General features: G+C 48.8%; 2 protein-coding genes across 3 annotated transcripts in view; both read right to left on the reverse strand.

Annotated features, from left to right (window-relative positions):
* Positions 1–3,989: 3,989 nt before the first annotated feature.
* On the reverse strand, positions 3,990–39,483 carry si:ch73-61d6.3 (occludin). Of its 2 annotated transcripts, none has more exons than XM_038777898.1 (8): positions 39,064–39,483; positions 34,323–35,135; positions 25,827–25,988; positions 15,470–15,609; positions 7,659–7,853; positions 6,593–6,764; positions 5,771–5,812; positions 3,990–4,427 (listed from the first exon to the last, which is right to left on the reverse strand). In XM_038777898.1, the coding sequence occupies exons 2-8, from the start codon at positions 35,085–35,087 to the stop codon at positions 4,320–4,322; spliced, it is 1,584 nt and encodes a 527-aa protein (XP_038633826.1). In that variant the 5' UTR covers positions 35,088–35,135; positions 39,064–39,483; the 3' UTR covers positions 3,990–4,319. The 2 variants fall into 2 exon arrangements, with proteins under 2 accessions (XP_038633826.1, XP_038633827.1); XM_038777899.1 differs by lacking the exon at positions 39,064–39,483 and adding an exon at positions 36,566–36,646.
* A 16,989-nt stretch (positions 39,484–56,472) lies between these two features.
* LOC119953725 (MARVEL domain-containing protein 2-like) overlaps positions 56,473–72,089 on the reverse strand; it is a 29,323-nt gene continuing 13,706 nt past the window's right edge. Inside the window, exons 4-6 of the mRNA XM_038778273.1 lie at positions 66,464–66,635; positions 59,821–59,871; positions 56,473–56,635 (exon numbers count right to left, since the gene is read on the reverse strand). Of these exons, the coding sequence (XP_038634201.1) occupies positions 56,519–56,635; positions 59,821–59,871; positions 66,464–66,635 (340 nt within the window). The 3' untranslated portion in view covers positions 56,473–56,518. The remainder of the gene's footprint in view (positions 56,636–59,820; positions 59,872–66,463; positions 66,636–72,089) is intronic.

Here is a 72,089-nt window from a genome sequence, read left to right on the forward strand (position 1 = left end):
TGGCATTGGGCGAGTGCGGATCCAGCTGCAGGCGATCTGGTTTGATTCTGATATCCATCTCTTAGTAAATCTGACTGTAATAAATTGATGTACGATCAATTGCACGAAAGACTCAGATTGGTACAACTGTGGCTTTATTAAAGTCAGATACGTGGCCTCCTGCTGCAGCTGGCGAAATGGCTGATCAGAAGGAGGACACGCATATTTATACGGCTCCTTGTGGGCGGAGCTAGCCGGCAGGGGCTACCGGCGGGCCTGTAGTGCAGGTCCTACCTTACATCCCCTAATACAGGTGTACACAGTGGTTCACCACAGTGTGCTGCCTGAAATAGTAGCTTTCCAAAATGGAATTGGATGACTATCTGAAAAGGAAAACTTGCAGAGCAGGGAGAGGGCGGCTAATTTGATATCTCTTTCAAAGAATTGCCACAGGCATAGTGGGCTTTTGTGTTGTAGCACTCTGTGATTCTATTATTTGACTCAGTTTATGACTGGATAAACACACTGGGGCGATTAAAAATAATGACTGAGCTTTAAGTCAATGCCACTGCTGCTGAGCAAACGTAATGTTAAATATATTTAAGATACAATTTATTCAAAAATACAAAAGGCTTCCTTAAAAAAAAATCATAATAAGCAGAACAGGATTAAAGTATAACTTTACAATGATTGGGAGTAGTTGCTGCACAAATAACGCGTAATAGGATTGCCAAAGCATTGCAATGAACCATAGGGCATCTCCTTAGAAAGCTCTTGAGCCTTGGAATCACATCATAGTAATATCAGGGACCGAGTGTCAAAATGGATTTACATCTCAAAATTGGGCCAAATTCTGTGGTCAAAGTATGATTCAGGGTATCTGTGTTCACCATTATTAAAGAGCAACCTGCCCAGCACTGGAAATTAATTTGTACACACAAATTCTCATTCCTTCAGATATTAATCATTGTTGGAGATTTTTAAAACATCTCTCTTAATCCCGCTTTTCTCTCCCTTTATTTTGCTTTCTGTACCTTGATTTTGACATTGAATTTAAAATAATTTAACAATACTTCAGATTAGTCTCTAAGTTGTTGATTAACAATTTTTAAAGTCTGGTTTAAGAGACAAACGTTTGCTTGCCATGTTCACTCGGGTCCCAGATCATTGTACAGGGCACTGCACCAAAATGGCTCTCTGTTCTTTTTTATTATTCGTTGGGATGCGGGCGATGTATGTGGGCGTTGCAGGCTGGGCCAGCATTTATTGCCCTTCCCCGAGGACTTATAAGAGTTAACCATTACTGTGGATCTGGAGTCGCATGTAGGCCAGGCCATGTAAGGACGACAGATTTCCTTCCTTAAAGGACATAATAATAATCTTTATTAGTGTCACAAGTAGTCTTGTTTAAGTAGGCTGGTTTAGCACACTTGGCTAAATCGCTGGCTTTTAAAGCTGACCAAGGCAGGCCAGCAGCACGGTTTAATTCCCGTACCAGCCTCCCCGAACAGGCGCCGGAATGTGGCGACTAGGGACTTTTCACAGTAACTTCATTTGAAGCCTACTCGTGACAATAAGCGATTTTCATTTCATTTTCATGTCTTACATTAATGCTGCAGTGAAGTTACTCTGAAAAGCCCCTAGTCGCCACATTCCGGTGCCTGTTTGGGTACAAAGAGGAAATTTAGAATGTCCAGTTTATCTAACAAGCACTTTCAGGACTAGTGGGAGGAAATCGCTGGCAGCACGGTAGCATTGTGGATAGCACAATCGCTTCACAGCTCCAGGGTCCCAGGTTCGATTCGGGCTTGGATCACTGTCTGTGCGGAGTCTGCACATCCTCCCCGTGTGTGCGTGGGTTTCCTCCGGGTGCTCCGGTTTCCTCCCACAGTCCAAAGATGTGCAGGTTAGGTGGATTGGCCATGATAAATTGCCCTTAGTGTCCAAAATTGCCCTTAGTGTTGGGTGGGGTTACTGGGTTATGGGGATAGGGTGGAGGTGTTGACCTTGGGTAGGGTGCTCTTTCCAAGAGCCGGTGCAGACTCGATGGGCCGAATGGCCTCCTTCTGCACTGTAAATTCTATGATTAAACCGGAGCACCCGGAGGAAACTCACGCAGACACGCTGAGAACTCTGCATGGACAGTGACCCAAGCTGGGAATCGAACCCGGGTACTTGCCACTGTGAAGCAACAGTGCTAACCACTGTGTTACTGTGCTGTCCTAGTGCACATTAGTGACCAGATGGTTTTTAGCCACAAACGACAATGGTTTCATGGTCATCATTAGACTTTTAATCAATTTTTTATTGAATTCAAATTTCACTGTCTGCCATGATGGGAATCGAACCTGGGTGCCCAGAGCATGACTCTGGGTCTCTGGATTACCAGTCAGCGGCAATACCACTTTGCCACTTCTGTAGCACATCCTAGTGCAAAACCCGCAGGAGAGTCTGCCAGTTAGTCTAAGTGTAAATGAATGGTTTGCACCAATCAATTATCGCCTCTTGACCATAAAATGTAGGCCAATATCTCAGACCTTTAGGGACCACGTGAATAGTTTAAATTCCTGTCAATTCCTGCACAGTTCAGTTTGCTAATACTAAATGACCTGTGTTCCTATTTAGAATTTCTTTCACCTAAAAACTGCCCTTTCCATATGCCCAGGCCCAAAATTGATCAGAGAATATCTATAAATGGAAACAGGATCAACCAGCGTGCGCTCCAAAGTGGGCCTATTCTAGGCTTCGCACTATTTCTTTAATCGATTAAATATGTCATTATTTCTAAAATTCTAAATTTCTTTGATTAGTCGCATTGAGATCAGTTAAGAGCAAAACATAACTTGGAAAAATCAATAAGAAAATTTCAAAATACACATCATTGGCAATACAGAAAGCTTCGGAGAAGCTATTTTGATTGCAAAGATTTGAGGAGCAGCCCCTGACACAGAAAATGGTCATACTGTGGTATTGATTAGGAGCTGTCCTCTCCACAGTCCATTATATTTCACCTGTATGATGATCACCCGAGTTCCAACGTCCACAGGAATGGAGTGTGGCGCGGATCAACACCGCTCATGGATTGAAGGCCGGAAAATGAACACTCACGCATCTAATAATTAAATCTCGGGGAAACCAAAGCCCTGGATCTTTGCCCCCCCCCCCCCCCCCCCCATCACATTTTCAGTTCCCTCCCCTCCAATTCTCTCTCTCCCTGGCCTCTACGCTATTCACAGCTTCCACGTCCTACTTAACCTCAAGTCGAACTAAGGACCCCGTTTAATCTCGGAACTTCAAGGCCACCCACCTCCACCTCCATGGTATTGTTCGTCTCTACCCTGTCTTGGTTCATCTGCTGCTGAAACCCTCATTACTGCCCCCTGTTACCTTCAGATGAAACTATTCAAATTCTCTCCTGAACCGCCTCCCAACTTCCCCCCCCCCCCCTCCTCCCCGCACAGATAAATTGAGCTCATCCAAAACTCTGCTGCCTGTGCTCTAACTCACATCACCCACCACCCCTGTGCTTCTGAACTTTATTGACGCCCAGTCCAGCAACCACCCACTGATGTCTCTGTACTCCTTTAATCTTGACCTCACCAGCATCCCCGATTTCCATCACTGCACTCTTGGCCGCCATGCCTTCCGCTGCCTGCGCCCTAAGCTTTGGAATCCCTTCCGAAACCTCTATGTTTCTCTCCCCTTTTAACAAAATACCTCTTTAAAAGCCTCTCTCTGTGCCCCAGCATTTGGTCATATATCTGCCTAGGTGATCCGGTGTCAATCTATGCCTCGCAAAGCCACTGTGAAGTCACTTGGGATGTTTTACTCAAGGTGCCATCATAACGAGGCAGAGGGAAGAGCTCAAGTAATTTGATTTAATGATGATTGATTTTCCCCCACGTATTGGATGACCTGGGTTGAATGGCCTGTGGATTGATTCGTCCAGTGGGTTCTAAGCTGTGATTGAAGTTGTGCATTGACATTTCCCATGTTTAATCCGCCAAGTCTCATCTGTCTGTTTATTCGTCGGCCACGCATGGAATACCACTTAAACATTTCTCAGTCTCATGCATTCAGGAGTGAAATTGTCACAAAAACTGTTGTAGGAACGGAGTCAGCATGCGTCATCCTTCCCCTGTTCAAAGTCTGGCCTCAATTCAGGCTCTCTGTGAACCTGGACATCGCCCCACAGGTAGAGTTTATGACTGGAGTTTGGAATCTTCGCTAAAATCTGCAGGATATTTCCCAGTTTTCATGATGTGGGCTGTGGATAGGGTTGGGGATGGGGACAGAAGGGGGAAAAGGGCAGAAGAAGCTCAAGGACGATGAGACCCCTCTCAAACGTACTCTCGCTGACGGTCATACTCGCTGACCATCCGCTTAATGTGGGAGAGTTTGCTCTTCAACCGCTTGCTCTGCAGACGCTTGCTTTGATAATCAGAGGTCTGGAAGAGCAGGAAAGATAAGAACATATCAAGAAAAATCTAACTCAGTGCACAAATCTATTCTGCTTTGTCAATATTTGTTTCTCCTCTTTAAAATCAGCTTCATACGCAAGAAGACAAGGTCCATCAGTGATTGGGAATCAAGTATTTTCTATTTCTGGCATCTAATGCCCCATCAAACACTCCCAGGACAGGTACAGCACAGGGTGAGATACAGAGTAAAGCTCCCTCTACACTGTCCCCATCAAACACTCCCAGGACAGGTACAGCACAGGGTGAGATACAGAGTAAAGCTCCCTCTACACTGTCTCCATCAAACACTCCCAGGACAGGTACAGCACAGGGTGAGATACAGAGTAAAGCTCCCTCTACACTGTCCCCATCAAACACTCCCAGGATAGGTACAGCACGGGGTTAGATACAGAGTAAAGCTCCGTCTACACTGTCCCCAACAAACACTCCCAGGACAGGTACAGCACAGGGTGAGATACAGAGTAAAGCTCCCGCTACACTGTCCCCATCAAACACTCCCAGGACAGGTACAGCACGGAGTTAGTTACACAGCCCAAGTGACTCAGCACACACCCACCATCAGACCAGAAGGTGTCTGATTGGCAGCGTTCATCATCACATTGAGCCACGTGCTGGGGAGTTTATTTATTAGGAATATTATTGGATGTACACTGCAGGCTGTATAATCAACAGACAGTGATTTGAATGGGATTAAGATCAGAAAATGCTGGAAATGCTGAGCAGATCTTGCAGCATCTGAGTGACAGAGAAACGAGTTATTGTGTCAGTCCTGTGACTTTTTATCAGAACTCCATTCTCAGTTGTGGTGAAATGTGCTTCTTCTGAAACGTTGACCGCTGTTTCATTAAATGAGAACAAAGTCCCATAGCCAGCGCATTTAGCCGCGTTTGCCCCGGCACTAACTCAACTCGGGTTTGATAGGGGGCCTCCGTGGGGAATACGTGGCCGAGTTCCATAGCGGAGATCGTCATCGCAGTAAACGAGGCTATGTATGGTGTAGCGAGAGATCAGGGCATCATTTTTAAAAGATATCCCGATCTCCGGAGCCTCCGACGCGTTAGAGCTCGAAGGCATTGCGAGCCGGGTAGATCCTGGGAGCGGGGTCTCCCAGCTTCTATTGGCCACATTGCCCCACGCCGCGCTGCTTTTCGGCCACAGCGTGGTTGTTCGATCGCGCCCTTGAACTCTGTTTCTCTCTCTACAGGTACTGCCGGACCAGCTTTAGCTGCTTTGATTCCAGATTTCCAGCATCTGCAGCATTTCAGGTATCGCTTTGCAATGAATGGAATATCTACGAGAGACGCACTGACCTTCTTGAAGTTCTTTAATCTGTTGTATTCCTCAGCAACTCCCTGAAACAAAGCAAAGCAAGCACTAAAACAGAGTGGACAATGGACTGTTCTAAAACTCTACGTGGCAATGCAGGGATTTTGTGAATGGATGAATGATGCCGGTATGGTGGGGAGGGGAGGTGGAGTGGGGGGGGGGGGGGGGGGGGGCTTGGTGATCTGCATTTTACCTTGAAGTGCTGAAATAAGCAGTGTGGTGAATGTAACTCCGTAATTCACACTGTATTGTATGTACATGAGACCATGCATTTGTAAGCGCAGTTGCGTTGCCCGACCACTAGGGGGAGTAGCGCTGGGAATGCTTAGGAGTTTGTACAGGGCTCCACCCTTGGCTCCTCCCATGACTCCTCCCCCTGGACTGCTGTATAAATACCAATGCTCAGAGCCAGTTGTTCAGTTCATCAAGAGTTCAACGCGGAACAGGCTGGCTGTGTTGTAAGTAGATTAAAACCACTGTTCATATCTTAAAGCACGTGTCTAGTGAATTGATGGTTTCATCAAGCAGATCTCTGTGACCTGAATTCAGAATTATCCCCAACAAAGCAGCAGCACCCACATTGTCTCCTTTCCAAAGTCACAGGTTTCAAACCGGAGCAAAGCAGCTAAAGGAAATATGAGAATACGCGAGCCGAACGGTTTGGGGTTGGGATTGGATCGTTGAGGTTCCCGGAGGATCCAAAGTTACAGTGTTTAAACTGGAGTCCTCCGGGCTACTTCCATTACCGTGCATTGTGATGAGGGAGGTGGGGAGGTGGGGGGGGGGGGGGGGGGGAGTCTCCGCACCTGATAGTTCGGGTCATCCTCAGTCAAAACGTCGAGTCGCTTGCTCAGGAAATTAATCTGATTGTTGGTTTCATCCATTTCCGCACAAAGCTGTTTGTATTCCCGATGATCAGTGTCAAATTCCTGCTTGTATTCCTGCCGTATGGGGTCAGAGGTTATGGGAGGGTACAAGCTGATAGGACAAGACAAAACGTGGTTAGAACATGACCCTTTGTAATGCTACTCTCCCCCGCCCCCTCCCCCAGCATCTTTAGCACAGACAAGATGATGTACCATCAATTGAACGCGAGACAAGTTGCTGAACAACAGTATGGCTTCAATCTGCTAGATGTTAGCCCTGCGGTCGATTACAGTAGAAGGACGACTGCCAGGAGAGCTGGGTATTTATACCCCGCCCTGGAGGCGGGGTTAACTCAGCCTCTCGACCAATCGGGGAGCCGTCACATGACTGGTTCTCAACCAACCGGTCGAGAGGCACATGACCGACCAGGGCCAATGGTAAGCCGGTGTTCTGCACCAATGGCAGGCAGCTATGCTAATCATACCACCACACAAGACAAAGGCAAAACAAAGGAGGGGGCAAGGCTCAACATTATGAATCATTTGCATTCATGTCGTGCCTTTCACAACCCCCAGGGCGTCCCAGTGGAGTGCTGCACTGTCAGAGGTGCCACCCTTCAGAAGAGACGCTAAACCGAGGCCCCACCTGACTTCTCAGGTGAGTATTACAGATTCCACAGGCACTATTCAAACCTGGAGGCAAGAGTTCCTCCAGGAACATGTCCAGAGTTGGCAGCTCCACCCTGGATATTGCAATGATGCTATTTATATGGGTAAGACTCTGTCTGGAAAGTGCTCAAGCTTCTTATATCGGGAAGAGCTTCTGCATAGAAGGAGTGATGCTTTCTGAAGCAAGAACTTGCATTTCCATTGCGCCTCCCATGAGCTCACAATATCAGCGAATGAAGTGCTTTTTGAAGTACGGTCACACAGAATCCCGCCCTATGTTTAAGAGGCTGCTTTATGGCTGCAACACTGGAAATATCGGAGGAATCCTGCTGCCTACCTGTCCCATTCCTCATCATCCATGTCATCGCCGGATTCCGCTCCTGTTGTGTAATCGGTCTCGTATTGAGATTCTTCCACCTCGGACCTGCCCCGTCTCCTCCTTCTCTTCCTTCGATTGGCTGGAGGCTTCTTTGCTGTTTCTTCAGATGGAGTGGAGCTGAAGTTCCTCGAGGGGTAGGAGGCAGGATTATACCTGGCAACCAATCACAAACAATAAAACACTCACTGGTTTTCGGAAACACAAGTAATGTTTCCCAGGGTAAAGATTCCGACTATTGCCCCCCCCCCCCCCCCAACCCATCAACAAGTTTGATCACCTGGAATGTGCGAGGCTTGGGAGGAGCCTGTGAGGATGGTAAAGGTTTTTTTCCCCCATTTAAAGGGTTTGGGGGCCCATGTGGTGTTCCTGCAAGAAATGTACCTGCGGGTGCGGGACCAGGTCAGGTTGCGGAAGGCCTGGGTGAGCCAAGTCTTTCACTCCGGGTTTGACAGTAGGGTAGGGGGCCTGGTGTTTCTGGTCAGCAGGAGGGTTCGCTTTCAGGCGGGGGCAGTGGAGGCTGATCTGGGGGGGGTGTTCTGTGATTGTTACGGGTACTCTAGAGGGAAGGGCTATGCTGCTGGTTAATGTGTCTGCTTCAAGTTGGGACAATGTGATGCTTATGAGATGATTGTTGGCTGCTATTCCAAAGTTAAATACACACCAACTGAAGGGAGTTCCTGTTTTTTTGTAGCCGATGCACAGGGTGTATTCTATTTTTTTTTGTTATGAGTAGGACCCTGCTCCCCAGGGCAAAAGGGCGCAGCGTATTTGGCTATGGTCATCTCCAATCATGCGGACATTTGGCAGGCCTGAAGTTGGAGACGGGGTGGGCGGATCATACGGGTTGAAGGTTAGACGTGGGACTTTTATCTAATCTTGGGTTTTGCACGAAGATCTCTCGGACTATGTGTGATGGAACGAGAATGGGATGGTCTTGTCATCCACTGTGAAGAGTTGAGCAGGTCTTGGGGGGGTGGTGGTCAGGTGCATTCAGGTATTTTCAGCTACGGGATTTTGTTCGCCAGGCATTTCCGACATTCCCGCCTCTACCTTGCTGGAAAGGATACTCTCCTGTGAGGGGTCGGAGGAGGGCAGCATGTCCGGGATATACGTGTGGATCATGGGGGAAGAACAGGTTTCGGTAGAGGAAGTGAAGGCCAGGTGGGAGGAGGAGTTGGAGCCCATTGTGGAGGAGGAGGCGTGGGGTGAAAGCGACACCACCCTGAACGAGGGTGAGGCGGAGTTCGATTCAGCTACAGGTGGTGTTTAGCACGCACCTCATGAGGTCCAGGATGAGTCGATTTTTTTGTAGGGTCGAGGATAAATGTGAGCGGTGCTCGCGAGGGTCTGTTTACCACACTCCTCACAGGTCCTGGTCCTGCCCTAAGCTGGTGGGTTTTGGGGGTCTTTTTGTCGCAGCATATCGATTATCCTGAATGTGGCTCTGGAGCCATGCCTGTTATGGGCAGCACGGTAGCATAGTGGTTAGCACTACAACTTCACAGTGCCAGAGGACCAGGTTCGATTCCCAGCTTGGGTCACTGTCTGTGTAGATTCTGCACGTTCTCCCCGTGTCTGTGTGGGTTTCCTCCGGGCGCTCCAGTTTCCTCCCACAAGTCCCAAAAGACGTGCTGTTAGGTAACTTGGACTCTCTGAATTCTCCCTCTGTGCACCCAAACAGGTGCCGGAATGTGGCAACTAGGGGCTTTTCACAGTAACTACATTGCAGCGTTAATGTAAGCCTACTTGTGACAATAAAGGTTGTTATTATTAGTAGCTGTATTTGGGGTGTCAGACCTGCCGGAGCTGAGGACGGGGGAGGAGGCGCGTGGGTGGATGAACCAGCATTTGCCACGTTGCTGGCACAACGGTGGAATTTGCGGAGTTGGAGACAGACGTACACCACCTCGCGCCAGGACAAGGCTGCGTGATTGGATGGAGTTCTTCTACCTTGAGAAGGTCAAGTACACGATGAAGGGGTCGATCGATGGGTTCTATCGTAGATGTCGACCGTTCACTTTGCACTTTAAGGATTTGGACACTTGGCTGTTGGGGGGTGGGGGGGTGGGGGGGGGAGGTGGGCAGGGAGAGAGGAGAAGGATCTCTCCGTAAATGCTGAGTTTATCCAGCATTTCCTGTTTCTCTTTCAGATTACCAGCATTCACAGTATTTTGCTTTCATTGATATAAATTATAACTGGTTGGCATTAGGATATTGTCATACATTCTCTAACTCGAATACTAATTTGAAGAATCATTGAGGCATCTGTCAAATCTTCTTTATTAATCAAGTCAATTAGTTAACAAACCGCAAACCCTCATATTAAGCGTACGTGATATAAAGGCACCAACAGACTCACATACCAAAGACACCTTCAGGAGATGGCAAGTGCGTCATCTTGACTGCTTACTCCAACCTCAGCAATCTGAGCTCGAAAGTCCCCAGGAGCTCTTGAATCTTTTTATATCTTAATCATCTTCTAATGTAATGTCATCGTATCACCAAATTGTAACTGCATCTGGTTAATCACCCACACCTCCCCCAAGGGGCAGTGTTGGGACTACTGTTCTTTTTGATTTTTAAAAAAAAGTATTTTTATTCCAAGTTTTCAACATTTTTACATTTTACAATAACAAACCCACCCAACACATTAACCCCCCCCCCAGCCACCCATACGTCCCTCTCCCGCCCCCTCCCTCAGCAGTCAACGGTAACCAACTCTCCAAAATGCAGAATGAACAAACTCCAGCTCTTGCAGAACCCATCACTCAATCACTCAACCCCACTTAGAGCAAATTTCACTTTCTGCAGGTCTAAGAACTCCAACAGGCCCCCCCCCCCCCCCCCCCCCACCCACCCCCCCACGCCGGGACACGGGTGGAGAAGCAGACCCTCATCCCCAAACAACACCCGCCTGTGAGCAATTAGCGAGGCAAAGTTAAAATATCGACCCCCCCCCCAGCTCCGGCCGGTCTGACACCCTGAATATGGCTTCTAGAGGACCGGGCTCCACGTCCACATGCAAAACCCCCAAAATGGTGCTGAACACCGTCCTCCAAAGCATTTCCAGCTTCGGGCAGGACTAAAACGTATGTCCATGATTCACAGGGCCCCTCCCACATCGCTCACAGACATCCTCCACACCTCCGACCATCCTGGACTTTGTCAGGTGCGTCCTGTACACTACCTTCAGCTGTATCAGCCCCAGCCTCGCACACCAAACTGAGGCATTCACCCTCTGCAGCACCTCACAGTGCCCCTCCTCCAGTGCCGCCCCCAGCTCTTCCTCCCACTTAGCCTTAAACCCCTCCAACCTCCTCCAAAATCCTCCCGTAAATCACTGAGACGAGACGACGCCCTTCTGCAATCCGTCCGCTTCCAGCGAGGAGGAGGCAGGCGCTATCGGAATGGTTGGGAAGACCTTCCTCGCAAAGTCCCACACCCGCACGTACCGGAACCTCTCTCCCCCCCCCCCCCCCCCCCCCCACCCCCCTCTGCGCCAACCCAAACTTCTCATTCAGCTCCTCCAAGCTCACAAACCACCCTCCCAGAAACAAATATCTTCATCTCCCCCTAATCCCATTCTCCTCCCATCCTCGGAATTGCGCATCCATCCTCCCCGGCTCAAATCCATGATGTTCCCCCACTGTCAACACCCGCCCCCCCCCTCCCTCCCCCTCCCCCCGGATCTGCTCACAACCTAAATTTCGGCCGAAAGTGCCTCCGAATCTTCAGCGTCGCTACCACCACAGGACTCACTTCCCTGGAGCCATAGGGAGCGGTGCCGTTGCCAACGCCCGCACCCCTAAACTTTTAGAAAATGATAGTCAGGCCCCAACTGGAGGATTGTGTTTGATTCTGGACAGGGCTCATTAGGATGGTCGGCCATTGGACAGGGTGCGGAGGATATTTACTAGAATGGGACTAGGGATGAGAGACCTCTTATAGAACAGTACAGCACAGAACAGGCCCTTCGGCCCTCGATGTTGTGCCGAGCAATGATCACCCTACTTAAACCCACGTAACCCGTATACCCGTAACCCAACAATCCCCCCATTAACCTTACACTACGGGCAATTTAGCATGGCCAATCCACCTAACCCGCACATCTTTGGACTGTGGGAGGAAACCGGAGCACCCGGAGGAAACCCACGCACACACGGGGAGGATGTGCAGACTCCACACAGACAGTGACCCAGCCGGGAATCGAACCTGGGACCCTGGAGCTGTGAAGCATTGATGCTAACCACCATGCTACCATGAGGCCCTACTCAGTTAATGAGTAGAGACTGGAGAAGCTGTGATTGTTTTCTGTTATGTTTTCAGAGGTTTTACTTTTATTCACAATATAGACAAAGGATGACCAGGTTGCTACACCGTAGGTTACTGTGGTAGTATGACTAGGGGTATTACGGTACCTGGTAGTGTGAGCTGCCATTGGTGCAGAGGACTCGCTGCCCATTGGCCCAGGTATGTCATGTGCCTCTCAGCCGATTGGCTGAGAGGTAGGTAGCTCCGCCTATGCGGTGGGGTATAAGAACCCATGTTCCCCGACAGTCGGCCATTCTTCTGTACGTCTGCTGCCGGGTACACTTCTTGTGTATTAAAGCCTATCGTTCGGACTTTATCTACGTTCCGTGTCCATTGATTGTGCATCAGTTACTTAACCAGTTGTCAGTGTTTATTGCAGAGGTGTTGCTTGCTCACAGTTGTTTGGATATAGTTGTAAAACCTTTTGGCTGTCCTGTGTCCCCTTTTTTTATCCCCATCCTGCTGCCTCCTGCCTTGATCTACAGTCTTCTGGTTAGCTGCTGCAACCTTACTGCGCCATTTATAATAATAATCATTACTATTATCACAAGTAGGCTTACAATAACACTGCAGTGAAGTTACTGTGAAAATCCCCTGGTCGCCACATTCCGGCGCCTGTTGGGGTACGCTGAGGGAGAATTCCCAGAATGTCCAACTCATCTAACAAGCACATCTTTCGGGAACTGTGGGAGGAAACCGGAGCATCCGGAGGAAACCCACGCAGTCTCGGGGAGAACATGCAGACTCCACACAGACAGAGACCCAAGGCGGGAATCGAACCCGGGTCCCTGGCGCTGTGAAGCAACAGTACTTCACGGTGCTGTTAAACTATAGATTGTGGGCAAAGCTGGAACACCCCTGTCCAGTTGGGCCAGGCTACGATGTCCCCTCTAAGTTCTGTGGCAGAACCTGTGATGTTGTTTTATAGACTTGGCAAGCTGCTAATCGGCGTACGTAGGATTCTCAGCCAGCTCCTATCGTTGCCTGTGGTTAGTGAAGCCAGTCAGAAACCTTCAGGAAAGAAGGCGGGTCTTCTGGAGAGTTCTATCTTTTGTTCAGCTAGTAGGGAACCTCAAGAATCTCTCGCTCCTTCTCTCTCTCTGCCAGATGATTTGAAAAGGCATTCTAACCAAATTGGTGAAGACTTTCTTGTTTAAAGGGCCACAGACAGCCATCAGGACTGGGGAAAAAGTTGGGGCGGCACGGTGGCTAGCTGTGGACCCAGATTCGATCCAAGCTCCGGATCACTGTCCATGTGGAGTTTGCACATTCTCCCCGTGTCTGTGTGAGTCTCACCCCTCAACCCAAAGATGTGCAGGGTAGGTGGATTGGCCACAAAAAATTGCCCCTTAACTGGAAAAAAATAATAATTGGGTACTCTAAATTTTTTTTTAAAAAAAGAACTGGGAAAGAAATCTTGAATGTGAAAGTGAAAGCATTTTTCTCAAACGTCAGTAAACTTCGAACTGTGTGTAAGGGGTTGGGAAGAACGCAAAATTGAGAATATTTCTTAAAGTTCCGATGTGGAGCTCAGACAAAGAAGAATAAACCTATGTTTAACCAGTAATCTCACAAGGAGATGAAACTCCATCTGGTGGCAGATGAACAGAAAAGCACTGATCTGAACATCCTGTGTCCAGCACCATCTGATGGCCAATGATGAGGATTACATCTTGCACCTAACTCCATCTGGTGGCCGAAGGGCAGAATTACACCAACCTGGACTTTAAATTTTTTTTAAATTCTTTCCAATAACGGGGCAATTTAGCGTGGTCAATCCACCTAGGCTGCACATCTTTGGATTGTGGGGGCGAAACCCACGCAAACACGGGGAGAATGTGAGGCAGCAATGCTAACCCACTGCACCACCGTCCTGGTCCTACCAAATTGAAACTCTTGGGTAAAATGCAATCTGGTGATCGAAGGATGGAAATGCGCCAACCTGAAGCTCTTGAGTAAATTTATTTCCAAGAGGCCACAACCACAGCAGTGAAGCCTCATCTCAAACCTACTCTTTAGTGGCGCAGCGCAGTCTCACGGCGCCGAGGTCCCAGGTTCGATCCCGGCTCTGGGTCACTGTCCGTGTGGAGTTTGCACATTCTCCCCATGTCTCTGTGGGTCTCACCCCCCCACAACCCAAAGATGTGCAGAGTAGGTGGACTGGCCGTGCTAAATTGCCCCTTAATTGGTAAAAATAATTGGGTACTCTAAATTTATTTTTAAAAACCTACCCTTTAATCCCCATTTTTTATTTCTCACCAACCCTTACCTTGTGCCAATCTTCTGTGTGTCTGGGTGGAGGGTGGGATAAGGTCTTGGGATTACATGGTCTGGTAGACCATTATCCTGTTATTTCTTTATATATTCATCTTTTCCTCTCTTCACTAATAAACAGTTTGTTAATGTTTTACTTGTAAATCTGATGTCTGTAACTCATCGGAGCAGTCAAGGAGTAAAAAGCTTTGGAAAACACGATTATTGGTTAAAACCCCTGGGTCTGTGGGGTTGGGATTGACCGCTCACTCGCGCAGGGTATCATAACACAGTCTAAGAGTGAAGAGAGGGAAAATCTACTCCGATTATGTCACCATGTAACCATCTGACACACTACCCAGAGAGGGATTGGTTACAATACAAAGCATTCTCTTCAGAGCAGAGAAGGTTAAGGGGAGATTTAATAGCAGTGTTGAAAATCATGAGAAATTGTTTCCATTGGAGAGGAAAATCAGGGAAGGTATAAAACTAGTGGCCAAACCAAAACTCATCAGTTTCCTACAAGGTAAGCTTAGGTTAAAATTCCCATCCTTACAAATAATTATCCAAAACCTTTCCCAAACCATCTACCCCACTTGATTTTAACACCTAGTGTAAAAGGACCAGGAGCGTCACGGTGCCACGGTAGTTAGCACTGCTGCTTCACAGCGCCAGGGACCTGGGTTCAAAGTTGGGTAACAGTCGGTGTCCAGTTTGCCTCTTCTCCCCGTGTCTGCTTGGGCTTCCTCCCACAGTCCAAAGATGTGCAAGTTAGGTGGATTGGTCATTCTAAATTGTCCCTTAGCGTCCAAAGGTTAGATGAGATTGCAGGGATAGGACGGGGGTAGTGGGCCTATGTAGGGTGCTCTGTCAGAGAGTCTATGTAGGCTCGATGGGCCCAATGGCCTCCTTTTGCCCTGTCGGGATTCTATGACCAGAGGGGGAAGGAGGAGAATTTTTCTTTATGCAATGAGTTGTTCTGATTACGAAAAGGCGATGGAAGGAGAAACTAATAATACCTTTCAAAAGGGAATTGGATATATACTTGAAGGGGAAATAATGTCCAGGGCTATGGGGAAAGAGCATTGAGGTAGGATTAACTGGATCGCTCTACCAAAGAGCTAGTATTGCCATGATGGGCTGAATGGCCTCCTTCTATGCTACATGATTATTCATTGTATCATTTGGTCACACTTGCCACTTACTGATTGTGATTCTCCAAATTATATGTGGATGGCTGTGAATTATACTCATTGATGCTCGTCATATTGACACCATTGGCTGGTTTGTCGAAGAATTGAACGGTTTCCGTTTCATCGTGACCTCCTTCTGGAACAGTCTTCACCTGAAAGACCAGAAAGATGCAAGCAGTGAGTGACTTGATAGATCAATTACCTCCTATTGCTTTCACATAATGGCCACTTCAGAACTGACCTGCTGTATTTTGATTGAGATGAATTATTAGGAGAATGGTGAAAGGCAGCAGGGTCAACAGATAGGTTATAATGATAATCTTTATTGTCACAAGTATGCTTACATTAACACCGCAATAAAGTTACTGTGAAAAGCCCCTAGTCGCCACATTCCGGCGCCTGTTCAGTTACACAGAGGGAGAATTCAGAATGTCCAATTCACCTAACAGCATGTCTTTTGGGACTTGTGGGAGGAAACTAGAGCACCCGGAGGAAACCCACGCAGACACAGGGAGAACGTGCAGACTCCACATGCAGAGTGACCCAAGCCGGGAATCGAACCTGGGACCCTGGAGCTGTGAAGCAACAGTGCTACCCACTGTGCTACCATGCTGCCCATGAAGGAATGAGCAGTAGAGTGGGATTAGACTGGGTAGGCCATTAAAGGATGGGGCCGTGAACATGAGAGTGAGATTTGACTGGTAAGGTATTAAAGGGTAGAGAGTGAGCAGGAGAGAGGGATTTGACTGGGTCGGGTAGTAAAGTGTGTGTGTGGAACAAGGGGGGGGGCGGGAAAGAGTGGGATTAGACTGGGTGGCTTGTGAAGAAAATCAGTAGCCGGATTTGATGGGCTGAATGGCATGTTTCTATTCTGGAATATTCTGTAATTCAGACCAAAATTCAAACTGGAGAAAGACAGTTGTATTTATACAGCATTTCACCACCTTTTTATAATCGAACAACAGCATTTCATTCCATCTCGATGCGTGTCACACCCTCAAATTACTCAGAGTAAATGTTTGGGATTGGGTTGCATCACTAAGGAACATTGCCAAGACGCCAGTAGACCTCACTTTGCTCTCCTTCTCCAGAGCCCCTTAACATTTTAAGAACTCTTTGAAATAATGGAACAAGTATAGGGAGCTCTAATTTCAGATGTCATCTGAAAAATGGCATTTAAGAATGGAGTTTCGGCGAACAGGGCTTCTCAATGCAAGAAATGAGACTAAGTGCGGCCGCGACTCTGCGTTCCCCACTGAGGCCCCGTATCTAACTGGAGTTGCGTTACGTAGCGTTGCTGTGTTTCTCTAAACTGTGCGAAACACCCAGGTAAGCGCACTCACTATGGGACATTGTTTCTCATATCCCACCACCCACCTTCTCCCATATCCCAGAATCCCACCCACCCACATTCTTCCCATAGAACATAGAACATAGAACAGTACAGCACAGAACAGGCCCTTCGGCCCTCGATGTTGTGCCGAGCAATGATCACCCTACTTAAACCCACGTAACCCGTATACCCGTAACCCAACAATCCCCCCATTAACCTTACACTACGGGCAATTTAGCATGGCCAATCCACCTAACCCGCACATCTTTGGACTGTGGGAGGAAACCGGAGCACCCGGAGGAAACCCACGCACACACAGGGAGGACGTGCAGACTCCACACAGACAGTGACCCAGCCGGGAATCGAACCTGGGACCCTGGAGCTGTGAAGCATTGATGCTAACCACCATGCTACCGTGAGGCCCCTATCCCTCAATCCCACCCACCCACCTTCTCCTCAATCCCACCTGCCCACCTCCTCCCCAAATTCCTCAATCCCACCTCTCTTCTAAATTAATTCACACTTTCAATTTCAAAGGCCCCTCCCTGGTAATATAGTCTTCTCGACCAATGTTTGGATGAAATGTTTCAACAAACATAATAGGAACGGGAGGAGGCTATTCAACTACTGGAGCCTGCTCTGCCGATCAATTAGATCAGAGCTGATCCGCGCCTCAATCCCATATCCTTTGCCAAACAGAAACATCATCCATCATAGTCACAGCATCTTAGTATCAGTAGGTTGGGTTGAAAGCAAATTCCATTTGTCTGAAAAGGGTATCACAAGATCCTCCTTCATACCTTCAGCTTACTGCTGAGACTTAAACCCTTCACTATAGGCGAGCCAGTACAAGAGAATTGACAAACTTCACTTAATAAGAATATTAATAATCTTTTATTGTCACAAGTATGAAGTTACTGTGAAAAGCCCCTAGTCGCCAAATTCCGGCGCCAGTTCGGGTAAGCTGATACGGGAATTGAACCCACGCTGCTGGCCTTGTTCTGCATCACAAATCAGCTGTTTAGCCCTTGAAAGAAAACAGGGATATTAATCTGGAACCGATTCAAAACGTCAACCCAGGGGGAGTGACTAGAAAGATAGACCAAATAGCATTCTGCATCTCACCCATGCTGTGTCACGCGTGATGGAAGCTCAGTGTTGGGTGAATGCGATTGTGTTGGTGACATTATGGGCAGTACCAATGCACATTGGTTAGCACAGTTGCTCCACAGCTCCAGGGGTCCCAGATTCGATTCCCGGCTTGGGTCACTGTCTGTGCAGCGTCTGCACGTTGTCCCCGTGTGTGCGTGGGTTTCCTCCGGATGCTCCGGTTTCCTCCCACAGTCCAATGATGTGCAGGTTAGGTGGATTGGCCATGATAAATTGCCCTTAATGTCCAAAAAACGGTTAGGTGGGGTTACGGGGATAGGGTGGAGGCGTGGGCATCCGTGGGGTGCTCTTTCCAAGGGCCGGTGCAGACTCGATGGGCCCAATGGCCTCCTTCTGCACTGTAAATTCTAACCAATGTGCAGAGGTAGGGCCCATCCAATAGGATAGCAGCTGCCTGGAAATAGTCTTGCAGAGTAACCTGGATCAGGGTCAAAGGGGTTAAGTGACGCTAAATTCGAATTTTAGAAGCCTCTTGATTGTCGGGTGACTTGCATTTCTGTAGAGCCTTTCACAATCTTGGTACCAAAGTGGCAATGAAATACTTTCTGAAATGTACAGTAAGAAGTCTTACAACACCAGGTTAAAGTCCAACAGGTTTGTTTCAAACACTAGCTTTCGGAGCACTGCTCCTTCCTCAGGTGACTGGAGAGGTGTGTTCCAGAAACATATATATAGACAAAGTCAAAGATGCCAGACAATGCTTAGAATGCGAGCATTTGCAGGTAATCAAGTCTTTACAGATCTAGAGATAGGGGTAACCCCAGGTTAAAGAGGTGTGAATTGTCTCAAGCCAGGACAGTTGGTAGGATTTCTCAAGCCCAGTGGTGGGGGATGAATGTACCACGGTACATACCCGTGCGACTCGGCCAACGTTGTCTGCCTCGTACGCTGCAGGAAAGGATGTCCCGAAGCATGGTACATTGGCGAGACCATGCAGACGCTGCGATAACAGATGAACGGACATCGCGCGACAATCACCAGTCGGGGAACTCTTCAGCAGTCAAGGGCTTTCAGCCTCTGATCTCCGGGTAAGCGTGCTCCAAGGCAGCCTTCAGGACACGCAACAACGCAGAATCGTGGAGCAGAAACTTATAGCCAAGTTCCTAACACATGAGTTTGGCCTCAATCAGGGCCTTGGATTCATGTTGCATTACATTCATCCCCCACCATCTGGCGCTGGGCTTGCAAAATCCTACCAACTGTCCTGGCTTGAGACAATTCACACCTCTTTAACCTGGGGTTACCCCTCTCTCTGGATCTGTAAAGACTTGATTTTTTGACTTTGTCTATATATATGTTTCTGGAACACACCTCTCCAGTCACAGTGCTCCGAAAGCTCGTGTTTGAAACAAACCTGTTGGACTTTAACCTGGTGTTATGACTTCTTACTGTGCTCACCCCAGTCCAACGCCGGCATCTCCACATTCTGAAATGTAGTCACTGCTGCAACGCAGCCAATTTACACAGAGCAAGATCCCAGAAATAGGAGCACGATAATGACCAGACCACCTGGTTCATGGTTGAGGAATAAATCCTGTTCAGGGCACTGGAGCTCCTAGACTGAGAGTTCTGCAGGGGTTCTCAGTCGTGATGTCTGAGGTGTTGGGTGTGGAGGTGGCTCCGAGTCCCGAGGTGGCGGTATTTGGGGTGTCGGAAGACCCAGAGTCCAGGGGGTGAGAGAGGTCAATGTCTTGGCCTTTGCCTCCCTGACAGCCAGAAGAAGGATTTTACTCGGGGGGGCGGGATTCGGAGATGCCGAAAGCGGGAGTGTGGGTGAGCGACCTGTCGGAATTCCTGAGGCTGGGAAAGGTCCAGTTCGCTCTGGGAGGGGGGGGGGGGGGCTGTTGGCAGAGGGGTTCACCCGCAGGTGGAAACCGTATATCGATTTATTTAAACAGGATTAAGGGATCAGCATGGGGGGGTAATAAGGGGAAGGCGGGATGTGGTGGCGTGTTCGTGTCGGGGGATGGGGGGGGGGGGGGCGCAGGAGGGTTGTGGTTGTTTATCAAGTTGATGTGTTTTTTTCGAATAAATTTAAGAGTACCCAATTATTTTTTTCCAATTAAGGGGCAATTTAGTGTGGCCAATGCACCTAACCTGCACATCTTTGGGTTGTGGGGACGAAACCCACGCAGAGAACGTGCAAACTCTAGACAGACAGTGACCCTGGGCCAGGGTCTAACCCGGGTCCTCAGCATGGTAGGCAGCAATGCTAACCACTGCGGCACCGTGCCACTCCTGTTTATCGAGTTGATGTGCTGTTCTTCTGATATTTTGTGAAAATGCCTTGAATAAAAATATATCTTTTAAAATATTTATGAAATGTTTATGGGCTACAAAATCAAAGTCTCAATAGTTTGAGAACAGAGTGATGATTTGGAATTGGGATTGAATGGAAAGGTATTGAGGAGGAGTTTCATTAGGGGCCCTGGTACGGGATGGGTTAAGAGTTGGCTGTGATCCATTCAGTCTCTGAATGTTAATGTACAACAAGTCAGTGTTTACCCGTCTTGCACAGGCTTGAAGGAGCCGTATGGGGCCTCCATGGGGCTGAACTGTCCTCCTTCGGAACTTAATGGAGCAGAAAAGAGACTGAAATACGACATCCAAACCCTAACCAGGCTCACAGCCTCAGACATTGAACTGTGGAAAGGAGTAAGAAACTCTCAGTGCTATTGAATGACCTCTCCTACCTCCAAGTACTGACCCATGGCTCCAATTACTCTCTGGCAACTCACCCAATTAGATGCCGCAATAATTTTATATCGTGTTTTTAACGTAATAATGGCAATTCACTTTTTCTGCCTCTTCCTCCTGCCATTTTCTCTGGTGTTCCCAAAGGGTCTGAACATTCTGCCCAGCAATATCATCCAATGCTTTGGGGTCAGCCTCCAGATGTAGGCCGCAAACACTCAGTGCTCCCTCTGCATCATCTCTACTGAGCTCACTGCGTTTTGCTCCCAGTCTTTCCCGTTTATTGGCAATTTCCTGCAGTTCAGTATTGGGAATTTGGAAGTCATTGACCAAATCCTTGCGGCCATTCACGTGCGGTTATGCTGCAACTGTACAGGACCCTGGTGGGACCACATGGTTCAGGGAGCATTGGAATAGTTGAGTTTGGAGATGACAATCAGAATTTCAGCAGAAACTGAGCTGAGGCACAGGTGGGGACGGAGAATATTCTGGATGTAGTTCTGGTCACCTCATTATAGGAAGGACGTGGAAGCATTGGAAAGGGTGCAAAGGAGATTTACCAGTGTGCTGCCTGGATTGGAGAGTAGGTCTTATGAGGAATGGTTGAGGGAACTTGGACTTTTCTCATTGGAGCGGAGGAGGACTTAATAGAGGTTTATAAGATGATGGGGGATAGATAGAGTGGACGTTCAGAGACAATTTCCTCGGGTGGATGTAGCTGTTACAAGGGGCCATAACTATAACTTCGGAGTGGGAGATATAGGAGGGATATCTGAGGTAGGTTCCTTACTCAGAGAGTGGTTAGGGTGTGGAATGGACTGCCTGCTGTGATAGTGGAGTCGGACACTTTAGGAACTTTCAAGCGATTATTGGCTAGGCACATGGAGCACACCAGAATGACAGGGAGTGGGATAGCTTGAACTTGGTTTCGGACAAAGCTCGGCACAGCATCGAGGGCCGAAGGGCCTGTTCTGTGCTGTACTGTTCTATGTTCTATGTTAAAATCCGTCTTTGTGCAGACTTGTAGCCACCTGTCCCAATATGTAAGCTCAGTGTCAAGATTTTGTTTGACAATCGTTCCTGTGAAGCATCTTGAGACCTTTTAGGAAGTTAAAAGTGCTACATAAATGCAAGTTGGTGTTGTTTTGAGTTTTCCAATGGGGCATGGCGGGGGGAGGGGCTAGGCGGGGTAGGGGGTGAGGGGGTCGGGGAGCAGGGGATGAACTGCCCTTGCAGGGAGATGGCACAGGCACAACAGACCATCCCCCAATAATCACAGCTATCTGATTTAATTTGTCCTCTTCTACTATCTCACCACATAACTTTACAAAATAAAGGCAACTCGGGAACTGTCAGCTGGGTAAAGGAGGCCTGGACAGAAACTCCGAGACAGCAGCTGCTAAAAAGCGATTTTGTCGCTGATCTTCCACTTTGACACCATTTTAAAACTGCACAATATGGGTCAACGGTGGGGAATTTATTTAATCAGTCACAATGAGGCAAGCCAGCGAGTGAAACCAAAGCAGCAAATCAGGTTAATGAGTAATTGAGCCGAAACTAAACTTATCAAAAAGTAAACAGAGATCAGTGTCAGAATGGGGCAATCAGCAGGCATTGCACCTCGGCCTGATAAGATTGGGTGGTGAGTACAAGCTCCATCAGTATGGGTCTTGTTCAATATCTCCCAGAACTAAAGAGTAAACAGAAAGAGCTGGTGGTGGGGAAAGTCAGGCCTCGCTCGAGTCGCAGATCCGCTCGGGTACCTCTCAGTTGTGCTGTTTCAGTCTGACTGGTGGAGGAGTGTTGCCGAAGGGGAAATGCAGGGGGGTGGGTGTAGTGATCTCTATATACAAGGGGTTAATGTGTAATCAGTAGCACCACATGACCACTAGAGGGCCGGGCCAACAGGGGTATAAAAGGCAACCAAATTGGGCCTCTAGCTCTCTCTTGGGTGCACTGTGACCAGGGCAATAGCAGACTAGTTCAGATGGCTAGTGGAGTTATGTATAGTTACCGTAGTTAGATCTTGTTAACCTTTACACTCGTATCAAAGTTAAAGTAAAAGAACTCATGCAATTATTATTATAGTTACTCAATAAACTGGACGAGTTTGAGTCTTCTTCATCGAGATTCCGAAGACCTCATCATTGGCCAAGGTTTGAGTAGCACATGTTACCTACCGCACAGGTAACAAAACAGTGGGGATAGGTTTGGCAGATTGCTCAGTTGGTATTGTCACTGCCTGAATATTTTCTTACCGATGAAGACGACCCCCAGGTTCTAAGCACAGTTTGAATGAGTTCATCACAGGCAGTGCAGTGGCTAGGCTTTTATAACTGACCTTTGCACCCCAGTTCCTGAAAGGTTTACTTACCTGTACAGCAGGATCTAGCTCACTATGACATCTCTGGAATTCCCTCTCTAAATCTCTCCGGCTTTCTCTTCCCTCAGACAATCCTTCTCTTTCACCAAACATTTGTTCACCTGTCCCAATATCTCCGTATGCGGCTCAATAGCCCAATCTTTCTGTTAAAGGGTCATCACTGATCTGAAATGTTGAGCCGGGATTTTCTGTTCTGGAGCTTAAATGCTCCCGCCAGCGGAGAATCACTACTGGCCCGCTGCCAAACCCGTTTTCAGGGGACATTCCATTCTCTGCCCGATCGGGATTCCCGAACGCAGCGGCGGGTAATCATGGCTGTTAACTCTGTTTCCCTCAGGCAGCACGGTGGCGCAGTGGTAGCACTGCGGCCTCACGGCGCCGAGGTCCCAGGTTCGATCCCGGCTCTGGGTCATTGTCCGTGTGGAGTTTGCACATTCTCCCCGTGTCTGCGTGGGTTTCGCCCCCACAACACAAAAGGTGGGCAGGCTCGGTGGATGGGCCACAGTAAATTGCTCCTTAATTGGAAAAAAAATGAATTGGGTACTCTAAATTTAATTTTTAAAAACTCTGTTTCTCTCTATCCAATGGGTGATGTCAGATCGGCTGAATATTTCCTGCATCCTATTCATGTCTGAATAGTTGTCCGAATAGGCTCCTGCGAAAAACCTCAGGACACTTTGACCACGTTAACGATACAATAGAAATGTGTAGGGGGCGATTCTCCGATTGCAGGACTAAGTGTTCGCGCCATCGTGAACACCGTCGCATTTCACGACGGCGCGAAACGAGCACGGGGACGACAGATTCTGTCCCCCACAGGGGGTCAGCACGGCGCTGGAGCGGTTCACGCCGCTCCAGCCTCCCTTCCCGGCGCCAAATGGGCGCAGTGCCAACCTGCGCATGTGCAGTTGGGCCACACCAATCCGCGCATGCGCGGGGGACTTCTTCAGCGTGCCGGCCCCTACGCAACATGGTGTGGGGGTTCAGGGGGTGGCCGCGTAACAAAGTAGGCCCGGGGCGGTGGGGGGGTGGGGGTGGGGGGGGGGGGGGGGGGGGAGGCCGGCCCACCGATTAGTGGGTCCCGATCACTGGCCAGACACCATCGGAGGCCCCACCTGGTGATGGAGTGCTTTTCCCCGCCCCACAGGCCGCCCCCCCCCCCCCCCCCCCCCCCCCGACCCTATGCGCAGAGTTCCTGCCGGCAGTGACCAGGGGGTGAACGGCGCCGGCGGGACTCTGCTTTTTCCACGTGGCCGCTCAGCCTCGCCGATTCCAGCGGCCGTGACCGCCGCCGTGCCAAACGCGACGGCGCAAATGGCGGCGATTCTCCGCATATCGGAGAATCGCGCGCTGACGTCGGGGCATCGTGGTGCGGTTGTGGCGATTCTCCGGTCCGGGGCGTGGGGCTTGGAGAATCGCGTCCATGGTGTTTCAATCCACACACCATTGTAGGGGAGTTTCCGAAGCATCAGCTGGAGACTGTGGAATAATATCTCCCACTTCAGAAATGGTAGGTAATCAAAATTTGAGACACCAGTCCATTACTGATGAGTTATTGTTTTACAAAGAGACGGTAATAAAATGTACAGTTTTAGGGGGCGTGACACCTTTAGTTTCATCCTCATGAGTGGAAAAGTATTTTGCAACTTGTTGATAATAGGGATTTACGAGGTGAACCTTTCCCTAAGTGATAGCGTGTCCTTGCGTGTGATTTAACTTCACCTGTACATGTGTACAGTCAGCTGATAAATCCCTTTACCGTACACTGACCTCTGCGACAGCTCTCAAGTAACAAAGGACTTCAAAATATTTCTGCTGGGTCCTCAAGTCGGACAAGGTGAGAGGGCCAATAAATATCTCTGTTCAGAAGTCACTACATTGGTGGGCGGCACGGTAACACAGTGGTTAGCATTGCTGCCTACAGTGCTGAGGACCTGGGTTTGAATCCCGGCTCTGGGTCACTGTCTGTGTGGAGTTTGCACATTCTCCCCGTGTCTGCGTGGGTTTCACCCCCCACAACCCAAAGATGTGCAGGGTAGGTGGATTGGCCACACTAAATTGCCCCTTAATTGGAAAAAGAAATAATTGGGTACTCTAAATTTATTTTTAAAAGTCTCTACATTGGGTATTGGGTGATTCAATGGAATAATATTCTCTCCAGTTGGACCTGACTCAGAATTCATCACACAATCAAAATGTAACTTTTCTAGTAAAGAAACTCATTCCTAGTGAGAAAAATTTGGCATAAATTGGCAGTCTCGTACACAAATCTTCAGAACGCATGGATTGAATAATGTCCAAGTGGCCCATCAATCGCTCCCCTCTAAATCTCATATCCACTCTGCGTTATCACAGACCCTCTCCACCCATTCAATCTCCTCCCCTGCTTCACGTATCCTTCGTGCTATCATGAAACCTACCCAGCCATTTATCTTGTGTCACAAAGTTTGGGTAAACAATCTGTGATTCCCAACAGGATTAAAGCTGAACTCCAGTAGCCAAACATTGGATCCTGACCCGCAGAGAACATTTACTGTCCCTTGCTCCCAATAGCAAGACGCGGCACATCCTCCATGGTATCTGATCTATCTCTCCATCTAATCTCAATATTTATCCATTTTGCCTGGGCTGAACACAACACACCCAGTTCGATCTAACCAAGTCACTTTGTGAACTTCTCTTTCTAGGAGTCAGCGCTGCCCTTCAGCCAATAGAAACAGTTCCACTGAGATACACCAACTCAGGATTGACCGACAATTGAACCAGGATCTCTTCACAGGCTTGCTTACCCACTCCTCCACATTCGGTCCCACCTCTCCGTCAGCAAGGCCTTTTTCCCAGAGGATATTTGGCTTTCCGTATCTCCAGATTTTATGTCGCACTCGTTGAGCGAAGAAAGCAATGATACAAAACGTCAGCGCCACCAGGAATCCGCAAACAATCGCCACAGCCTATCAACAGGAAACAGACAGGAATGGGATTAGCATTGTCTCCGTACTGTGCAGAGTTAATCTCTAAAATGTTGATGCTTTGCATTTCCTTTCATTCTCTCAGTCTCTGAACCTCTCTGTTTAGAAATATCCTCAGTCTGAATGTGTGGGGGTCAGTCCTTATTACTACACATCTGTCTCTATTTCGCCACATCTGTCTCTGCTTTTCTGTTAATGTCTCACTCCAATGGGGCGGCACAATGGCATAGTGGTTAGCACTGCTGCCTCACAGCTCCAGAGTCCCGGGTTCAAAACTGGCCTCAGGTGACTGTATGTGTGGAGTTTGCACTTACTCCCTGTGTCTGCACGGGTTTCCTCCGGGTGCTCCGGTTTCCTCCCACAGTCCAACGATGTGCAGGTTAGGTGGATTGGCCGTGCTAAATTGCCCTTTAATGTCCAAAAGGTTAGGTGGGGTTACTGGGTTACGGGATGTGGTGGCGGCGTGGGCTTAATTGGGGTGCTCTTTCCAAGGACCGGTGCAGACTTGATGGGCTGAATGGCCTCCTACTGCACTGTAAATTCTCTGACCTATCATTTTATCTCTCTTTGTCCTGAATATCTCTCCATATATTCGTCTCTTTCTAATCCATCTCTCCGTTCGTGGATCTTTCTCTCTCTCAGTCTGCTTGCCCCACTCTTTCGCTCTCTCTCTCCCCTTGTCCCATTTAACTTTTCCTTGGGTCTCTCACTCTGCCCCTTCCCCCATGTGTATCTTTGTTTCTTATCACGATGTCTCTGTGCCAATGTATTTGGTCAGTGCCTCACTTTTTCTATTTGTCGTCCTTCCTCGCCATCTATCCTCGTGGCTCTTTCTCCTGACTTCTGTCTCCTGATCTCTCTCCGTCTTACTCTGCTTGTGTCTACATTCCACTCGACTACTCTCTGTCTGCATCTCTCTGCTTTTCAGTCTCTATCTTTTTCCACAGCTCTTTGTTTCTTTCGTTCTGACTCTCTCTCTCTGTCACTCTCAGATTTTCCCTTCCACTCATGACCCAAAACAGAAAGTGAAGAGGAGGCATCTGGTGTGTTGAAAAAAATGTCAGGGTGCTTCACAAGGGCCTTATTATTCAAAATTTGACATCATTCGAAATTTGACAAGGAGATATTCGCAAAGGTGATCAAGAGGTCGGTCAAAGACATTTGTTTAAAAACAGAGGGGAATGAAGTAAAGAGGCCACGATGTTTAGGGGTAGAATTCTAGAGTGCGGGCAGCTGAAGGCCACCGATATGGGGGGATTAAAATTGGGGATTTTTAAGAGACCAAATCTGAAGGTTCCCAGAGACCTGATAGGGCTGGAGGTTGCAGAGAAAGAGAGGCATGAAACCTGGAGGGATTTGAAAACAAGGTTGAGAATTTTAAACATTGAGGTTTTTCTGGACTGGGAGCTAATGTCGGTCAGCCTGGTACGGACTTTATGTCTGAAAACATATTTGCTTCTTTCCTCAATCTTCTAACAATTTGTTTTATGAAATCAAGTGCCGAAATTCAACATGACCAATAGGTGCCTCAGAGGAATAAAGTAACCAATTATATTTCACGAATAGCAATGAGTGCTAATTGGTTGATGAGTGCAACCATTTTATATTGAGAGGGTGGAGATCATCTACTTCCGAGGCTGGATTACAAGACAGGAGTTCAAAGGTCAGACCCTCTTGGCATTGTCTGTATCAGGTTAAAATTGACCAATTACATTTCACACACCATGCACACCGTTCTCCTTTCAACATGGATTGCTTTGCACCAATGCCCAGCAGTTTATTCTGGATTAGCTCAGTGCAGGGCTACCAACTCTGGTTGGTCACCTCCTGGAGGATTCATCACATGGGGCGGGATTGTATAGTTCCCAAACACGTGTTTCTTGGCCATTCGCTGGCAATGGAATTCTATTTCCCCGCTTCTTGTCAATGGGATATCCACTTAAAACTGTCCCTCCCACCGGGAAACCCATGGGCGAGGGTGCGCACTCCCACCATTGGTTGCTTGACATGCCGACCCTCAAGATCCTCCACCTTACCATAATCAATTAAAGAATCATAGAACATAGAACTTACCAGTGCAGAAGGAGGCCATTCAGCCTATCAAGTCTGCACCGGCCCTCAGGAAAGAGCACCCCACCCAAACCCACGGCTCCATCGCATCCCCGCAACTCAGCAACCCCACCTAACCTCCCCGGACACCAAGAGCAATTTATCATGGCCAATCCACCTAACCTGCAGATCTTTGGACTGTGGGAGGAAACCGGAGCACCCGGGCGAAACCCACGCAGACACGGGGAGAATGTGCAGACTCCGCATAGTCAGTGACCCAAGCCGGGAATCGAACCTGGGACCTGTAGCAGTGAAGCAACTGTGCTACCACAGTGCTACCGTGCCGCCCACTGGAAAATTGGAAAGTGTACAGGCTTTTTGCTATCCATTGGCCAAGAAGTCACGAATTGTTCAACCTGAAATTTTGCCCCAACGTCTTTAGAACTAAATAGCTACAAATAAAAATGTTAAAAAATCATCTGAAACAGCACCTCAGACAGTGTGGCATTCCCTTAGTATTGCACTGGGAATGTCAGCCTGTTTACTCAATGGGGCTAGTAATCACAGACCTTCTGACTTTGGCGTAAGAGAGAGAGAGAGAGAGAGAAAGAAAGAAAGGAGAGAGAGAAAGAGGCACTGCCCCATTAAGGGCATGGTTACTCACAAGAGACTATTGTCATCTTTAAAATCGTCTTTGAAATGCATTCTACTTCTTTTCAAAATGAGTTCACTGACATGAGAATAATTGCTTTCGCCGAGACCCCATTCTATTTAAAAACTGCTCAGCCCTCTAATAAAGGTTTCATTCATTAAACAGGACTCGCAACTCTCTGACGGAGTGGTGGGGGGGGGGGGCTGCCAAATAAGCGGACCCAACAGGTGGAAAAACAGAATTGGAAACTGTCAATGCTGGAAACATTTGAGAGAGAGCAGGTTGGTATGGTGACCTGGGGAGATTGTGTTTTTTTTTCAACCCTTTCTCTCTGCCGCGCTATTAATTATTTTGCGTTGTTAACAACAGATGGAGGAGTAATGGAGTCGTACATCTCTGAGCCCTACAGCCACTCAATCAGACCATGGCTGATCTTCTACACTTTCCCACCCAATCCCCAAATCCCTCGATTTCCTGACGAATAACATGCGGTTCTGTGCCTTACTTGTGGTTTTTGCCACCTATCCTTTTTGGAGAACACAGTGTTTCGCAAAATAATCTCTCCGAATCTGAACAGGTAAATTCCACAGGGCCCCTCGGTCACTTCAGTGAACTCGTGTCCACAAAGTGTTCCACCAGACATGTGAAGCATGACCAAGTTCCTCAAACGTTACTTTTCCCCATCAAATTAATGCTTTTCACATTTCCCATAAACTTGTCTCAAACATTCACCCCCCCCTCCCCCCCCACACCCCCCCCCCCCCCCCCCCCCCCCCCCCCCCCCCCCCCCCCCCCCCCCCCCTTCCCCCACAGCCTTGGACAAGCTAAGGATTTGACTTACTCCTACATTTCTGTAAGATTATACAAGCAACCCATCAGGAGTGATCTCTGGTGATGCTAATGATTAGATTTTTTAAACATATAAATTTAGAATACCCAATTCTTTTTTTCCCAATTAAGGGGCAATTTAGCGTGGCCAATTCACCTAACCTGCACATCTTTGGGTTGTGAGGGTTACCCCACGCAAACACGGGGAGAATGTGCAATCTCCACACGGACAATGACCAGGGGCCGGGATCGAACGTGGGTACTCAACACCGCGAGGCAGCAGTGCTAACCACGGCACCACTGAAGCTAATGATTAGAAGTTGATTTCCACCAGGTTTGACTCACTCTGCAGTCTATGGCTCTGGCAAATCAGCAGCTCATTCAATGCACTGATCCATGTGGACTAGAATGGACCAAGATTGTCCCGGCTTCAATTTGACAGCGTCACACACATTTCCCAACAAAGGTCGACAGTATAATTACTAACTCTGGTTGGGTGGATTCCTGGAGATCACATCACAGGGCCTCCTGCATCCATCCAACCATCCCACCCCAATACTTCTGCCACTGGTCACTTGGCACATTCATCCTTTTTTCCATCCACTCTTGGGATGTGAGCATCCACTGGGAATGCCTGACTTGTTGCCCTTCCCGCATTATCTTTAAAAAGGTGGTGGGGAGATGCCTATAAGTCAAAAGGTGAGCAGGTTAGGTGGATTGACCATGCTAAATTGCTCCTTCAGTGTCCACGTCCAGTGTCCCGAACAGGCGCCGGAATGTGGCGACTAGGGGCTTTTCACAGTAACTTTATTTGAAGCCTACTTGTGACAATAAGCGACTTTCATTTCATTTCATTCTTCAAAAGGTTAGGTGTGTTTGCTGGGTTCCGGGAATGGGGGGGGGGGGGGGGCATGGGCCTAGGCGGTGCGCTCTATTTCAGAGGGTCAGTGCAGTCTCGATGGGCCGCATGGCCACCTTCTGCACTACAGGAATTCCATAATGGAGTGCTGAACGAGTCTCGCACTTTATTCCAGATTTACTAATGAACTGAATTGAAATTCCTCTTGTGGGATTTGGGCTCATGTCTCGAGGGCATCAGTCCAGGCCTCTGGATTACTCTCCCAGCTACATATAAACACTATGTTGTCAATTCCCTGGAGGCACCTCTCCTCCTCACAGCCAATTGGAATGAGGACAGACTGTTCACTGGATGATTCCTGTCTGTCTACTGTCATTACTCCCTGCATTTGATACTTTCAGAATTAAAGAAACAAAGAATGTTCAAAGAGAATTATTGATTTTTCTTTTTCTCTCTTCGTTTCCTCGTAACAATACCCTGAAGAGGTCAGCTGCCAATTCCAGGAGCATTCTGGCCAAACCCAGGGAGTTGGGCAACCCTAATTCACAGGCACCCGTCTGAAATCCTGTGACATTTAACCTCTCCCGAGAGGTCACGGAGGTCATTGAAACCCTGGCAAGAGCTAATGGCGATGTTACCAGAATCTGTCAATAGAGACAGGGCGACTGAATACTTGGACAAGTTGGAGCTGATCAGAGAGAGCCAGTGTGGATTTGTGATGGATAAATCAAATCTGGTTCATCTGAATTATTTTGAAGCCATTATCGGGTGGCACAGTAGCCCTGTTGCTTCACTGCACCAGGGTCACTGCCTGTGCAGAGTCTGCACGTTCTCCCCGTGGGTTTCCTCCGGGTGCTCTGGTTTCCTCCCACACGTCCCGAAAGATGTGCTTGTTAGGTGAATTGGACATTCTGAATTCTCCCTCAGTGTACTCGAACAGGCGCCGGAATGTGGCCACTAGGGGATTTTCATAGCAACTTCATAACAGTGTTAATGTAAGCCTACTTGTGACAATAATAAAGGTTATTATTAACAACATGTTTTCTAAGGGTGCGTCGATGGTTGGTATCTGAAAGCGCGTGACAGGTTTCCACGTACGAGATTAGCAAAAGAAAAGCACAAGTCAGGTGTGTGACGGAATACTCCCCACCTGCCTAGATGGGCGCAGCTCCAACAACACACATGAAGCTTCAAGACAAAGCAGCCCGCTTTATTGGCATTCCATCCATCAGCTTAAATATTCATTCCCTCCACCACTGGCACACGATGACAGCAGTGTGTGCCATCTGCAACATGCACTGCAGCAACCCACCAAGTCTCCTTCGGCAGCACCTTCAGAATCCCTGACCTCTACCATCTAGAAGGACAAGGGCAGCATTTGCATGGGGACACCTAGTTCCCCTCCAAGCCACATAACATTCTGACTTCAAAATATATTCCTTCATTGTGTCAAAATCCAGCAACGCCCTCCCTATGGGCACTGTGGGTACACCTTCATCATACAAACTGCAGCTAGTGCACAAGGAGAAAAAAAGCTCCAAAAGGCAAGTAAAAGGTTGGCCGTGTTTTCACGGGGATGGGCCTGATGTAATTTTTAAAAATCAGAGTCTGCTCTGGGCGGGATTAGGGACTGGGAATGACCCCGCTATCTAACTGCACTTGGTTGCTACTTCAGCCCCCGACAGGTACCCCAGGCCCCCCCCCCCCCCCCGGACAGGGACCCCACAGCCCCCTCCTCCCCAACCAAGGGTGCACTTAGCGTCATTTCCTGCATTGAGAAGCTCTGTAGGAAGAGATCCAGCTCTTGACCCTGGACCCCCCAACTCACCTATTAGGAGGCCCTTGATCCCCCTGTACCCCATCACCTACTGATGGGGCACCCGCAAGCCCCATCCCCTGCGCGGGCAAAATGCCAGCCTGACACTCTGGCAGTGCCCCTTGGGCAGTGCCAGGCTGGTACCCAGGTAGAACTGCCAGGGTGACAGGATGGCAGTGCCAAGATGCCCTTGTGGAAGTGTCAGATTCCAGCTTGGCCAGAACGATCACCCGGGGCCTCCAATCGTCTGAGAGACCCTCCCCCAAACGCTGTTCCGCTGGATCCCTGTTGTTGGGCACCAGTGTTAAACGGCCACCTGGCCGGGGTCTCCTCGGCAAGGCCGGTAGATGCCGGGTGGCCATTCAATACGACGTAAAAATAGTAAAGTCCGCTTTTAAATTCACTTAACAATGTGAGTCTGGGTCCCACCCATTGTGGCGGCATCCAGATTGCAAGGCGTATCGACCATCGGGAATCCCGGGAGAGCCTCTCGCGGGATCTACTGGCCACGCCCTGTCCCGATTCCGGCAGGATGCAGCCGTTAAATCACGCCACATATTTATGTTGTATAGAGTCTTCTTCAGACCCCATTTGGAGTAACTGTGTTCTGTTTTGGAATATCACAGCCCGGGAAGCAGATATCGGCTGAGGAAGGAATACAGAATGATATCAGGGCCCAAAGTATTAAGTGATCAGGACCCATTGTAGAGACTGGACTGGAGTTGAAAAGATTAAGGAGTGATTTAGAACATAGAACATAGAACAGTACAGCACAGAACAGGCCCTTCGGCCCTCAATGTTGTGCCGAGCCATGATCACCCTATTCAAACCCACGTATCCACCCCATACCTGTAACCCAACAACCCCCTCCCTTAACCTTACTTTTATTAGGACACTACGGGCAATTTAGCATGGCCAATCCACCTAACCCGCACATCTTTGGACTGTGGGAGGAAACCGGAGCACCCGGAGGAAACCCACGTACACACGGGGAGGACGTGCAGACTCCACACAGACAGTGACCCAGCCGGGAATCGAACCTGGGACCCTGGAGCTGTGAAGCATTTATGCTAACCACCATGCTACCCTGCTGCCCCAGATCGACATGTTTAAGATGATGAAATGATTTGATAGGTGGCACGGTGGTTAGCACTACTGCCACACAGCGGCAGGGACCCGGGTTCGATTCCGAGTGGATTTTGCACGTTCTCCCTGTTTCTGCCTGTGTTTTCTCCGGGTGCTCCGGCTTCCTCCCACAGTCCAAAGATGTGCAGGTTAGGTGTACTGGCCATGATCAATTGACCCTTAGTGTCCAAAGGATGGGTGGGTGAACGGGGTTACAGGAATGGGGCTCGGTACGGTGCTCTTTCGGAGGATCGGTGCAGCCTTGATGGGCCGAATGGCCTCCTTCTGCACCGTGGGGACTCTATGAATAGAAACTATTTCCACTGGTGGGGGAAGTTCGAAATAAATGGAGCATATCCTTAAACTTGGAAGCAGGGTCATTCAGGAATGGTATCAGGAATCACTTCTTCACAGAGAGGGAGTAGAACTCTGAAACCCTCTTCCCATCAAAGGCTGTAGATTTTTTTTTAAATGCATTCTTTCACAGGACATCGGTGTCGATGGCTAGGCCAGCATTTATTGTCTAATCCCAATTACCCTTGAGAAGGGTGATTATTATTATTAAATGCTGGCCTAGCCAGCAACATCCACACCCCCTGAAAGAAAGAATTAAAAAATGCTGACATGGTTGACCATTTAGAGACTGACTGATAGATTCCTGCTAGGTTTGGGCATGAATAAAATGGAGGAAAGGCGAGTAAACAGAGTTGAGATACAGATCAGCCATGAGCTATGTTACAAGTGGAAAACAATTGCGAGAATGGCCTCCTCTGATATTCCACTCCTATGATGGAGTTGGTTAACATAGGGCGGGGCAAAACCAAGACCCTCTCCAGAATTTACAACTTGGGGTGGGGCAGTTTATAATTGAGCCATTATGAAATCAGAAACTTTACCATGTTTTAGCAATAAACTTGCACAAAAATTGAAGAATGAATTACCATTTTATCAAAGGCTATTACACCACAACAATAAAATGTGACTCACCTCTTGAGCATCCACAACACAATAGTGATATAGGTATTGATCGGACATCATCATGCCACCTCCAGTTGTATAGATTTGGTTGCATAGGATCCTTATCCGGCTGTAGTACATGGATCCTCCACTCCCAGCCATAGGATTGACCCCCATGATGTAGACAATACTGGCAATCAGCTCCAACCCACCCAGGATAGCGCTGAATATCAGCAACAGCAGGTAAAACTTCCGGCTCCTGGAGTTTTGGGACTTGGTGATACTGGCAATGAAGAAGGCCAAGATGACGATAAAGGAAATGGCAGCCATTGCAATCATGAAGCCAGTGGCAGCCCTGGGGTCAGTGTGGCCGCTAGAACCGAACCCACCCATCCCATACCCTCCTCCTCCTCCCATCCCAGAGTAATACCCTCCTCCTCCTCCCATCCCAGAGTAATACCCTCCTCCTCCTCCCATCCCAGGGTAATACCCGCCCCCTCCCATCATTCCGCCCATACCATAACCGTAACCATACTGCCATTGCAATGTTGATGCCACACATGCAAAAATAGCGAGGCACAGGATCACAACAATTCCCTCTAAAATACGGATGATCCCTGGTGGGGAGTTCCATTTGTAGAAGTGTTGTGGCTTATCCTCAATGTAGTATGAACCAGGTGGAGGGGATCGCATATCATATTCATAACTGACCACAGAGGGTCTATGTAGGATGGGCTGGGTAAAATGATTTGGGCTGTAGGCTGGCGGGCTCCCTAATGGTCGGTTCTCATACATTGTGACAGTACGTCTCCCTGGGAATAATTTTAAGGTGGTTGATGCGATCTGTAAATGAACACAGAAAGGAGGCAAATTGGTCAATATGTCAAGTCAACAACACTGTATCAAAAGACAGTGACTGTAGCTGAGACTAGTCCGTGTGTTCAGTGATCGTCTCCAGTGTCTCACGAACAAAAATATCCAATAACCAAGCTGAAGTTAGCTCGATTTGAAGTTACTCAGCTATCCACTCTGTACGAATTCAGATTCACTCCCTTTGAATTGATCCAGATTTTAGGTGCTGAGCAATCCAAGATGTTGGGTGTGAATGGTCTCGGTGTCCACCAGCAGAAATCTTAGCACCGTAGACCTGTGCACGAGCTGACTTCAATATCCAAAAGGTGAGATATTGGATCTGTACAAATTAACCGATCAGCATTGAGGAACTTTCAAACTTAGTTGGAGTAAATTGGAATTCAATGCAAGTCGTAGAAATATTCAGCACAGAGGCAAACCATGTAGCCCAAAGGGTCTCTGCTGCCTCTTTGAAAAAGCTACCCAATTTTTTCTGCCCTTTTACTCTTTCTCCATCGCCTTTCCAACTAGTCATTGAGTAAAATTATTGACTACTAGTTTTGTCTTGGTGCTATTTACCAAATTTAACTTACTAGCTTAGCTGCTTATCAGATTCACTGAGCATAATAGAACATAGAACAGTACAGCACAGAACATGCCCCTTCGGCCCTTGATGTTGTGCCGAGCAATGATCACCCTACTCAAGCCCAACGTATCCACCCTATACCAGTAACCCCCCCCCCACCATCAATCTTACTTTGACACTAAGGGCAATTTAGCATGGCCAATCCACCTAACCCGCACATCTTTGGACTGTGGGAGGAAACCGGAGCACCCGGAGGAAACCCACGCACACACGGGGAGGACGTGCAGACTCCGCACAGACAGTGACCCAGCTGGGAATTGAACCTGGGACCCTGGAGTTGTGAAGCATTTATGCTAACCACCATGCTACCGTGCTGCCCACTGCTACCGTGCTGCCCATAAGTTTAATCATGTTTTGCATCTATCAAATCAAATTTATTGTTCAGTTAATCTGGACTATTTCTTGGGCGGCACGTTAGCATAGTGGTTTGCACTGTTGCTTGACAGCACCAGGGACCCGGGTTCGATTCCCAGCTTGGGTCAGTGCGGAGTTTGCACGTTCTCCACGTAGCTACGTGGGTTCCTGCTGCGCTCCTGTTTCCTCCCACAAGTCCCGAAAAGATGTGCCTGTTAGGTGAAATGGACATTCTGAATTCTCCCTCTGTGTACCCGAACAGGCGCCGGAGTGTGGCGACTAGGGGATTTTCACAGTAACTTCATTGCAGTGTTAATATAAGCCTACTTGTGACACTAATAAAAATTATTATATTATTATCTGACCAAACTTAACCTGCCAGTTGAATTGAGTTAGTTCATCAGATTTAAATCAGTTGTACCTTTGTTTGTTCTTCAAATGCTGCTAGTTATTTACAAAACCTAACTACTGAAACAGAATCTGCTGGGACTATTGACCAGGACAGTCTGAATCTGTGGAGACAATAGTTTAGGCTTGTTAGTTATTCACCAAACCTAAACTTTAAAAAAAAATGTATTTTATTACAAACATGTATCAAAACAGGTTACAGCAAATACACACCCCAGGAGGCATAGTTCCCAAAAATCAACTATACCAAACTTAACTTAATTTCTTATCAAACTAGTTTAGTTTTAATGATCCAGGATCTCTTTCAAAGAAAACCTACTGTCTTCATGGGTTTCTCAAATTAAATAATCCTGGAAATGGTTGAGTTGGGATCCATTGGGTTCATTTTACCTTCTGTGAAGTCACTGAAATAGTGATCACTTTTTCACTTTCCTTTGCACTAGTGTTCTTATGGAAAGGAACTGGTCGTCCTTACCCCGTCTGGGCCTATATGTGACTCCAGCCCCACACTGGCATGGCTGACTCTCCTAAGGGCAGCACGGTAGCACAAGTGAATAGCACTGTGGCTTCACTGCACCAGGGTACCAGGTTCGATTCCCCACTGGGTCACTGTCTGTGTGGAGTCTGCACGTTCTCCCCGAGTGTGCGTGGGTTTCCTCTGGGTGCTCTAGCTTCCTCCCACAGTCCAAAGATGTGCAGGTTAGGTGGATTGGCCATGATAAATTGCCCTTAGTGACCAAAAGGTTAGGCGGGCCTATTGAGTTACCGGGATAGGGTGGAAGTGAGGGTTTAAATGGGTCGGTGCAGACTTGATTGGCCGAATGGCCTCCTTCTGCACTGTATGTTCTATGTATCTAGTGGCCAGCAATTCCCTCAGTAGTATCAAAACTGTAAACACCCTGGGATTACCATTGAGCAGAAACTGAACTGAGCTAGTCATATAAATATTGTGGTTACAAGAGCAGGTCAAAAGGAATCCGGTGGCGAATAACTCACCTGACTCCCCAAAGCCTGTACACCATCTACAAGGCGCAAGTCAGGTGTGTCATGGACTACTCTCCACTTGCTTGGATGAGTGCAACAACACTCAAGAAGCTTGACACTATCCAGGACAAAATAATCCGCTTGATTGGCACCCCTTCCACAATATTTCAGTCTCCCCACCACCGAAGAACAGTGACAGCCGTGTGTCCCATCTACAAGGTGCACTGTAGGAACTCACCAAGTTCCTTAGACAGCATCTTCCAAACCCACGACCACTACCACCTAGAAGGACAGGGCAGCAGATACCTGGGAACCCCACCACCTGGAGGTTCCCCTCCAAGTCACTCACCACCCTGACTTGGAAATATATCGCCATTCCTTCACTGTCATTGGGTTAAGATCCTGGAACACTCTCCCTAACAGGAATGTGGGTGTACCTACACAACAGGGACTGCAGCGGGTCAAGAAGGCCCCCACCACCTTCTCAAGGGCAACTAGAGACGGAAAATAAATGCTGGCAGCAGCGGAGATTTCTTTTAAGGGATTTCAGCCTTGATGATGGGCTCAGATTTCGGGAGTCAGACTTTGAAATCAGAACCTTCGGAATCAAAAGGATCAGACTACTACCCACTGCGTCAAAGCTGAACACCTTCACCTAACCTGAATCTAGGATTGGCAATTCAATCCAGATTCCATTAGAAAACACAGGAATTCCTGAGATTTGGAGATGTGATGGGTTGAAGAATGTGTTTGTTTAATTCCCCAGTCAGCATTACAGATGGGATGCTAGTCCTGTTCAATTACAGACCCCAAAAGACACTAGGAACCAATTCCAATCCTCTTTCCCACCAGGTCATCGAATAGGGTTCAGACTCCCAATCCAATTTACTCCAGAACAGCTCCGGATTATGGATAGTGAAACATTGAAGTGCCCTCAGCCGCTTACAGTAGTAAATCCTTTCCTGTGTTAGTTCGTCGGCAGAACTATTAATTTTAACCTTCCCAGAATGATTAACCATCTTAAATTCTTAAAGACATGCTGCTGACTGTGGGGGGAAATGTTTCGAAAACAAATCACTCAAAATATATGAGAATTCCCCAAAAATCATATAACTAAATTGAAACATTCCATTAAGATTGTTATCAACTGCTTGAAATTAAATGAGGTTTCTAAGCATCCCCACCCCCACCCGGGGAATTGTGGAATCTTCCCAACACACACAAGTTTCATTTTTAAGGCGATGTCACTTCTACGTTCAATGATCTCCCAATTAATTTGTCTCTCTGCCAGTTATCCCCAAATTGCAACACCCTCTCCCTCCGAGTCACTCACCTCCAAAAACCACCTGTTCAAATTTTTTTTTTAAACTCTTCAAGTCTCGTTTGTGCACTTAAAATTAGCATTTCATTACAACGCAACTCTCAAAAGAAGGCACTTAAAATAGACGAAAGTAAGTGCCTTAAACAATCCGTGGGTGAAACTCACAAGCGTGTGCATTTCACATTGAGCCTGGACTTGTTTCTTACCGTGCCAACTCTCAGACGCTGTCAGCCTGGGCGCGTTGCAGGCATTTGCTTTCTTTTCAATCCCACTCGTTCTCAGGGCGGAGGGGGAAACAACGATTGATCTCCCTGACTCGGGTGAGTTCCCCGAAATCCACCCAGGTGTAGCCCAGATCCAATACTGTACTCGCAGCCCGCAAAGTTTACACCCACCCACTTGCTCTCTCTCTCTCTCTCTCAACCTCTCTGGTTTATTTCGAGTCTGGGTCTGTCTCAGTGGCCCGTTACTGAAGGAAAATGGCAGCGAGGGAAGGATTAATCATTCACCCGAGCAAAACAAACGGCAGCCTGAGAGAAGGCGAAAGTTCAGGATCACTCACTCTGACTTCCCCCATCTGCCAATTGCAAACAGAGCCTTTCTCCGAGAAATCGGTGGAAGGGATTAAATTATCCCCCCCCTCACACAACCCCGCCAACATTAATTCACAACAGTGCAGGATGAAATATTACAAAGTCCAGCAGAAACGGATTTGAAACCCTTTTCACCCTCTCCACCTGTACAAATTGCAGGAAACAGCCTCACACGTAAACATTAGAGATTTATTGATCTGCGCTGTATCAAAGTCCCCCCCCCCCCCCCCCGTGAATGATCAATTCATGATTCCAAAAATAACTAAACCGAACTGTCCAGATAAGGGCTTGCTCGTCCTGACTATCTCCAAACTATAACAGACATAAACAAGAAACACACACAGGCACACACAAATTCTTTACACACACATAATCACACTGAAATTCCACACACAGAAACTTCACATAAACACATAGGAACTCCACACAGACAAACAAGAACTCTGCACACACATAAACACACAGAAACGCCACACACTTACAGGGCGCGATTTAACGGAAACGCTTCTAAGTGTGGTAGCGAACAAGAATTGCCGCAGTGCTTCCCGACGGCAAACCCGGCAAGACCTGGCCCGACTGTTGGACGCGGAGGAGTCCAGATGGGATACCCTGTTCCCCCCGAGAGGGTCGGCCACAGGTCAGCCAGGGCCGTCTGGGAGGCGCGGGGAGTGTCACCAGGAGGGCCGCTACCCAGTGCCGCAAGAAGCTCAATGACCTCCGCCGGGCCGCATATGGGTGAGTTGGCATCAGCCCACTGGCACCAGTCCTGCATGCCACCCCCGGCCCATCCCCCCCAAAGGCCCTGGGGCTGGCACCGCACCATCCCCCCCCCCCCCCCCCAGCACAATACTGTACCTGTGCCCCAGCACACCCACCCATTCCCAGCAACGGTGCCCATGCTGTCCAGCTGTCCCCTGCCATAGGCCATAAACCTTAGCCACCCCCCTCCCCCCTCCGCGTGCATTAAGCATGCGGCTCACAATGCCTTCTCTCTCTCCTCGCAGGAGAAGTTGGCTCATTAGAGGCGGGAAAGGCCCCAGACAGGCATCAGAGTCCTCATCCCCTGTGAGGAATGGGCCCTGGAGGTCGTGGTGGATGGCCGAGGACAGAACATTCACCGGCATCGAGCTTGGCCTGTGCCGCGGAGGTGAGGATCCACCCGCCCTCACCCAGATGACCTGTCATTCGTGCGTTGTTCATGCCAGACCTAATGATCCTTCCCTCTCACTGACCACATGGTCATTATCCTACAGATCTCCATCTGATGGTGTCGTCCCATCTGGGATATCCCCTTCCCCTGTCTTCCAAGAGACCACCTCAGGAGAGAGCTCCGAGGATGCCACCATCGAGGCCTTACAGCTGTCATCCCCACCTTCCACCAGTGCAGAGACAAACACCTTGGTGGGTGATGGTAGTGGAAAGCTTCTGGGGCACAATGTGGCGAGCACCACACAGTTACTGATGCACATCAGGTGGAGGCAGGAACATCCAAGGGGGACAACAGTCAGAGGTCTGCTGCTTCCCTGGACCATCTGAGTCCCAATCAGATGTCGAGCCTCTCGACCAGGTTAACCAATGCAGACACTTTTGTTTTTAAATTTAGATTACTCAATTATTTTTTCCAATTCAGGGACAATTTAGCATGGCCAATCCACCTACTCTGCACATTTTTGGGTTGTGGGAGGGCGAAACCCACGCAGACACGGGGAGAGTGTGCAAACTCCACACGGACAGTGACCCAGAGCTGGGATCGAACCTGGGACCTCGGCACCGTGAGGCAGCTGTGCTAACCACTAGGCCACCGTGCTGCCTGTTGCTCTGTTTACTTGCTATAAATATGGCGGTTAATAAGGGCCCTTTTCTTAATCCTAAGTATGTTTGCTTTAGAGTGGCCAGGTATCTCTCAATACCGCCACAAGGTTCAACTGAATATCGATCAAAGAGCCAATACACCAGTTAGTTAGTTCAAAGTCAATACGACTTTATTTACACACAGTCAGATCTACTCATGCACAATAACACTACAGGCTAAACTATATCTATCACTAACACCTATACATAACTTCGGGTGCCCACTCAGTCAGAGGAACAATGGCCGTTGTTCGGATCTGAGGCTGTTGGGTTTGAAGAGGTAACAGGAGTACAGCTAAGGTCGTCAATCTGGTAGCGAGCGTTGAACTTGAACTCACTGCTTCTGATGATGCTGGTGGATGGGTCTCTCCGCTTGAGAGCCGAATCCAAGAGACTGAATCTCTGGTGGGGGGTTCCTTCTTATACTTGGAGGGGCTTTGTGCGCTTTTAGACGGGCCTTAAACTTGGTCCCAATTAATTGGGCAGCTTCTTGATCATTGTCATCGATCTAAACCAATAAAGGGACGGGTGCCTTGATGGCTGGGCATGTCCTAGGTGGCCGTTGGCCGTGCTTTGTTTGTGCCTTTTGGTTGGGGTAGTGGCGCTGGATTGTCTGGGACAGTATCGGCTACCTGAGCACTCTTCTTTGTTTCCCGGAGATGGGCCATCAATATGTAAATTGACCCAGAGTTTCGATTCCGTCTGCTGACTGCCTTCCAAATATACATTCAGGCCCTGTGCCTGCTTGTTGCTTAGTATTGTCCATATTTCCCTATAGGCTCTGCGAGTGTCCATTTTGTATACTGAAAGTGGCCATCCCAGATGGCTACATGACCTAACCAATGCAGACACTAGGGTGCGGCCATGATATTCAGAGGAGGATGTCAGTGACACTCCAGCGGGCCCATAGCCGATTGGAAGAGTGCCAAAGGCTACGGGCACAGGAGATGGCACTGGCAATGCGTGGCATCAAGGCCAACACTGCCAGGGAGACGACCGCAGTAAAAAGCCTGGAGCATGAGATCAGCAGCATGAGTGGTGGTGACCAAGACGTTGCTCAGTCAGTCACAGCCATGGCTGAGGGGCTGGACAGCACGTCCCTGTCACTGGAGGACGTGTCCCTGATGCAGGTGGACTATGTCGAGGCGCTGCAGAGCACGTCCCAGTCTCAGATAGGGTATGTCGAGGAAGCAGGGAAGCTGAAGGACGTGGTCAGGCTAGGAGAGTGGGCAAAGAAGTGGCAAATGAAATATAATGTGAAAAAGTGTGAGGTTATGCACTTTGGTAGGAAGCACAGAGGCATAGACTATTTTCTAAATGGGAAAAGGCTTCAGAAATCAGAAGCCCAAAGGTATTAGGAGTTCAGGGTTCTCTTAAGGTGAACATGCATATTCAGCTGGAAGTTAGAAAGGCAAATGCAATTTGAGCATTCATGTTGAGAGGGCTAGATTACAAGAGCAGGGATGTACTGTTGAGGTTGTATAAGTCTCTGGTCAGACCCCATTTGGAGTATTGTGAGCAGTTTTGGGCCCCGTATCTAGGGAAGGATGTGCTGACCTTTGAGAGGGTCCAGAGGATGTTGACAAGAATGAACCCCAGAGTGGAGGACGTCACATGAGGATCAGTTGAGGACACTGGGCCTGTATTCGATGGAGTTTGGAAAGATATGGGGGGATCTCATTGAAATGTACAGAATACAGAGAGACCTGGATAGAGTGAACATGGAGAGGATGTTTCCACTTGTAGGAGAAACTAGAATCTGCGGGCACAGCCTGACTGAAGGGACGATTCTTTAAAACTGAGATGAGGAAACTAAGGAAATTCGGCATGTCCACATTAACTCTTACCAACCTTTACAGATGCACCATAGAAAGCATCCTATCTGGCTGCATCACAGCCTGGTATGGCAACTGCTCGGCCCAGGACCGCAAGAAACTTCAGAGAGTCATGAACACAGCCCAGTCCATCACACGAACCCGCCTCCCATCCATTGACTCCGTCTACACCTCCTGCTGCCTGGGAAAAGCGGGCAGCATAATCAAAGACCTTTCCCACCCGGCTTACTCACTCTTCCAATTTCTTCCATCAGGGAGGAGATACAAAAGTTTGAGAACACGCACAAACAGACTCAAAAACAGCTTCTTGCCCGCTGTTACAAGACGCCTAAACGACCCTCTTATGGACTGACCTCATTAACACTACACCCCTGTATGTTTCACCTGATGCCAGTGCTTATGTAGTTACATTGTGTACCTTGTGTGGCCCCATTATGTATTTTCTTTTATTTCCTTTTCTTTTCATGTACTTAATGATCTGTTGAGCTGCTCGCGAAAAATACTTGTCACGTACCTCAGTATAGGTGTCAATAAACAAACCCAATCCAAGGAGGAATTTCTTCAGCCAGAGGGTGGTGAATCTGTGGAACTCTTTGCCACAGAAGGCTGTGGAGGCCAAATCACGGAGTGTCTTTCCGACAGAGACAGATAGGTTCTTTATTAATGAGGGGATCAGGGGTTATGAGGAGAAGGCAGGTGAATGCGGCTGAGAAACATATCAGCCATAATTGAATGGCAGAGCAGACTCGATGGGCTGAATTACCTAATTCTGCTCCCATGTCTAATTGTCTTATGGCATTGCCGAGGCTCTCCAGAGTATGTCCCAGTCAGTGAGGAATGTCTCTCATACACAGGTGGACATTGGTGAGGCACTGTAGAGGGTGGCCCGGTCACAGAGGGGCCTCGCTGTGGGTGTCGACATCATGGTACAGACAATGGGGAGCCACCAGGGCTGGCAGAGTTCGCTCCAGCCGTCCCTCCATCCCATGGTGACCCTCAGGCCCCTCTGGGTACCGACCGGGAGGAAGGAGAGCTGGAGGCCAACCCCGAGCCTCCCTATAGGGACATGGCGGCAGCCACTAATTCCCCCGAGCCCCCCTCCCCGACAACGGCGTGTCTTGGGGTCAGGAGGCGGAACAGAGTGACACATTACAGCAACAGGCCCTCTAGAGGACACCTACAAGGGGCTTCAAAGGGCACAGCTTGGAAAGCAGCAAGCTGCCTCTGCCTCCGATGTGTATCCTGGGGACACACCTACACATAGTGGCAGAGCACGGAGGGCTAAGCAGTTTGAGAACCTCAGTCAACTCTTTGAGGTGAGGCTGTGATTCAGTGGGTGATATCTTACCACTGAATCATTTGAGCATCACCCCAGGGAGCAGAGTACCAAAACCCAGCCTGGCATTCCAGTGCAGTACTGAAGGAGTGCTGCACGGTCAGAAATGTTATCTTTTGAATAAGGCGCTAAACCGAGGTCCTCTCAGTTGGATTCATAAGGTCCCATGACACTATTTTAAAAAGAGCAGGAGAGTTCTGCCTAAAGTCCTGACCAATAATTACCCCTCAACCATGATTTCATGGCTGTTTGTGGAATCTTGCTGTGTACAAATTGGCTGCTGTGGTTCTGACACAATAACCGGGACTGAGCATCAAAACTACTTCATTGTCTCTGTTCCTTGGCTCTGTTTCTCTCAGCCTCCTCCTTTCATTTCATTTTCAAAAAGCTTTTTTTCTCAGCCCGACAACTGAGGACTTTTACATCTAAATATTAAAGCGATGGACTTTCCCCGAACCTTTTCCAAGGCCACTCCGTCACCCATTATGTGAGGGGATCCAAAACACTCCCAACATTCTCGACCTGTCTTAGACTTTGGACAAATAGCAGCATATTTTGATTCTATATTTAATTATTCCTTTAACTTAGTTATTGCTTTCATAATAATCTCATGGATCTGGTCATAAACCTTCATGGGTGGGGATAGTACAAACCCAGGCCCTCCGCCTGCTCAGTGGCCTTGAATGTGCTCGCTGGGCGTTGACGCTAACATAAGCATCAAATTATATTAACATTGGAAACATCTGGAGATACAGACTCGAAGGCGCAAGAATGTTTCTGGGCTTTTTTTCTTTATTCTGAGATGTGAGCGTCCTTGACAAGGCCAGTAATTGTTGTCTCTAATTGTCCTTGAACCAAGTGACTTGCTCGGCGATTTTAAAGGGCAGCAAAGGGTCAACCACATTACTGTGGGCCTGGAGTCACATGTAGGCCAGACCAGGTATGAACGGCAGATTTCCTTCCAGATGGGGCTTTTTTTTTTACAATAACCAATGACAATTGCTTTATAGTCCAGATTTATTCATTGAGTTCAAATTCTACGGATTTGAACCCATGTCTCCCAGAATATTAACCTTGGCCCTGGATTGCTAATCCAGCGACATTACCTCTGCCACCATCATCTCCCCCCAAGAAATATGAGCTCACAATTCCGCCAGGGCAGTTTTTCAATCTGAACTCAGTTAAAAAAGTGTCCCTGAAGATATCAGATTGGTTTAAAGCCTCATTGGGTTGACTAGAGCCCTTCCTGGGAGGAATTCTGACGCCCTTATCTGACCTGGCTTTCAAGATCCATGTATCGTCGGATAACTAGATTTAATCAATAACTACACAAAATATTGTTTAGGAATGACTCTACGGTTAAAATGGCAAGCAGCAAAGCATGATGGTAAAATTTTAAAAATAAATTTAGAGTACCCAATTAATTTTTTTCCAATTAAGGGGCAATTTAGCGTGGCCAATCCACCTACCCTGCACATCTTTGGGTTGTGGGGGCGAAACCCATGCAGACAGGGGGAAAATGTACAAACTCCACACAGACAGTGATCCAGAGCCAGGGTCGAACCTGGGTCCTCGGCGCCGTGAGGCAGCAGGGCTAACCCTCTGCCCCACCATGCTGCCCTGATGGTTCAGATTGTTGATGAAATGCAAAGATATTCTCGTGACATTGCTCATACTGTAGTTCTGGCACTGAGCTCAATAGCTGGAGTAGGGGAAGTGAGATTAGACGGTTGAGATCGACTTTACTAACCCGAATTGAAAGTAAAACAAAGGTCAAGTGGTTACCTTTTTGATATTTTGATTCATTTGTACAAATGTATATTTGTATAAATTGATATATTGATGCACCTGTAAGGCCGAGTGGTAGAATCTGCAAACGTGACCAAGATGTATCTCCCTATCTGTTAATGCATGGATTAAGAAAGGACTTTGGCCTTTGCCCAGGTAAATGCTGGTAAATTTGATTTTCCCTTCTATGTTGGGAACGATGGCATTAACACAAACGGCGAAAGTATGAAATTGGTTGTTGTCATCAGACACGTGAGTTTTGGATTGTCTGCAAAAAGGGGAACAACAAGAAACATCTTTGGGGGCTTATGTGTTGACCCAGGACTTGACTGTAGACAACTAATGAGGTAATCTTGGCCTAACCGTGCTAGCCCGAAGTAACTATAGCCTAAAAGGACACGGGAAGGGGCTCTTGACACGATAAAAGGAGGACATTTCGAGGCAACATTAGCCTACTTCAAGGCCAGAATTTTATGAACTCCACTGAACACACGCCCAACCCAAACACGCACAAAATTGAGCGAGATGACTTTGGGTTTGTGTCCCAATGTCATTGCAATATCGAGATTGTTTGGTACGCTCAGGAGTCGGAGCTGTGCCCGCTGACAATTAAAGGGCCAATTAAGGCTATTAAAAAGCCTACTGCCCGAGATTTTCCATTGCCCGTACGATTTTGCACTCGAGGCGTGGACAAAAAGGGCAGGCGGTCATTTCATATTTTTCAAAGTGCCAATTAAAAGACTCCCAGACCACAAGCACAGTCGTGTTATTGCTGATTTTGCTGCTGTTATATTTCTGAGTTTTGTCCAAATTCACACCCACCTGGAGGGGGTCACAAGTCTACTAGTGCCCCCAATGAGGGCAGTGCATTTGGGGAGTGGGAGAACTTGGGGAGGTGGGGTTCCAAGAAAACATCAAGTAGGAAACAATTCAAAAGAGTGGAAAGTCTGATGAGCATTGATTCACACCCTTTGCTCCCCACCCCTCTACAAGCTCACACTAAGCTCTCGATTTCAAGTGAACAACTCAGGCAATGCCTGCTCTTCACCACCTTCTAGTGGCTGGTCACAGATCAGCATTGACAGATCACTCAATGACCCGCAATCTGAGAATGATGAAGGTAAATATTATTATGAGAATGGTGAAATTTATTTATTTACCATCTTAACAATGTGTTCTTAACCATGGCTCATTTGAAAGCCCTCTCACCTCTGATTCTAGTCATAGGTTCAGTCCCACAAACAACATTTAATGCGTATCCATGTGAGGTAATACATGTTTGGAAAGGAAGGTGAGGCTGTGTAGAGGAAAAGTGAAAGGATGCACAGGAGCAAGGGGCTCAGAAGAGAATTCCCTGAGAGCGCGTTCAGGGAGATAAATCCATAGAAAGTCCATTAACAATTTGAATTTTACAAAAAAGAGGGATATGTAGGACAAAAGTGAAGTACTAATACAAAATATTAATAGTTACAGTACAAACTGCTGTGATGAGAGTTCCATTGTAGAAAATACATCAAAGATACTGACAATAAACGTGTTGCCGCGATTCTGTTGATTTTTCAATGCTTGCCGATTTTCCTGCCAAAGGCTTTTTTCAGAGAGATTGAGGGAAGGATCACTTTGTTCATATGTGGAGGGAAGGTGGCCAGAGTTAGAAAGGTGCTGCTACAGAGGGGAAGGCAGGCAGGGGGTTTGGGTCTTCCGAACCTGATGTACTACTACTGGGCGGCGAATGTGGAGAAGGTGTGGAGCTGGGTCAGAGGGGTTGATTCCCAGTGGGTCAGAATGGAGGAGAGTTTGTGCAGGGGGTCGGGATTGAAAGCACTAGCAACAGCGCCACTCCCGATAGCCCCAGGGAAATACTCAGGGTCCGGTAATAATAGCTTCATTGAGAATTTGGAGGCAGTTTTGCCAACACTTCGGGTTGGGGGCAGGTTCAAGGGAAATGCCAATTCGGGGGAACCACAGATTTGAGCCAGGGAGGTGGGATGGAAATTTTCGGAAATGGGAGGAGAAGGAGATTAAGACACTAAAAGATTTGTTTCTTACGGGTCGGTTTGCAGGATTGAGGGAGCTGGAAGTGAAGTATGGGCTGGAGCAGAGGGAAATGTTTAGATACATGCAGGTTCGCGATTTTGCCAGAAAGGAGATACAGAGCTTCCCGGTGGAGTTTTCGTCCTGTCCAAAGCGAGAGGATTATTGGAAGGAGGTTTTTAGGGTAATTTCGAAAGTGGTGCTCGTGAAACTGGACCCGGGTCCCTGGGTGGCCATATTCGGGGTGTCGGACCAGCCAGGGTTGGATACGGGTGCGGAGGCAGATGTTGTAGCCTTCACCTCGTTGATCGCCCGAAGGCGGATCCTGCTGGGATGGAGAGCAGCCTCTCCACCCTGTGCCCTGGCGTGGCGGGGGGACCTGTTGGAATTCTTGACTCTTGAGAAGGTTAAGTTTGAACTGAGGGGAAGGTTGGAGGGGTTCTACAATTCATGGGCATTATTCATTATGCACTTTCAAGAACTGGATAATATCGAACATTAGTTGGGGCAGGTTGGTGGGAGGGTTGTGGGGAGGGGGGTGGTGTGTGTTAGTGGTAACTATGGGTGATTCCTGATTCCTTTTTGTCATTTGATTATGTGAACATGCCGGCTAATGTTTGGGGTTTGGTGGGAGGATGGGATCGTTGTTATTGATATGGGGATTGACTTATTTGTTCCTGATTATTTTTTATTGTTGGTTTGGGAGAAAATGTGAAAAAGGAGAATAAAAAATATTTAAAAAAAGATCTGACAATGAATAATCTTGATTCATCATGGTGCCCGGAATGGGAAACAAGAAGTTATTTCCACTGTACCTGTCCTGGGCCTATTTGATGGGACAGTGTAGAGGGATCTTTACTCTGTATCTAACCCCGTGCTGTACCTGTCCTGGGAGTGTTTATTGTGGACAGTGTAGAGGGAGCTTTACTCTGTATCTAACCCCGTGCTGTACCTGTCCTGGGAGTGTTTGATGGGGACAGTGTAGAGGGAGCTTTACTCTTTATCTAACCCTGTGCTGTACCTGTCCTGGGAGTGATTGATGGGGACAGTGTAGAGGGAGCTTTACTCTGTATCTAACCCCATGCTGTACCTGTCCTGGGAGTGTTTGATGGGGACAGTGTAGAGGGAGCTTTACTCTGTATCTAACCCCATGCCGTACCTGTCCTGGGAGTGTTTGATGGGGACAGTGTAGAGGGAGCTTTACTCTGTATGTAACCCCGTGTTGTACCTGTCCTGGGAGTGATTGATGGGGACAGTGTAGAGGGAGCTTTACTCTGTTTCTAACCCCGTGCTGTACCTGTCCTGGGAGTGATTGATGGGGACAGTGTAGAGGGAGCTTTACTCTGTATCTAACCCATTGCTGCACTTGCTGAAGTATTGTTTGATGCAGACACTATTAGACAGGAAGGGCGTGCTCTACCTGAATAAGAACAGAGTCCCATAATGAGTGTGTTTAGTCGGGTGCTGGGAAACCCCACACCATCGAATGGTACGCTGTACCCATCGAGTCCTCAGTGTCGAACTCCCCAACAAGGCCGCCCTTAGTCGCGTTTTCTGAACTGAGGAGATCCAACAAACCATTTTTAACCCCCCCCAACTCACCGATAAGGTGGTCCTCAAACTCCCCCCAGCACTCAGGTGCCAGTACCAAGGTGCTCGGCTGGCAATGCCCAGGTGGCAGCAGCAGTGCCAGGGTGCCACACTGCCCAGAGGGCAAGCACCTGGGGATCTCCAATCCCCTGGGAGACACCCACAAGTGCCATTCCACCTGGTTCCCATTTGTGGAGACCAGCACTGAAAGGCGCTGGCCTGAGATCACTGACACGGGGGGGGGGGGGGGGGGGGGGGGTTTAGATCCCATGCTCAGGTAGATTGTGGGAGTGCACATTAGAGTGAGACTAGCTGTCTCACTCATTTGCCAATTTGCTAAAAAGTGATGCACCCACAGTAGGCAGGATTCACTTCGCAACGTCTCATGAGAACGCGCTAGATCCCGCAAGGCCGTGGCGAGCTGGGTAGATCCCGGAAGAGGGATCTCCCAGCATCTACCAGCCTCGTCGCTGCCTTCCGGGTGTAACACGGCCGGTAGATCGCGTCTGACGTGACAAATCTTTCCAAATAAACCACCTTTTATCTCAATAAGTTCATTTCAACTTACGCAAAATGAGTCCAGAATTAAGTTAAAAAAGAAGGAAGAGTAAATTCTGAAGTGCAGGCACTATTTTATGTGACAGCTAGTTTGTGCACAGCAAGATCCCATAAATAGCTATGAAGTAAATGGTCAGTTAATCTGTGTTTGGTGATTTTTGTTGATGGCCCAATATTAGTTAGAGTATCCAGCAAACTCCCATAATCGTTTTTAAAACAGCGCCACGGGATTTTTTACCATATATACTTGGATAAAAGTCACATTTTTAAGTCACTCTTTAAGGCAAAAAGGTGAGGGATTGACTTTTTAAAAAAATATTTTTATTAGGGTATTTGCAATTTTTATAATAATAATAATAATAACAGCGGCATAAACATGGCACAATAAACATTTCCACCCTGATGCACGATCAATAATCACTGAAACGAAGGAGTAGTCCGAATTGAAGGCTTTAATCTACAAGATGTTTCCCCAGCAGCTCGAGTACAGAAAGAACGATGGCTGCTGGGAAACACGGGTTTTTATACCCCGCCTCACTGGGCGGAGCTACCTTCGTCTTGACCAATGAGAAAGCAACACTTGGGCCAATGAGCAGCGAGCCTTCTCCACCAATAGTAGCTCACACTCCCAGGTACCGTAGTACCTCTAGTCAGACTACCACACCCCCCCATTACAATCTTCACACCACCTAACGATAAAATACAATCTGGCCTTCCACCCCCCTTTTTGGAGTTCTGCTTCTGATGACATTTTAATTTTCTCCGAGTAAGTTGCCGAACGGTTGCCACCTCCTGGTGAACCCGAGCATTGACTTTCATAAGGCAAACTTTATTTTCTCGAGACTGAGAAACCCAGCCATGTCACTAACCTCTACACTCGGAGGCTTTGAGTCCCTCCACATTAATAAGATTTGTCTCCGGGCTACCAGGGAGGCAAAGGCCAGAATGTCGGCCTCTTTCACTCCCCGAACTCCTGGCTCTTCTGACACTCCGAAGATCGGCACCTCCGGACTCGGCACCACACGTGTTTTGAATACCATGGACATTGTCTTAGCGAAACCCTGCCAAAACCATCTAAACTTTGGGCATGCCCAAAACATGTGGACATGATTTGCTGGGCTTCCTCTACCGCGAAAAACTTGCTCATCTGGGCCACCAACACGTGTGCCTGGTGGACTACCTTGAATTGTATCATGCTACACCTTGCACACGATGAGGATGTGTTAATCATGCTTAGGGCATCTGCCTCTATCTCTCCCCCCAGCTCATCTTCCCACTTGCCCTTTAGCTCCTCCAAGGGAGTTTCCTCCGATGAGGAATTGACTTTTACATGGGTAATTGCTTTGAGTTTACTTTGAACTAAGCTGCCGACTACACTATGACTACCAGAGAACCATAATAATAAAAGCAAAATATTGTGGATGCTGGAAACCTGGACCACGGTGGATTTTCAGTCTCTCAATTTCAGATGCTGATGGGTCATAGAACATAGAAAAATACAGCACAGAACAGGCCCTTCGGCCCACGATGTTATGCCAAACTTTTGTCCTAGATTAAGAACAAATTAATCTACACCCTGATGTACCGTCAATTGGACGTGAGACACGATGAAGGTCCAAACTTAGGCTTTAATCAGCTAGATGTTAGCCCCGTGGTCGACTACAGTGAAAGGCCGACCGCCGGGAACTCTGGGTACTTATACCCCACCTCAGAGGCGGGGTCTACTTGCCTCTCGACCAATTGGTGAGCAGTCACATGACTAGTCCCAGCCAATCAGACGAGAGGCACATGACCAGCCAGAGCCAATGGGAAACCAGTGCTCTGCACCAATGGCAGTGCTCCTATTCATACCACCACACACCCCATCATTCTACCGCAATCCATGTACCTATCCAATAGCCGCTTGAAGGTCCCTAATGTTTCCGACTAAACTACTTCCACAGGCAGTGCATTCCATGCCCCCACTACTATGTCCCCTTGTAATGGTTTGTTCCACCCGGGGAAAAAGTCTCTGACTGTCTACTCTATCGGATCATCTTATAAACCTCTATCAAGTCGCCCCTCATCCTTCTCCGTTCTAATGAGAAAAGACCGAGCACCCTCAACCTTTCCTCGTAAGACCTACTCTCCATTCCAGGCAACATCCTGGTAAATCTCCTTTGCACCTTTTCCAAAGCTTCCACATCCTTCCTAAAATGAAGCGACCAGAACTGTACACAGTACTCCAAATGTGGCCATATCAAGGTTTTGTACAGCTGCATCATCACCTCACGGCTCTTAAATTCAATCCCTCTGCTAATGAACGCTAGCACACCATAGGCCTTCTTCACAGCTCTATCCACTTGAGTGGCAACTTTCAAAGATCTATGAACATAGACCCCTAGATCTCTCTGCTCCTCCACATTGCCAAGAACCCTACCATTAACCCTGTATTCCGCATTCATATTTGTCCTTCCAAAATGGACAACCTCACACTTTTCAGGGTTAAGCTCCATCTGCCACTTCTCAGCCTAGCTCTGCATCCTATCTATGTCTCTTTGCAGCCGACAACAGCCCTCCTCACTATCCACAACTCCACCAATCTTCGTATCGTCTGGAAATTTACTGACCCACCCTTCAACTCTCTCATCCCAGTCATTAATGAAAATCACAAACAGCAGAGGACCCAGAACTGATCCCTGCGGTATGCCACTGGTAACTGGGCTTCAGGCTGAATATTTGTCATCCGCCACCACTCTCTGACTTCTATCGGTTAGCCAGTTCGTTATCCAACTGGCCAAATATCCCACTATCCCATGCCTCCTTACTTTCTGCATACGCCTACCATGGGGAACCTTATCAAATGTCTTACTAAAATCCATGTACACAACATCCACTGCTTTACCTTCATCCACATGCTTGGTCACCTCCTCAAATAATTCAATAAGATTTGTGAGGCAAGACCTACCCCTCACAAATCCGTGCTGACTATTCCTAATCAAGCAGTGTCTTTCCAGATGCTCAGAAATCCTATCCCTCAGTACCCTTTCCATTACTTTGCCTACCACCGAAGTAAGACTAACTGGCCTGTAATTCCCAGGGTTATCCCTATTCCCTTTTTTGAACAGGGGCACGACATTCGCCACTCTCCAATCCCCTGGTACCACCCCTGTTGACAGTGAGGATGAAAAGATCATTGCCAACGGCTCTGCAATTTCATCTCTTGCTTCCCATAGAATCCTTGGATATATCCCGTCAGGCCCTGGGGGACTTGTCTATCCTCAAGTTTTTCAAAATGTCCAACACATCTTCCTTCCTAACAAGTATCTCCTCGAGTTTACCAAGGGTTGCAAGGAAGAAGAATAAGAAGGAAGCCTAAGATAGCCGAACAATCCTTCCTCTTTCCCTACGGAGCAATTGGATTGTTCCTGACAGCTCAGTGAGCTTAGTCCTGTTTCTGGGAAAGTTTACTATGCTCACAGCTCACACACACGATGCATATTGTCGCTTCTCCCAATCTTAGCTCTGCCTTTTCAATGGGAAATGAAACTTTCACTGAAGCTCTGTGAGATACATCAGTGGGTTGATTGCACTCTGCAAGCAAGCACCGATGCAGAAAGATCAGAAGACTCAAGCTTCGTATCCTGGGGTTATATGGGAGGGGGGGTGCAGATGAGGGGGCGGGGGGCAGACAGCTTGACCCCCGGAAGGAATGTCCACCTGAAACTGACTCACTCCACACCCGAAACATGCTCAGGCAGGCTAAGCTGACTGACACTGGGCCTTGCGCCTCTCACTGGAAAAGACATCTCACCCTCAGGAGCAATCAGATTGGCTGCCAGTTCCAGCAGACCCGGCAACGTCAGGGTCTCATTGGTGGGTGAGGCAGGGGCTGTAGGTAGTCCCAAGAAGCAGGCCCAATGGATCTTGGAGGAAGATCAGTCCATGCTTTGGGCAGGAGGCTTTGGCCAGCGAAGGGAGGCGTGTGGGGGGGGAGGGGGGGGGGGGGGGGAGAGTGATGGCGGTACTATCCTAGGGGGGGGGGGCTGCTCCCAATGTGCAAAGGGCACTGCCCAAAGATGGTACCTCCCTTTCCTTCCGACCCTTTAAAAACATTTTAACAAACACGGCCTGCCAACTCCTGCCTGACTTCCCACGGTAACCATGTTATGGCATGGGTAGCTCAGGCTTGTTCACAAGCTCAATTAACTCTTATTTATTTAAACATGGAGAAGGGCTGCCAACCTACCATGTTATGAGCCCCCCCTCCCCTCCCTAAAACACACCTGGTGGGTTAACAGCCCCTGTTGTTTGCTTTGTTACTCTGAGCGCGGAGTGGGACAGAGAGCTGAGTCAGAGCAGAGTGTTCTTGGGAAGTCGGTGGGGGGTTGACCTGTACACAATATCGAGTATGTACAGTACACCCAATGGAGGGAGCAGCAGTTTAACTGATGCACCGTCAATTACCACGAGATGAGAATGGTGGAACAATCGAGGCTTTATTGAACGAGATGTTGTGCCTCCTGTAGCTGGAACCAGAATGGCTGCAGCGCAGGAGAGCACACACTTTTATACGCCGTCTGCTGGGCGGAGCCAGCAGGCAGGGATTTACCAGCGTACCTCTAATATTCGGGCAGTGCCGTAATACATATAATATACCACTAGTGGTGTTCACCACATTAACATCGCAGTTGAAAGGCAGCATAGCGCTCCCCAAGTACTGGTACGGGGAACGTGAGCCTGAATTACAGGCCCAGGTTCCTGCAGCAGGACCTGTACCCACAACCACGACGCTCAGAGATGAAAGCATCTTCCACTGAACTGCGGCTCAGCAGAGGAATCCAACATAACCGTGAGGTGCAAACTCTTTTAAAAATAAATTTAGAGTACCCAATTCATTATTTCCAATTAAGGGGCAATTTAGCATGGCCTATCCACCTACCCTGCACATCTTTGGGCTGTGGGGGCGAAACCCACGCACGGACAGTGACCCAGGGCCAGGATCGAACCTGGGACCTTGGTGCTGGCAGCAGTGCTAACCACTGCACCACTGTGCTGCCCGTGAGGTGCAAACTCCAGATGGAGCACATAGTTTAGGCTGACACTTCAGTGCAATGTCGTCTTTCAGGTGGGACATTGAATCTAGGCCCCGCTTATTTGCTATAATTGTTGAATGTGAAAAATCAATGACTGATGTCACTCGAAAAAAACATCAAAGGGTTTATCTGATATTAATTTTTGATTCATTCTCGGTGGGGGGGGGGGGGGGGGGGGGGGGGGGGTGGCATCCTCAACAAGGCCAGAGTTTATTTCCTATCCTCACTTGCCCTGGATATTGCTATGTTGCGCCGACCTGTGAAACCTCTCTAAAGCCCATCTACACTATAGAACATAGAACATTACAGCGCAGTACAGGCCCTTCGGCCCTCGATGTTGCGCCGACCTGTGAAACCACTCTAAAGCCCATCTACACTATAGAACATAGAACATTACAGCGCAGTACAGGCCCTTCGGCCCTCAGGCCCAGGTTGGCAGGTCTTTTCTGCCCTAAAGCAAACTTTTAGTTGAATTTTTCCATCCAATTCATGGCCGCGTTTACTAATTTTAAACGGAATCCAAATTTTCAAACTGCCTTCGTGGGATTTGAACACTCTCTTAATTACAAATTGTCCTCAATGCTGGTTTAGCACACTGGGCTAAATCGCTGGCTTTGAAAGCAGACCAAGACAGGCCAGCAGCACGGTTCAATTCCCGTACCAGCCTCCCCGAACAGGCGCCGGAATGTGGCGACTAGGGGCTTTTCACAGTAACTTCATTGAAGCCTACTCGTGACAATAAGCGATTTTCATTTCATTTCATTATCACTGGCCATCATTCAGTCCGAGGATGACATACTCCCAACCCAGTCACATAACTAATACACTTCATATCTACTGATGGGGTCCTGCTGCACTAACTCAGGTTTGGTTTCATAATAGCAACTAGAGTTCCAGAGCAACTTATTGGCTGCCAGGTGCTTCAGAATGGCTCACGGCTGAGGAAGGCACTATATAAATTTAAATGTTTTATTTTCTTTTACATTATTCGAGTCCGACCCTCAGTAACTGTCCCTGGAACTGCATTCAAAATCATATTCTTGGATTCGCTGTTTAATGTACGAGAGCTTATTCTTCAAATACGTGCATCGCTCTTTCTTCTCCACGAATGTTGGGTCCTGCTCAATTAAAAAAAAACCTTTATTAGAGGGAAGAATAGCTGTTAAAAGCAAATTACAGAAAATACTGGACAATCTCAGCAGGCCTGACAGCGTCTGTGGAGAGAAAATAGGGAGCTAACATTTCGAATCTGGATGACTCTGTTAAATAGTTGCTAAACTGATTGAAACTCAAGTGAATGGAATTCTTTCCGCCTCAATTAACACCTTCAGAAAGGACTTGGATGTATTTTGAAGGGGATTTTAGGAATTAAAAACAGAGCAAATTGTAGATAACACTTTCTCATCCCTGGTAAGAAGATTGTGCTTTCAAATCTTACTTTATAATCCAGGCCAATAGTTTCAGCACAGTACTGAGGGAGTACTGCACTGTCGGAGATGCCTTCTTTCAGATCATAGAATCATAGAATTTACAGTGCAGATGGAGGCCATTTGGCCCATCGAGTCTGCACCGGCCCTTGGAAAGAGCACCCTACCTAATCCCATGACTCCACCCTATCCCCGTAACCCAGTAACCCCACCAAACCTTTTGGACACGAAGGGACAATTTAGCGTGGCCAATCCACCTAACCTGCACATCTTTGGACTGTGGAAGGAAACTGGAGCACCCGCAGGAAACCCACGGAAGACACAGGAAGAAAGTGCAAACTCCACACAGACAGTGACCCAAGGCTGGAATTGAACCCAGGACCCTGGAGCTGTGAGGCAGCAGGGCTAACCACTGTCACACTGTGCCGACCCACGATGGGGAATTAAATCAACGTTAAAGATCACACAACACTATTTCAAGGATGTGCAGTGGAATTCCTCTCGGTATCCTGGTGCCAATAGTTATAGATCAGCAATATCACTTAGCCAGTTTACCTGGGCATTATAAACGTTGCTATTCATGGGATCTTCCTCTGTGCAATCTGGCTGCTGCTTTTCCTGCATTATGACAGTGATGACACTTTAAAAACACTCCATCAGGATGCTATGGAAGGTGCTACAGAAATGGGAGACTTGCGTTGGATTTTCTACCAAACTCTTTGGTGTCCGGGATTACAGGAATACTGAGCGAGTGACCTGTGGGATGTACCTGGATTAAGGTGCCGGTTTGGGTCATGAGGTTAGGTTATCATCCTGACATTCTGCTTCATTTCCTTGGAGGTGCTAATGAGAAATTTCCCAGAACTTTAATTCCACAGGGATTGAGTGGGCTCGGGGTGATTTCTATGGAACAGGAGAGGCGGAGTGGTGGTTTAATTGAGGTGTACAAATTTGCGGGGGCCTAGAGTGGATAGGAAGGACTTATTTCTGTTAAATGGAGGTCAAAAACCATTGAGCGTAGATTTAACGTAATCGGCAAAAGGATTAGAGGGGCGATGAGGAGAAGTCATCTCACCCAGAGGTAGGTGGCGATCAGGATCTCACTGCCTGGAAGGGCAGGAGAGTGGGAGCCCTCATCATGTTTAAAGACACCTGGATAAGCAGCTGAAGTGTTGTAACCAACAGGGTCAAGGATGGGGAGCTGGAAAGTAGGATTGGGCTTGGAGTCTGTTTTTAGGCTCTGGTACGATGGGCTGAATGGTCTCCTTCTGTCTCATAAATGTTCTGTGTTTCTGAGAAAATTTAATGCAGTACAAATTGAGTTCAGCCAAATCTGGGACATGTTGAAACCAGTTAATATAGAGCACTAATTCTAGATTGCTCAGTCAATGGAGACGGATTGAGATTTGAAATGTTGGGTCTGGACCATAAACATTTACCACTCAATTTATACCTTTAGTGTGAGAGTCGAGCGTACGATTGGAGACTGATTAATGATATCATTGCTCATATTGCCAGCACTGACCAATCAGATATGAAGAATCATTTCCAGAAACCCAAGTCGGCACCATTGTTTTTTTTTTACCTCCTCAAAGTGACTTTCTTTCTTATTCATTCACAAGCTGCGGCATTGCTGTCTCGGCCGGCATTTAGTGTCCATCCCGGGGCAGCACGGTGGCCTAGTGGTTAGCACAACCGCCTCACGGCGCTGAGGTCCCAGGTTCGATCCCGGCTCTGGGTCACTGTCCGTGTGGAGTTTGCACGTTCTCCCCGTGTCTGCGTGGGTTTCGCCCCCACAACCCAAAAATGTGCAGAGTAGGTGGATTGGCCATGCTAAATTGCCCCTTAATTGGAAAAAATAATTGGCTAATCTAAATTTATAAAAAAAAAAAAAATTTATTGTCCATCCCAAATTTTTCAAAAATTAATTTACAGGATGTGCGCATCGCTGGTTGGGCCAGTATTTCTGTCCATTCCTAGTTGCCCTTCAGAAGGTGGTGGCGGGTTGGCTATTTGAACCGCTGCAGTCCTTGAGGTGTAGGTACACCCACTGTGCTGTGAGGGAGGGAGTTCCAGGATGCTTCCCCAGTGACAGTGAAGGAACGGCAACATATTCTAAGTCAGGGTGGTGAATGATTGGAGGTGAACCGCCAGGTAGTGTGCTTCCCAGATATCTGCTGCTCATGTCTTTCTGGACAGTAGTGGTTGTGGGGTTTGGAAGGTGCTGTCTAAGGAACATTGGTGAATTACTGCAGTGCATCTTGTAGATGGCACACACGGCTGCCAATGTTCATTGGCGGTGGAGGGAGTGAATGTTTACGGAAGGAGGAGCAATCAAGCGGACTGCTTTGTCCTAGATGGTATTGAACTTCTTGAGTGTTGTTGAAGCTGCACTCATCCAGGCAAGTGGAGAGTATTCCATTACACTCCTGACTTGTGCCCTGTAGACGGTGTACAGGCTTTGGGGGGGGGTCAGGAGGTGAATTACTCCCCGTAGGATTCCTAGCCTTTGACCTTGAGACAGTGGTGGTGAACTGTCTTCTTGAACCGCTGCAGTGCATATGGTGCAGGTGTACCCACAGTGCTGTTAGGGAGGGAGTTCCAGGATTTTGACCCAGCGACAGTGAAGGAACGGCTGATATATTTCCCAGTCAGCATGGTGAGTAACTTGGAGGCGGACCTGTAGGAATTGGCGTTCCCATGTAGCTGCTGCCCTTGGCCCTATCCCTGTTGACTCTTAAGTTTTCTACGATAAGATAAAGATCAGCGATGATCTAATTAACTGGCGGCAGAACAGACACAAGCGATTTACTACTGTAGTCTTATTTATTTATTCCCTCCCCATCTACGTGCCCGTTTTGATGGTGAATACTCACATTGATTTTCTCTTTGTAATCTTCAAGAATCTTCATTATCCTTTTGTGATGCTGGAAAGGGAGAGGATACAGATGGTGGGTGAGCAGGATGATATTGTGAAGGTAGCAATGTTTAGCAGCACTGTCAGGATGATATTGTGATGGAAGCAATGTTTAGCAGCACTGTCAGGATGATATTGTGAAGGTAGCAATGTTTAGCAGCACTGTCAGGATGATATTGTGAAGGTAGCAATGTTTAGCAGCACTGTCAGGATGATATTGTGATGGTAGCAATGTTTAGCAGCACTGTCAGGATGATATTGTGATGGAAGCAATGTTTAGCAGCACTGTCAGGATGATATTGTGATGGAAGCAATGTTTAGCAGCACTGTCAGGATGATATTGTGATGGAAGCAATGTTTAGCAGCACTGTCAGGATGATATTGTGAAGGTAGCAATGTTTAGCAGCACTGTCAGGATGATATTGTGAAGGTAGCAATGTTTAGCAGCACTGTCAGGTGTGTCACTGGACAATGCTTCGTTCTCGGGCACTGTCTTCAGTACTGACTGAGTGTAACAGCCCCGGGCACCCCTGTGCCTTCAGTTATCTGATGTTATTCCCATGCATCTGGAATAGAATCATCGAATCCCTACAGTACATATGGAGGCCATTCGGCCCATCGGGCCTGCCCTGACCCTTCGAATAAGAACTCTACCCATGCCAACTCCCATCTATCCCCGTATCCCGATACACTAAGGGACAATTTAGCTTGGCCAATCCTTCTAACCCGCACATCTTTGGACATTGGGAGGAAACTGGAACACCCGGAGGAAACCCACGCAGACATGAGGAGAACATGCAAACCCCATACAGAGGGCGCAATCTATTGGTTGCGTTGCACCTGAACGGGTGCAATGTGGCTGGTAGATCCCGGGAGCGGCCTCTTGCAGGCTTCCTGACAGCCAGTACGTCTCACGGGATCTGGCGTTGCAATCAGAATCTAAGTGGGCCAACCCACTTAGGGGTGATTGCCCGGGTTCAACCGGGCTCCCGGCATCTACCGGCCTCCCCAGGGAGCCCCCAGCTGGGCAACGTTCAGTATTGGTCCACACAAATGTGGACCAGGCAGAATGGCACCCCGGGCGGTTTCCCGGGCCATTGGAGGTCCCATCGGGTGGGCAGGGATAGGGATAGTGAGCGTGTTTCGCTGCATGTTTCCCAGCGCCCACAGCGGCGACAAACACCACGCTATCTAACATCACTCGGATTGGATACAGGACGTCAGCGGGGAACTCCCCGACAAGGCCGCACTCAGCCCCATTTTCTGCACTGAGCAGCTCTGCTCATCGGAATTCCTCTGTGTAGCAAGAGGCTGGATGCCCTTTGTAAATGGGGTCTCCATCTCTGGAGCCTCCGACACTACTCCTGACCCCTCTCCAAGCTCCAACTCACTATGAGGGGTTTCCCTGGGCCCCACCAGACCCCTCTGCCAACTGCAATGCAGGAAACCCCCGGCCCAATTGCCAACACGTGAAAAATGCCAGCCTGACTCCTGGCGGTGCCCCTGCCAGCTGACAGTACCCAAGTGGCATCCTGGCAATGCCAGGGTGCCAAGGTGGCACCAGCAGTGTCAGGGTACCACCCTGCCCAAAGGGTTAGCACCTGGGGGCCTCCAATCCCCTGGGAGACCTCATGAGTCTGGTCATGTCCCGTCCCCGTTTAGAGCAGCACGGTGGCGCAGTGGGTTAGCACTGCTGCCTCACGGAGCTGAGGTCCCAGGTTCGATCCCAGCTCTGGTTCACTGTCCGTGTGGAGTTTGCACATTCTCCCCGTGTCTGCGTGGGTTTCGCCCTCACAACCCAAGATGTGCAGGGTAGGTGGATTGGCCACGCTAAATTGCCCCTTAATTGGAGAAAATGAATTGGGTACTTTAAATTAATTTTTTTTGTTTTTAAATGTCTGGTCCCCGTTTGTGGAGACCAGCGCTGAACGGCACTCACTCAACTGCGCCACGGCGCCCCGATGCCAGCGTGCGATCCTCCGAGGTGCAGAGAATCGGCGCCATTTGACACGGTGCTGCAGCACGCCCTAATTGTGGGCTACGCTGGTGAGAAATCCCCAGGGCCTAAGAAAGTGACTAAGTGTAGTTAGATAGTGGTGGGGAACTCGCCGATAGAGGAAACTCCCAGCAAAACCCGCCACAAATGACACTTAGAATCGTTTCCGTTAGATCGCCCCGAGACAGTCACCCAAGGCCGGAATTGAACTCGGGGACCCTGTAGGTGTGAGCCAGCAGTGCTAACCACTGTGCCACCATGCCGCCCCACTTGGTGAACAATCCTTTTTAGCTTCTGCTCCTTCTGCCCCCTCTCTCAATCAAACGCTCCACGCTACCTCTTCATGGCCCAGCAAGGGGGGGGATGGGATTGGGACTGAGTATCTGGGGAGGATTCAGTCGATAAATGCAACTTGTTATACAATACTGACCCTCACAGGTCACTTAGTTGTCAGGGTCAGTTGATCTCTGCTGGGGCGTTACTGGAGTGCTGCAATTGATGTTTGCAACCCTTAGCAAAGGACCAGGGCCGGATGTGGGGGAAGGGACAACAAAAGAATTCAGTCATGCTTTCCTGTTCCAGTTACTTCACTGGAAAGTACCTATTGGGTGAGAGCTGAATCTGACTCACATCCAAGACCTTACATCATTCTACCAATCGCTGCCTCGACCGAGGATTGTTGGCACTCGTTGGAACCCTTGCCCAGTGGGAGTTGGCACCTTCAGCTGTACCACAAATTGTGCATTCACCCAAGCAAACACTCTGCACCTCTCCTCAACGTACTTCAATGCACTCTCAAACTCACAGCAAACTGTAGTTTTCCCAGCTAGGGACACACAGCCAGGTCCCACACACAACAATGAATAATTGATCAGATAACCTGTTTTCAGTGGAATAAATCTCGCCCTTATCGGCTCCTAATCAGGAGCGGAGATGAAGAAATAAAAGCAGAGAGTTGTTAAATATTTGCTGCTAACAGTTGGTGCCTGTGAGGCCTCGCTCAAACCACAAACACCGGGTGCTGACTCATCACGGGGCTGATCTCAAGGTGAGTAATAATAATGGTGTTGTTTCTCCAATGGAGCGTCCATAACCTTGGAGTGTCTCACAAAGCGGATTGCAGCCAATGATATTCGTCATGAAGTGTCACCACTTTAGTAATTTAGGAAACACGACACGAACAACAATGCAATAATGCCACCTGTATTTAGAGATTTTGGTGAAGGGATAAGTATTGGTCTGGATGCCGGAGACAACTCTCCAGATCTTTCACATCCACCTGAGAGATGGCACCTCGGAGAGTGCGGCACTCCCTCTGTACTTACCCTACAGTGTGCTGTTCCCTCAGTACTGACCCTCCGACAATGTGACACACCCTCAGTACTGACCCTCTGACAGTGCAGCACTCCCTCAGTACTGACACTCTGAAAGTGCAGCACTCCCTCAGTACTGACCCTCTGACACTGCAGCACCCTCAGTACTGACCCTCTGACAGTGCAGCACTCCCTCAGTACTGACCCTCCGACAGTGCAGCACTCCCTCAGTACTGACCCTCTGACAGTGCAGCACTCCCTCAGTACTGACCCTCTGACAGTGCAGCAGTCCCTCAGTACTGATCCTCTGACAGTGCAGCACTTCCTCAGTACTGACCCACCGACAGTGCAGCACTCCCTCAGTACTGACCCTCTGTCAGTGCAGCACTCCCTCAGTACTGACCCTCTGACAGTGTAGCACTCCCTCAGTACTGACCCTCTGACAGTGCAGCACTCCCTCAGTACTGACCCTCTGACAGTGCAGCACTCCCTCAGTATTGATCCTCTGACAGTGCAGCACTCCCTCAGTACTGACCCTCTGACAGTGCAGCACTCCCTCAGTATTGATCCTCTGACAGTGCAGCACTCCCTCAGTCCTGTACTTACCTGTCAGCCTGTATTTTGTGAACAAAAGGTCCTGAAACACTATTTGAATCAGAGCAGAGGAGTTATTCCCAGTATCCTGATGATATTTATCCCTTAACTAACATAATTAAAAACAGAAAATGCTGGAAACTCTCAGCTTGTCTGGCATGGTATGGTGTTGTGAGAAACAGAGTTTAAAATTTTTTTTTAGATTACCCAATTCATTTTTTCCAATTAAGGGGCAATTTAGCGTGGCCAATCCACCTACCCTACACATCTTTGGGTTGTGGGGGGTGAAACCCACGCAAACAGGAGGAGAATGTGCAAACTCCACAGGGACAGTGACCCAGAGCCAGGATCGAAACTGGGACCTCGGCGCCGTGAGCAGCAGTGCTAACCACTGTGCTGCCCAATGAGAAACGGAGTTAATGTATCGAGTCCGAATGTCTGTACTCCATAAGCCTTGCTGAGTTTATCCAGCCTTTTTGGTTTTATTTCTAATTTCCAGTATTTGTGATATTTCGCTTACTGCAGTGAAAACAGGTTATCTGATCAATTATTCATTGTTTTGTGTGTGGGACCTTGCTGTGTGTCCCTAGCTGGTAACAGTGACTGACATTCAAAAAGTGTTTTGGGGATGTCCTGAGTGCTTGAAAGGCGCTGTGTAAATGCAAGTCCTTTTCTTCGTTCTCACCCAATGACCGTACGCAATTCCGAATGAGTCATAGCGCACGGTTTGTGGAGCAGCACTCCAGTAACCTCCCTCATTCTGGGTCCAAGGCATCCTGAGGCCAGTTACGTCCCTGCTCGCTGTCTTACTCATGCAACAACAGGAAGCTAAAGTGTGGGGAGTCTTTTCTCAGGATCAATGCACGTCAGGGTGGCAGGGTTTGTGACATTGTGTAGGGGGTTGTTGCTGTGTTATTACAGCTACTGTCGAGACTCGTGGCTCCTGAATCAGGTACAACCACATCCAACACTTGGATGGTAGAAAAACAGGAAAATCAGTCCCTCAGCAGTCACAGACTTTTCAATGATTATTATGACCTGATTTTGAGAGCAGTTCTGTCTGGTGAAATATACATTTACTGGAGTTTTCTCTGAACTAGACACGAAAGACAGAGAGAGTGAGAAAGAGAAAGACAGGTTACAGAGATTATAGAATCCCTACAGTGCAGAAGGAGGCCATTCAACCCATCGAGTCTGTACCGATCCTCGAAAAGAGCAGCCCACTTCTGCTCACTCCCCCACCCTATCCTCATATCCCACCCAACCTGCACAACTTTGGGCACTAAGGGGCAGTTTATCATGGCCGATCCACCTAACCTGCACGTCTTTCGGGACTTGTGGGAGGAAACAGGAGCACCCGGAGGAAACCCACGCAGACACGGGGAGAACGTGCAGACTCCACACAGTCACCCAAGGCCAGAATCGAACCCGGGTCCCTGGTGCTGTGAGGCAGCAGTGCTAACCATTGTGCCACCCTCCAGGCACAGGGGACAAAGAGAGAGAAAGAAAGCGAAGGGAAAGAAAAGGTAATGGGCTGGATTTGGCATTTCTGAGGTTAAGTGCCGGCGCCAGTGGAGAATCCGTGTTACTCCACGACAGGAAAATCGGTGCGAATCCCTCACCGATTCCAGTACCAGTGAGGGGCTACCACCGGCGCCGTGTGGAACACCCGTGGATCGTGCGGAGAATGGCCAGAGAATTGCCAGGCTGCGCATGCGCAGGGCTGACAAGCTGCAGCCGCGCACACCCCACTCCCGCACCGATTGCATCGGGAAACATGGGGCCGGCCGTGCTGGACCGTGTACCCGCCCACCCTGACCCCACAGTCCACCCCCTGGCCACCCCCCACCACCCATCCCAGCCCTAGCAGAAGCCCCCGGGCAGCAGCATGGATCTCGGCGGAGTGTGGCGACGCTCGGCGCTGTCAGCAGCCAGCACGCCAGGCTCACCACCGCTGGTACCACACGTGGCCTGTGCCATCGGGGACTTGGCCCATTGGAGGTGGAGCATCGCGGGTGGGCCGGCTGATTACGCACCGACGGCGATGCGACTGCACGCGGCCCGCTGACGCTGATTCCGAGGGGGCGCACTGCGTCAAACTGGCGTTGTCCCGATTCCGGCGCCGGAAGCCACTCTCCGCCTGATCGCCAATCCTGTTGTCGACGTCGGGCTACGGAGAATCCCGCCTAACATATACGGCCAATCCAACAAGCAAGATATTGTGGGTCACTGAACAATTCTAAAAGTTAAAGCTGTATAAAACACTCTCTGTCTCTATTGGAATATTATGTTCAGTTATGGGCATCACACTTTAGGAAGGATGTGAGAACCAATGGAGAGGCTGCTCAAAAGATGCGCGAGATTGGTTCCTGGGATGAGGAAGTTCAGTGGTAAACAGTCGCTGAATGGCCTCTCCCTGTGCTGTAGCCATTCTGTGATTCTATCTCCAGGTGAACGTGTCCCTTGTGGGTTCATCACGGCTTTTTGTTTCACACCCTATTGAGCAAAAGTGTTCAAGGGAAATGAAAAAGCCACAATTTTAAAGCCTCTATGATTTTTTCCCCCTGGTTTCTCGAGGCAGTGTCCTGGAGATGGATTCCAAATCCCTGGAGACTGCAGGGTAATCCTGGAGGGTTGGCAACCCCTTAGCCCAGAAACAGAAGCAGCCTGTGTCTGAACTGACCCAGTTACTCACTGACCTCTGAACTCTCGGCGTAGCGAGGCAGTTTTTCTATCAGAACCTTCAGCTCTCTGAACTTTTTGTTGGCAGTGTGGATCTCAGAATGTAGTTGTTTGTATTCTGCATATTGGTCGTTGAACACTCCCTTGTAACGCTCCCGTTCCTCTGCAGACTCGATCTTTGGGTACTTTCTGCAAGAGAACAAAATGCAGTTTATATTGGGAGATGGTGAGTGAATGGAGCAGTCTGTGAACTTATTCTTCATCGCATTGTCACAGCTCATGGTTACACCTGAGGCAATGGTTCAACTGGGTTACACTCACTGACAAGGTGAGGCTATTACGGACTTATACTTCACTGCAACTGGTATTTATGTAGCAAACTTTTTTTTTACAAACGTGTTATTGAGGTATTTGAGATTTTATAACAGTAACAGAAGAAACAGTGTACATACACATATAAACATAGTGCAAAGGCTGCCTTCCTCCCTCACAGGTCCCACCTTTCTTACACACTAATCTAAAACTAACCCCCCCCCCCCCCCCCTTCTCTCTGCTGACGGTTAATTTTCCCCAAAGAAGTCGACGAGCGGCTGCCACCTCTGGACAAACCCTGACATTGACCCTCTCAGGGCGAACTTGATTTTCTCCAGACAAACAAAGCTAACCACGTCAGTGAGCCAGGTCTCCGACTTCGGGGGCTTTGAGTCCCTCCAAGACAATAGTATCCGTCTCCGGGCTACCAGGGAGGCAAAGGCCAGAACGTCTGCCTCTTTCTCCTCCTGGACTCCCGGATCCTCCGACACTCCGAAAATCGCCACCTCTGGACATGATGCCACCCTTGTTTTCAACACCTTGGACATGACGTCCGCAAACCCCTGCCAGAATCCCCTAAGCTTCGGGCATGTCCAGAACATATGGACATGGTTCGCTGGTCCTCCCGCACACCTTGCACACCTGTCTTCTACCCCAAAGAACCTGCTCATCCACTGTCATGGGGGCCCGGTGAACAACCTTAAATTGTTTCAGGCTGAACCTGGTACATGTTGACTCTACCCAACGCGTCCGCCCAGAGACCATCCTCTAACTCTCCTCCTAACTCCTCTTCCCATTTGTGTTTCAGCTCCTCGGTCTGCATCTCCTCTGACCCCATGAGTTCTTTATAGATGTCCGAAGCCCTCCCCTCCCCCACCCACACTCTGGAAACTACCCTATCTTGTATCCCCCTTGGTGGTAGGAGCGGGAAGATTGAGACATGACTGTGTAGCAAGTACCGCGCTTGCAGGTACCTAAACACATTCCCTCCCGTCAATTCAAATTTCCCCTTGAACTCCCTCAGGCTGAGAAAGCTCCCTCAATGAACAGATCTCCCATCCTCTCGATCCCTACTCTTTGCCGTTTCCCAAACCCTCCACCCAGCCTCCCCGGGACAAACCAGTGATTATTACAGATTGGGGACCAGACCGTTGCTCCCACTGTTCCCCCATGCTTCCTCCATTGCCCCCAGACTCTCAGGGCTGCCACCACCACGGGGCTTGTGGAGTACCGTGCCGGCAGGAACGGCAGAGGCACTGTTACCAATGCCCCCAAACCCGTGCCCTTACATGATGCCGCCTCGACTTGCTCCCACACCGACCCCCCCCCCCCCCCCCCCCCAACCACCACCCACTTCCTAATCATGGCTATATTTGCCGCCCAATCGTAATTGTTAAAGTTTGGCAGCGCCGGCCCGCCGGCTGCGCTCCAACATCCCCTTTTTTACTCGCGGGGTCTTACCCGCCCATACAAAGCCCGAGATCACCTTGTTTACCCGTTTAAAAAAGGCCCGTGGAATAAAGATGGGGAGACACTGAAACACAAACAGGAATCTCTGGAGGACCGTCATTTTCACTGTCTGTACCCTCCCAGACAATGATAGCAGGAGCACGTCCCACCTTCAGAAGTCTTCCTTCATTTGGTCAACCACTCGGGTCAAATTTAGTTTTGTAGCCGTTCCCATTCCTGTGCCACATGGATGCCTAGATACCGAAACCGCCCCCTACCACTCTAAATGGCAGCTCCCCCAATCGCCTCTCCTGCCCCCTTGCCTGGATTGCAAACATCTCAATTTTACCAGGTTCAATTTAGAAACTAAAAACCAGCCAAATTCCCCCAGAATCCTCATAATTTCTCCCATCCCCTCTAGTGGGTCAGAAACATATATGAAATGAATGAAAATCGCTTATTGTCACGAGTAGGCTTCAATGAAGTTACTGTGAAAAGCCCCTAGTCGCCACATTCCGGGGAGGCTGGTACGGGAATCGAACCGTGCTGCTGGCCTGCTTGGTCTGCTTTAAAAGCCAGCGATTTAGCCTTGTGAGCTAAACCAGCCCCTTGAGCTAAACCAGCCCCTGGTATGAGCAGGTCATCTGTGTATAACGAGACTCTGTGTTCCACCCCTCCCCGAATCAGCCCCTTCCAGTCCTTTGAGGCTCTCAGAGCAATTGCCAGTGGCTCTATGGGCAGCGCAAACAGCAGCGGGGAGAGGGGGCATCCCTGACTCGTCCCCCAGCCTAAAATAGCACAATGTCAACCTGTTCGTCCAAACACTTGCCACAGGTGCCTGATACAGCAGCCTAACCCAGTCAATGAAGCCCCGCCCAAATCCAAACCACCCCAGTACCTCCCACAGATAATCCCATTCCACCCGATCAAAGGCCTTCTCTGCATCCATTGCGACCATTACCTCTACGTCCCTACCCACTGGGGGCATCATGATCACATTCAACAGTCTTCTAACGTTGGCCGCCAACTGCCTGCCCTTAAAAAATCCCGTCTGGTCCTCCCCAATCACATCCGGAACACAGTATTCGATCCTAGAGGACAAGATTTTGACCAACAGTTTGGCGTTAACATTTAGGAGGGAGATCAGTCTGTAGGACCCGCATTGCTCCGGCTCCTTCTCCCGCTTCAGGATCAGTGAGATAGTGGCCTGTGACATCATCAGGGGAAGCCCCCCTCTCCCCCTTGCCTTATTAAATGTCATCATCAGCAGTGACCCCAGCATCCCAGAGAACCTTTTAGAAAACTCCACGGGGTACCCATCCGGTCCCGGGGCTTTACCCGACTACATGGCCTTCAGCCCTTCTGCTATTTGTTCAATCCCAATTGGGGCCCCCAGCCCTTCTACCAGCCATTCCTCCACCTTCGGGAACCTCAGCCCCCCTAAGAATTGCTTCATCCTCTCTGGCCCAGCTGGGGGTTCCGACCCATATAGCCTGCTGTAAAACTCCTTGAACGTCCTGTTAACCCCAGCTGAATCTCCGACCAATTTCCCATCTCTGTCCTTCACTTCCCCAATCTCCCTGGCTTCCTCCCACTTTCTAAGCTGCTGAGCAAGCATTCTACTGGCCTTCTCTCCATACTCATATATCGCCCCCTTTCGCCTTCCTCAGCTGCTCCACTGCCTTCCCTGTGGTTAATAAGCCAAACTCCGCCTGTAGCCTCTGTCATTCCCTTAGAAGCCCTGCCTCTGGGGTCCCCGCATATCTCCTGCCGACTTGAAGTATTTCCCCTATCAGTCGATCTGTCTCTGCTCTATCTACCTTCTCCCTCAAAATCAGCTCCCCTCTGACCACCGCCTTCAGCTCTTCCCAGACCATTGCAGCCAAGACTTTGCCATATCATTAACTTCCAGATAGTTCTGGATACATTTCCTCACCCTCCCGCACACCTCCTCACCCACTAACAGTCCGATATCCAATCTCCAGTGCGGGCGCTGGCCACACTCCTTACTCGCCTGTTGGTCCACCCAGTGCGGGGCACGATCCGAGATCGTGATCGCTGAGTATTCAGTGTCCACTAATTCCATTAGGAAGGCCCTGTTCAAGATGAAAAAGTCGCTCCGGGAGTGCACTTTATGCATGTGTGAGTAAAAGGAGAACTCCTTCACTCTCGGCCGCTCAAACCCCCAGGGGTCCACTCCCCCCATCAGCTCCATAAACCCCTTTAGCTCCTTTGCCATTGCTGGCACCCTGCCTGTCCTTGAGCTCGACTGGTCTAGCCCAGGGTCGCTAAGCGTTGAAGTCCTCCTGCATGACCAGCTTATGCAAATCCAGGTCCGGGATCTTCCCCAACACCCTCCTTATACACTCCACATCATCCCAGTTTTGTGCGTGCACATACACGAGTACCACCGGCAGCCCTTCCAGCTTCTCACTAACCATGATGTACCGACCCCCCATGTCCGCAACTATTCTTCCCACCTCAAATGACACTCGCTTATTAATCAGGATTGTGACCCCTCTAGTCTTGTAGTCCAGCCCTGAATTAAATACCTGCCCGACCCATCCCTTTCTTAGTCTAGTCTGATCGATTACCGTAGGATGCGTCTCCTGTAACATTGCCACGTCCGCCTTCAATCCCCTCAAATGCGCGAACACGCGTGTACTCTTAATTGGCCCATTTAGCCCTCTAACGTTCCACGTGAGCAGCCTGGTCAGGGGGCTTCTTGCCCCCCCCCTCCCCCGCCGATCAGCCAGCACCTTTCTTAGGCCAGTCTCCAGCTCGCGCCCCGCGTACCTGCAGGCCCGCCCCCAGGCAACTTCCATCCCCGACCTCCCTCTTGTCCCCTAGCAACAGTCCCTCCCCCATCAGCAGAGCAATTCCCCCCCTCCTCCCCCAACAACAGCAGCGTAAAAACGGTCCCCTTCAAGAAGCATAACATCTGCTCACCCCCCACTGCGCTTCCGGGAGCCAGCCAAACCCAGCTAGCTTAGTAGCCCCCGCCTATGGCTCCAAACATTTCCCCATCTATTGTTCACCCCCCCCCCCCGCCAAATATTCAAAAGAAAACATTCCCGGCACAGTTAACCGAAAGAAACAAAAAGCAGAGAAAAACCCCACATCGAAAATTCACACCTCCATCCCCCACCAGTACCAATGCAAACTTTAACTTACAAAAATACACGGCAGCAAAAATAAAAACATTTTTAACGTGAACACTGCAGCAAAGTTCAAACACCTCAGTCCCCTGCCAGTCCTTTCCTTCCGGCAAAGTCCATCGCTTCCTCGGGCGACTCAAAATAGAAATGTTGCTCCTCATAGGTGACCCAAAGACGGGCCAGATACAGCCATCCAAACTTCACCTTCTTCGTGAAAAGGGTCGACTTTATTTGTTTGAATTCCCCTGGCTACGTCCACGCTCAGGTCTTCGTAGATGCGCAGGATGCTGTTCTCTCACTTACAGCTCCGTATCTGCCTGGCCCACCGTAAGGGATGCTCCTTATCCAGGTATCTCTGCAATCTCACCACCATCGCCCTCGGTGGGGGGGGGGGGGGGGGGGGGGTCACCTACACACGGCTTCTTCGCTAGTGCTCTGTGAGCCCTGTCCACCTCCAAGGGTCGGGTGAACGTCCCATCCCCCATTAGCTTCTCGAGCATACCCGCTATATATGCCCCAGCATCCGCTCCTTCGGGCCCCTCCGGGAGACCAACGATCCTCAAGTTCGGCCGGCGGGACCTATTCTCTAGAACCTCCACCTTCTCCAGGAGCCTTTTGTGGTCTCTCAGCATCCCCACCTCCACCCCCCATCGCTGTTCGGTGTTCCTCCTGCTCGGCCAGCGCCTTCTCCACTTTTTGGATCGCCCGATCTTGAGCATCCAAT

This window comes from Scyliorhinus canicula, chromosome 18, assembly GCF_902713615.1.
Source record: "Scyliorhinus canicula chromosome 18, sScyCan1.1, whole genome shotgun sequence".
Lineage (NCBI taxonomy): Eukaryota > Metazoa > Chordata > Chondrichthyes > Carcharhiniformes > Scyliorhinidae > Scyliorhinus > Scyliorhinus canicula.

Coding starts and splice junctions, on each gene's coding strand:
- si:ch73-61d6.3 (XM_038777898.1), bottom strand. CDS start 35,087: ATGTATGAGAACCGACCATTAGGGAGCCCGCCAGCCTACAGCCCAAAT. Junction 15,610..25,826: donor GACCGAATGTGGAGGAGTGG/GTAAGCAAGCCT, acceptor CTGGTCTTTCAG/GTGAAGACTGTTCCAGAAGG. Junction 6,765..7,658: donor GATGATGAGGAATGGGACAG/GTAGGCAGCAGG, acceptor TTGTCCTATCAG/CTTGTACCCTCCCATAACCT.